Below are 72,089 nucleotides of genomic sequence, written 5' to 3'. Positions count from 1 at the left end.
TGTTGATAGCCTTGTTGAGGCATGTGATTATTGATAGCCTTGTTGTGGCATGTTTCTTGGAAGCCTTACTAGAATATTGCAATTGCAAGATTTGTTGTTTCACAAGGATATGACATTCTCCTCTTTGAAGAGCCCACCTTCACCCAATGTTTATGATTCCACTTGTGAATCATTGTGCAAACCTTGGTTGGGGTTGTGAATGTGTTGTAAAATTGTTGCATTCATGTTAGTTCTTGTCTAGCAATGTTGTTTGGATGTATCCCATTTGAGCCTTGTTTCTCCTAGCACGGGGGTGGCCTCCTTGAGGCCAGGTTGGGAGGTGAGCCTCCATGGTCCTACATTTTGTAGACTTTTTGCAGGTATTTGCTTAAAGTCTTGGACATTGAAAGTTGAGAAGTCTAAACTTTGCATAGAAGAAGGGAACACTATTGTATTTGTATTGCATTAGAAGACAACTCCATTTGTTATGAGAATGTATTTGGTTTGTAGGAAGGATGTTATTGATTTCATACATATGCCAATAGAGAGATTGTGCATCATCTTGTTTGTAAAAGTCCTTCCATTGTGTATCAAGATATGATGATTTCACCACCCTATTGCTTGCTTGATGCTTGTGTTGAATGCAAGTCTTGAGAAGAACATAAAGGAAAATTTCATGGCTTTGGATGTAGTCAACACTTGATTTTATTGTAATGAAGAAAAAAAAAATGTATCTTGATATGCATTGGAAGAATGAATAGGAGATTTTCATTTGGTTATTCTTATTCCCTCAAGACTCATAAGAATAATTTAGATGCATTTGAGTTCAACCATGAATCATATTGCGTGTAGTTTATGTTTCTCATTGATAACGAATTCATAGCCATGATGGAGACATCAACAAATAAAGTTGAGAATCTAAAGTTCTTAAAATTACATGCATAATACTGTATTGTGACTCACAGATAATTTTTGCAATATGAGTTGATTTTTTGTATCAACTATAGATTTTACTATATGGAATAAGCATTGAAATACATAATGTAATATTCAAATTATAACAATTCAGTTATAATAACTTAGAGGAAATTGTGAAGCAAGCAAGGCAGTAAACTCAACCTAGAAACAAAGTGCCTAGAAGTGAATATTTAGTTTCTGGAAAATATATGAGCAAAACAAAAAAAGGTCTCATACAACACAGTTCAATAAAATAATACACCCTGAATAAGATATTAATATCTTGGAAGACTCTAGGTTAGAACTAAATAATTTTTGCAACCACTTCCCATTATTAATATGTCAACTTCATATATGATGTTCTTAAATCATGAGAGGACCTTGTACAAACAAGTTAATAAATTAGTGTGTCATATAATAATAATAAAATTATTTTTTAAAAAAAAAACTTTCTTATCCTAAGAGGTCAGCTAAAATTGATTGGTCAAAAGCCCATAATAATGGGTTCCATATCTTGCAAGGGCAACGTCTATACAGCCACGAAAATGCACTTCCTTACGAAGGAGAGGACTTAGAATTTTTTTTGAAAAGTTAGAAAAAGCAATGTAAAAAAGTGCATTTTCGTGGCCATATAGCCACGGGCTCTTGCAAGGGCGTACTAGAGGCGACCTTACTGAACCAAGTGTTAGTTTCTCTTAAAAATACATATAAAACAAAAAATTAGGAAGGAGTGGAGGGTGACCCCTGTGGCTATACAGCCACGAAAATGCACTTCCTTCACATTGCTTTTTCTAACTTTTTAAAAAATTAACTAAGTCCTCTCCTTCGTATGGAAGTGCATTTTCGTGGCTGTATAGACGTTGCCGAGGGTGACCCCACCACTCCACCTTCCCACACTTCCTCTCCCCATTGGCGCCTAAAACCCTACCTGGCTGCATTAAATGGGAGCAATCTTGCCTAGGAAGGCCGCCCCAATTCATCACACCTCCCTGTCCTTGGTCAGGTGAAGCAAGGAGGGCTGGCGGCTAGGCCTACGGAAGGGGGTCGACCTAGGGTGAGGTGAATATTTTTTTGTTAGGAATTAAGTTTTTGTTAAAAAAATTTGATGCATAGTTATTAGGAAGAGGGCGATAGGAGAAAGTCAACTTAAGCCTTACCACAACTTAGGCTCACGTAACAAGACAATGATGGCAGGCCTCTTGCCTAGGCGCCATCAAACTTGAATTTAACTTGCAAGTTTCCTCCACCCAACCCAAAATAAAACTCGCCTAGGGAGAGGGTGTCAGAGATGGGAAAAAGGTGAACGTTAGATTGATGTGGTTTGGGGGTCAATGTAGTCCCATTCCTGTACTTAGGCGCCTATGGAGGGAGTTGGTGGAAAGTCCCATCGCTTTAGCAAGAGGAGGAAGGGGTCACGTGGCCCAAAACTTGTGGAAAATTCGCATGGGTTATGGGAGTATTTTAGGGAAATGTTGCAAACATGGTGTAGGTAATTTAGGATGGAATTAGAAATAAAGGGTGATTAGCAGATAGGATATGGAGTAGGGTTGATAGGGGAATTTAAATGCGGTGGGTGTTAGAACTCAATAAGCTTTATTGTGTTTAACAATAATAGATCACTTAATTTCATAGCTAGAAGGTTAGAGGGTGAGTAGACTTGGTTATCTTAATGTAGAACATTTAAGGAGAGATAAGTTTTCAAATATACATATAGGGTAAAATTTAATGGCCAAGTTAATAATTTTTTAAAAAAATAGAACTTGGGAATTATTTTGTAAGTTTTGTTTATTAAGGAAGTAACCGAATAAAAGGAAATTGCTTGTCATAAGAGACTCTGGATTATGAATTTGCATAGAAGGATATGACATAAGAATATTGAATATAATATTAAAATAGAATGATACAATGAAGATAATAAGAATAATAACATAACAATAACAATAATAATAAGATAATAATCGTGATTATGATAATACTAATAATAAATATTAAGCTAAGATGGGACATGCGAAAGAATGTTTAACATGTATATTAAACGATGAAATGTTAAGTTCATGTCAACAAATTTTCAGGGTTATCCGAGAGTAACATTTAATAAGAACTTGAGACATAAATATTTGTTTTGATAGAATGAAAGCTTTAGTCGGAGACATCAATTTGGTTGGGGATAATTATAATAATCTTAATATTTGTAGAAATAAAGTGATTAATTAATAAAACATCTTCTTGTTGCAACCCTAGAACCTTTACCACTACATTAACATAGATTTGAAATCCCACTTGCACATCAGAGTGTCTCAATTTAGGTGCAGAAGATTAAGGGCTTGTAACCATAACCTCTTAACGTAGTTTTCTTTCAGTAACTAGCAATCAGGTGACCGCGACATACCGAACCTCAAATCTAGATTCCAAATGGAACAATCTTCGTTCCATCAACTAACTTAACATCTCCAAGTTTGTATAGATTATGTAACTTATCTTTGGATATAGCTCTCGTTTTCTATATTTAAAAAAAATTTGTCAGTTGTGTTCAATTTTGCCTTGCTAAATTATGGGCATGACACAAAGATAATGGGCATGTTGAAGTTGATGAAATATCAACCCCACAGCTCCCAAGAATCACTTACATGCAAACACGTCGCAAAAAGAGAGAAGCAAAAGCTATGGAGGCTAGCTCAGATCCTTAAATGAAACATTCTTGATGAGCAAAAAGAGAGATTGTTATTATCAAAAGTGGATGAATAAATTACAAAGAGATCAATCCTTATAAAAAGAGATCAAAACCCTAATAAGTAAAACCTAGGTTGCATGATAATAATTAATAAAAGAATTAATTATTATATGCCCAAAGTTTAGCTTAAGTAAATTATAGATAATAAGTGACTTAATAATTGAATTAATATGATTTAAGAAAATAATTTATTACTCTAATACCCCCCCCCCCCCAAACAATAAACTTAAGGAGTAGCTAAAAACCTAGAGACTATTATTGAAAGTAAATGTGGGTCTCGACAAAAAGGCCTAATGAGGTACCCAAGCACAACAAAATCTTTGAAAAGATGAGAAATAGAGAAAACCACATCGGAAAAACCCTACTCTAAAAAGAAATGGAAAGAATGTTCCAAAAAAATAGGAACAAAAGGATGATCATGAAACACATCACTGAAGCATGAAGTTGCAAACATTATCAAACTGTTGATCTAAAGAACCTCCACTATATAGAACATGACTAGGTAGAGAAGACTAAGTTTGAAGAGTTGATCAATCAAAGATGGAAGGTATCTTCATGACCTCCAAAAATAGGAATGAAAGAATATCTATATGGTAAATGATCAATCTCATCAAAATTTATAGGTATCCAATCACTGCAATCGCTTAGTACACATGATCAAATATTAAGTACATAGCTCACTCCATCAAACTAAGAAAGTAATAGAACCAACATAACCCCCCTATAATGTTGAGAGGTAAGACATGAACACTAAAAGTGAATGCGATACCTCCTATAGAAAGAAGAACCAAGAACATCAAAAGTGCAAAAGAAGTACAAACACCTATAATGGCATGTGTCATCGACACATCATGAAGCTAGTGTCATGGAAGGAATAGTCACTTGACAAAGGAAGATGATAAATATGGCCAACGTGAAACCCCCCAAGGCACTTTATAATGTAGTGTGAGTACAACAAAACAAAAAGACGTGCAAGATCTTAAAATGTAATAGAGTGGCACTTTATCTAAGTGTGTTAGCAAAAATACTACAAACGGATGTCAACAAAGATCAAAAAGAGACATTAGGTTGATATAAGAGATAATACAACCCATGAAAATTATTTGAAGCAACAAAATCGATCTCTGAACCTAAAACAACCTAGATATCTACCAGAATACAAAAAAAAAAAAAATTAAATTAAATTAAATGGAATGTGCCTTAAGCATAATTTGGAAAATAGAATGTCTTAAGATATGTCTCCTAGAGTGCAAAATAGAACTACTGATTTTGACTTCATAAATCAACAACCAAACAACATCAAAAGTCCAAATAAACTGCATCATCACGACGAGCTTGGAACCAACTTTTTCATGATATCTCATTTGCAAAAAACGGAGTTTGAATGTGCAAGTTACGACCAAAAAGCCAAATGTGGGTCAAAAAAGCACTAGAAGGGCAAAAAAATACCGCCTTGGGATTCATGCCAAAATGCCTCAAAAAATATGCCTATTAGCACTAGAAATTACCTTGATAAGCGTGTTAGTTTTGTAACAAAATTATCTCGATTTGTGTCCAAAACTTTTGATTTGCATGCCAAAAATCTTGATTTGCACATCAATAAATCTATAATTGCGTGCCAACCAATCTCAAATTTTGTCCAAAAAAAACTCGATCTTCGTGCTGAAAAATCTTCCTTTTCATGCCAAAAAACTTTGATTTTTAAGAGAAAACTTAATTTTTGTGTTGAAAATCACAAAATCGCCTCGAGACATGTGCCCAATCTAAGAGCAATAAATTTTTTGCCTCAAATTTCAACTATCCAAATTGGACAAATTTTATATGAAAATAGTGGTTTTTGGGCGCTTTAAGCTCAACAGTAAGGTCCGTTTGGGCTCAAGTGCATCGAAAAATGGTGATCCCCCAAGATTCAATACAAAAAAAAACTGAAAAAAATGAAACCATCTAAAAGAAAAAATACATATCTAAAAGTCAAGCCAAACTTATTGAAAAGAAAAAATACATATCTAAAAGTCAAGCCAAACTTATCATAAAGAGAACAGAAGCATAAAGATCTAGAACTCTAATACCATATTAAAATTGATGAAAGAACAACCCCATAGCTCCCAAGAATCACTTGCATGCAAACACCTCTCACAAAAACATATAAGCAAAACCTATGAAGACTGGAACTCCTAAATTCATAGATGAAACATTCTTGATGAGCAAAGAGAGATTGTTATTATCAAAAGTGAATGAATAAATAACAAATTAATCAATCCTTTTAAAAGGAGATCAAAACCCTAACAGGTAAAACCTAGGTTGCATAATAATAATTAATTATTATGCGCTCAATATTGAGCTTAAGTAAACTAGAGATAATAAGTGACTTAATAATTAAATTAATATGATTTAATTAATAAGAAAATACTTTATTACTCTAATAGGGCATGTATGATTCAGTTACCAAATTGAAGTGAATTCATTACAATCGAATGCATCCAACATTAGAATGCATGTTACTTTCATTGTTCAATTACTTCTAGTCAATACTCTTCCTTTAATATTGATATTTTTTATAATATTGCAATGTAGGTTTCTTCAAGAATACTAGTAGTTGGAGCTATATGTCAGGGAGCACAGATATCTAAAGCACATGTATTAGTTGTTTATCTAGAATAGCTTGATAGCATTGATCATTTTGTACGTGATGACATTAATGTAATTGCATTGATGATATATAATGTATTTGTACATGACACTAATGGAATTGTATTGATGATATATGATGTATTTGTATAAGAGGAAATGGATAGCATAAGGAAATGAGATGGTTTGTACCTATTAGAGGCCAAATTTATACATACAAATAGACATGAGCTTTATCAATGCCTATTTAGAAGCTAACTTTTGTATGTAGATATATTAAACAATTCAATTATTATGACTAAAAGAAATTTTGAGATTTTTATTTTTTTGAAAAAGATCTACATGCTAACAAATTTTATGTATTTCTACAAATTTCATATGTAATGATAATTACAATTATGTACCTTCCACAGCTGATAAAGATTAGTTTGTTCTAGGTCCCTTGGGATTGTCCTAGGGCACATGAGGAATATCACCATAACATTGACATAATATAAACATCTAGATTATTCATTGTATGGCCATTATTTCTTCATTATTGTCTTCAAATTTTGAAACAAGTACATAATTTTTAATCAATTATACGATTGTTATTAAAACTAATTAAATCTGAAAATTGATGGTACGTGGTATCTTTATTGGTTATTCAAGGTTAATATCCAAGTTTTAAATTTACATTAATGTTAGGTTGATTATGTACGTCGCAATCTACTTAAGATTTCTGAGTTAACATCTAATGAGAAACCCCCACGTGGCTTTAAATGAGTAGATATTTCTCTGCACGTGAATTAGATGTATACTTGGATTGTTGCAACTAATTATATAAAAAGAGAAATACTAACATCTACCTAATCCACTCATAGAAGCATGTGCAGAACTAATAAAATGTTATTAACATCATTCATTATTACATTTTTATATTTATGAGAATTTTTTCTTAGTGGAGGTTAACGGTTAAGCTGACAGGTAGTTTGACCAAAATAGGAAGAAAAAAGAGCCCACCAAACGCATTGGGATGCAGATAATAAACAATGTGAAAGGAGGGATGATAGATAGATAGATAGATAAAAATTTAATGTCCACGAGGCCAAAAATAGCCTATGGGACAGCAAGACAACTCAAGCAAACTTAAGTAGCGTTGTTCGCCTCTTGTGTAGACTAATGATGAGCCCCCCCAATTGCTCAATGTACTCTTCATTGAACAGGTTATGCCAAGAACTGTCACATATAGTATCCGCAAACTTATCCCTGCTATCCTTGTAGGCCTCACATTCTAGAATAAAGTGATGTTCAGTTTCCACTTTCCTAGAATTGCAAAATCTGCAAATTCTCTCTTCCCAAGCCTCCTTTGGCCTCTTCCAACGCTCGGTCTCACAACGAAGTTGGTGAGAGTTGGTTCTTAGCTGAGCAATAAGAATTTTAGCTCTCCAAGAAATGTTGGCTCCTATGTACACTTTTTCGAGTTGATCACAAGTGGGGTTGAACTCATTTATATAATATAGTTTCTTCCTCCCAATCTCGCTTCCCCAATTTCTCTTGTAGAATTTCTCCATAACAAAGACCTTTATTTCGTTATTATTTGTGGGGCACATATTGAAATGAATATTCCATTTACTCATCCACTTGATGTTTTGTTGCATCCATGTCCTTTTTTGCTTACATAGTGTGTCCCTAAAGACAACTTCCGGCCATCTATCCTCTTCCATTTTTTCGATTCTTTTTAGATAGCTTAAAAGGCGAACCATAGCAAGTGCCTCGATAGGCGCAGCCCCCATTTCACTTAGCATGATGTCATATGGAACAGTGCTTTTAATTTTAAACTTGCTTGTAATCAAGCGCTTTTGGATTCCTTCGATTTGTTTCCATTGTGCTATAGTAGTGTTGCTGGCCCATAATTCACACCCATAAAGAACAACTGGCAGCACAAGAAGACCGAACAAGGTTTGAATAGTTTTCCAATCCCACAACTCCGCTTCACGGCACCTATTCTAAAGAGCGTAGAAAGCCTTCCATCCACCTAATGTCCTTTTATACCTGCAGCTAGACCAGCTTAGTTTTTTGTTGAAATCGATGCCAAGGTATTTATATTCCGCAACTTCTTTGAGAACACTTCCATTGTAATAAAATTCATGTTGATGCTGTTTTTTATTATTAGAGAAAATCATAACCTTGGTTTTGCTGATATTGACCTGCATCCCCACCATTCTACAAAAGTGCTCAAGAGAAGATAGATGGTCTTGCAAACCACAAGCAGATTTGGCAATTAAAATGAGGTCGTCCGCATATAGAAGTAGCTTTATAACAAATTCCCCTAGCTGAATGCCTTCACGCTCTTGCGTGTTTAACCACTCTTCCAGTTTGTCAATATATAAACCAAATAAAGTAGGGGATAAAGGGCAGCCCTGTTTGACCCCGATATCACTCCTAAAACATTCTGAAATGCCATCTGAAGTTCTGATTTTGACTTTCACCTCTTCGTACATCCTATGAGCAGCAGCTTTGAGATGCCTAGGAATCCCCAATTCTTCCATCCTCAACCAAAGCTTGTCTCTCGGAACGGTATCAAAAGCCTTTTTGAAGTCAACAAAGCAACGAAAAACCTCTTCCTTTTTCTCCCACTCTTTTTCAATAATGTGTCTCAGAGTGACACAGTGATCCACTGTCGAGTGCTTTGGCCTAAAACCAGCTTGCCCTTTAGCACGTTTATGACTTTCTTCTGCCCATTTGCTGATCCTAGTTTCTATCATACTGCCAAAAAGTTTAGCAAAGAGGGGATTGATCATTATAGTCCTGTAGTTGGAGGGATTGTTAACATCACCACTCTTAAAAAGTGGTATTGCAAGGTTGATTGTCCAATCTTTCGGAAACCCTTCCTGGCAGATTTTATTGAAGATTTCAGTGATGTGCGGTGCAAGAGTTTTCATACCCCACTTCAAATATTCAGCTTGAAGCGCAACAAGGTATTTTGCTTTGCCTCCACCCAACTTCTTAATCCCTGTCTCTATCTCTTGCACAGTAAAAATATTTGTGGTATCATTGACCAAAGGTGGTTGTCCCACTCCACCCTCTTGTTCATAAAGTTTCTTAGCATAATCAAACCATTGGGTGGCAGTAATATTATTTTCAGTTTGCTTCCTCCTTGGTTGGAGTTCTTTCCAAAAATGTTTGGGGTTATTTCTGCCCAAGAAAATTAGCTCCTCTCTCCTTGTGGACATAAAATCGATTTTTTTCTTCTTTAGGATCTGTTTGTAGCTCTTAATGTCAAGGTTAGTTTTATTTGACTCCCTTAGATTTCTCCTAGCCCTCTTGCATTCCTTATCAAACCATGCATTGGCTGGAAAACAATTAGTTTCAGATTTTCTATTTTTTGCTCTCTTGCATTTTGAAAGAGCCTTGTGAATCAAATTTGATAAATCATGACTATTAACACCATGCTTATACATAGGGTGTCCCATACAAAGTTCCTCAAGAGTAGCCCTGAAAGTGTTACTATTTTTTGAAATTAACAAAATTCTGCCTTGAGAAGGTGGGTGTTGAGGGCCTTGGATTTTTGCCCCAATCCGTCTATCCTTTGCCCAATACAAATTTACGTACAGTGGTCTATGATCTGATTTGAGATCCCAAATGTGCTCTCCAATTTCAACTTCTTCAATATTGTTATACAAATGCTGCGAACAAATTACATAATCTACCACACTTGCCCCGTTGTATGTGTTGCAAGTGAAATTGCCCGACTTAGCCCATCTAGCCAAACCATTACAGATTATTAGATCAAATGTGCACACAAAGTGATCAATTCTTCCCCAAAATGATTGCAGCCTTTAGCATCTTCGAATATTCTATCCCATGGATGATTTCTCTCTTCTGTGAGCCAAATAGGGTTATCATTTACTTCGGAGCTGAAAATACTGGCTTGCCAATTTGCTGTCCTAGAATTGAAATCTCCAACGAGAAGGACATCCCCACGTTGTGAAAAAACAGCAACATCTTTCTTTAACGTAGCATAAGGGTCATTGTGATCTAAACCACACTTTTTATAAATTTTAGATACTTGTAGAGCAAAGTAACAAGCTGCAATCCTGAGAAGAGTGTTATTTTCCACGATTTTGAGCCATATAAATTGTTTATTAGAATCAATCTTTTCCAGCTGAATGACACGACCTTCTTTTTCTTTTACTAGAACCATTATACCTCCATAACCTTTACCATTTCCCGCTGCCTCATTCCACATTGCCATCTTCCAGTAGCCTTCAAACAATGGGGTCTTACATCCCTCATGCTCATGTGTCTCTATGAGACAAATAATGTCTTTGCCTTCCGCAATAGGCCCTAACCCAGGCCCACGTCTCCATGGATAACCTCTGCAATTCCAACAAACTAAACTTAAGGACGCCTGGGTTAAGCTTGATTGCTATTTATTTTGATGCGAAAGACTCAAAGTTGAGTTATTATCGCTAGGTGTGATTATGGATCTTGTTGTATCGTTGCCTGTTAAGGTGTTTGTTGTTGCACCTTTTTTGCCTTCTTGCTGCCCTTCATTGTAGCGGTGGCCAAAATGAGCAATAACTGTTTTTCCCTTGAACATCCAAGCTCTTTTGCCTTCATTTCTAGCTGTTCTGATTGTTTCCATTTCCATCCTTCTTTCTACTTGCTGTCTCATAGTTAAATCCTCCTCTAAAACGAAGCGAGAACCCCACAAGAGCTGTTTTTTGTTAAGTAGATTTTGTTTGTCGCTAATGCTGAGCATGACTACCTTGATTGGCCTATTTCTCTCAGCATGTGGTTTGCCAACCCTCCAAGCTTGGCAGATTTGTCCTTGCCACAACAACACATATTGTAGGAAATCCCTCGTTAGGTCAAGGGTATGTTCGCCTTCCCCATAGTCTTTTATCCCCTTGATAATTATATTGGATGCCCTAAGCTGCCTTTCCTTGACCTCTTTGTCTTGCGTGTTCACACGAATCTTTGCCTCTTCTCTTGCCATATCAGGGTGTTTGCTGTTTTTGTCCCAAGTTTTGGTGACTTCTGTAAAACTCCTTCTCTTCTCTTCACCATCTGCCTTTCCTAGCAAACTAGTGTGAAGAATCGTTTTCTCCTTATTATGAGATGACTCGGTATTTGTTGTGACCTTGTTTGTTTCCAATGTCACATTCAGGTTTTTCCATTCATCCTTCATATTCTGCCATTCAAGCTTCCCGGCTAAAAGTGTTTCTTGTAGCGTTGAGATTTGAGCTTTTAAAGTGTTGTTATCATCTGCAAGAGTTTTATTTGCTGCAATTAGCACCTGTATATTGCGGTAACTTTCTTGCTCCTTAGCCTCTAGGAGCTCCAACCTCCTCTTGGCCCTCAAAAGTTCTTGCACATAGAGATCTGGGCACCAAGCGAGAGGTGTGGAGGTAGGGTTGTAACTGACAGACTCACCGAAGTTATTGCTACCATACAGATGACTGTCACCACTTAAGTGTGGAGGAGAGCACATTTTGACTTGTTTATGCAATCTCTGCCCGTGTTTCTGCTTTTCATGTGACCATTTCATACGAGCAAGTCTACGTTTTAAAATGCCCTTGAACTGTTTAACATTGACCCAGATATATTTTCCTGTCTTGCCAAGTGATGCCATTTTGACTTGCCCTAAATGGTTAGTTTCAAAGTGTACCATAATTTCTTGACCGTTTTTTACCAATGAGATGGTTTGTTTTTCCATGGTTTGCATATCCACCGTTTGTTTTCTCATTTGTGTATCCTCAATTTGTTTTTCCATTGATCAAAAGAAAGAAGGGCGAAACAAAAGCTAACAAGAGCAAATATATAAAACAAAACCGGAAAGTGCACCTTGAAACCCCTGGCTTAAGGCTTGCCACTATCTTGCTGTGGGCTGGGCCCCAGTCTTCGTTTTACCCTTGGAAACGAGCCTACCTAGGATCTGAACCCTGTCTGGTATTGTGTCTGCTGCCCTAGTCCCATTGTTTCTTACAGAAGCATCCACGTTGTTTCTTGTTATTTCCTTTTAACCTTTTCTCGTTCAACCTCGAAGCTCCAGTTGTAGCAGTTGGTATATTCTATTCATAATCAGGATATGTGGTGAACAGCATGGGATTTATGTAAGGCCTGCGAAAAACAAGCTCGTTGGCTTCGTGGACATGCTCTGCCTCCTCCTGGTCTAAGTGTCCACTCGCCTCAGGGCTTTTCAGTCACAACCAAACAATAAGAGCTCCAAATGCATTCGATGGGAATGGTGACTACAATCTATGTCAGAATTTTGCTTATAACACAAGCTGCAAATGCATTTAATGGGAATGGTGGATACAATTTGCATTGGATTTTTTATGAGGATTGTAAATGTATTTAATGAGAATGGTGGTTATAATTTGTGGTGCAGATCTGGTTAAAATTTATGTTTTAGTTATGGAAGATTGTGATCTCTATTCAATTGATCATTACATTTTCATCTTGGCGTGTGCTTTATTAGCATTTAAGCTGAGTGTCTAAAATCTTTGTTGAATATGCTGTTCATTTTCATCATCTTTCAGTGCATTTCATCTTAGGAGATGTTCTCACCTTCTGTAATGGATACCCTAGAAATAGCTCTGATACCACTATAATGGACACCCAGGAATGCCCAAAAGCTGAACCAAGGCTGAAATTATATTAACGCTGCTACAATCAATTACAAAGAGATGTATTCCAAAGGCCAAACCTTAAGGGAATGACGTCTAGAATGTTACAACAGAGAATGAACATCCTCTATTGCCAAAAGAAGGGAGTATGATTCACACATCCAAGCTCTTATCAAATGCAAGTCATAATCATCCAATGATCAGCAATGAGACTTTCAGCTCTATTTATCCTTTTCTTCATCCTTCTGGAAGGAACTAAAACATTAATTAATTGCAAGAGCTAGAAGCTTCCTCCTTCCAATAATTAATGTGTACCTTAGAAATTCATCCCTGGCAATAATTAACTAAATCACGAAAGGCTTCCGTCCTTCCAATAATTAATACATACCCTAGAAGCTATTAATACAAAGTCACCTTTTAATTTTTAATTGAATGACTTTAATTTTTCTTATCCTCCACTTAGACTTTGGAGAACGTGAAGGCTAAAACATGGGAACATTACACCTTCTATGTTGCTTTAAATTGTCCTTATTGAATGGACTATTCAACCTTAACAGTCAGATGGCTTCTGCTTCGGATATGTAATTATCCATTGTATGTCAGCCACATTTTAAAATAGATATGTAATACTTTATCTATATAGTTCTAATTGTTTTCTTCATACAGAATTATATAATTTATATAGAAAATAAAGTGGAATGAAGGTGCACACAAAGTTACAGCTTGATTTGTGTAAGAACATTCCAAGGATTGGCAGTTGAAGCCTGTTGTGACCATCAATCACCATCGCCCTAGCCGAGGGCCCGCTTTCTGTTTTTAAAAACTTTTTTCAGCTTTTGCGAAGCGCAAGACTAAAGGAGACAAGGATTTAATCCCATTTAGGAAATATGCCAGCTGTTCCTAAAAATGTGGAGCGTAGTTTTGAGGAACTAAGGGAATGGTGAAATCCTCAACTCCTTGAAAACTGCGATGTCAATAGATTGTGGAGCGCAGTTTTGAGGAACTAAGGGAATGGTGAAATCCTCAACTCCTTGAAAACTGCGATGTCAACAGATTATGGAGTGCAGTTATGAGGAAATGAAGGAAAATAGAATCCTTCACTCCAAAGAAATCCCCCTTTCCATAAAAACAATATGTTCCTCTCTATCTACTCGCACACTATGGTATTGTCTGATTTCATATGGGATGGGTGTCAATCTTCTTCAAATCGAAGTCCATTTTCCTGTTATCACTGCTAGTTTCAAAAGAAATTGGATTATTGCATGAAGGCGTGGAAGCCGCAAAGTTTGAAGGCATGGAAGCCATAGATGAAGATTTGACGTGGCAATTCTAAAGAAAAGTGGTCTTCAATATTCATCCACATAGCATGGGTAATATATCTTATCAGGATTGATAGAGAGAAAGTTTGAAGGAGTCACGAAATATTTTGAAAAAAGAAAAATACGCTAGTTCAGAAAAAGCCGGCTCCCTAAAATTTCGGAGCGCAATTTTCAAGAAATGAAGGAAGGTTTTGATGGAGGATTTTATCCTTCATTCCTTAAAAAGCCCGCTCCCTAAAATTCCGGAGCGCAATTTTCAAGAAATGAAGGAAGGTTTTGATGAAAGATTTTATGCTTCATTCCTTAAAAAGCCTGATCCCTAAAATTCCGAAGCGCAGTTTTCAGGAAATGGAGGAATGTTTTGATGAAGGATTTTATCCTTCATTCCTTGAAAATCCTGCTTTCATAAAACAACAAGCGCAAGTCAGTATGAGTGAAGGAAATATTATGCAAAGGAAAAATCCTCAATTCTGAAAAAGCTCGCTCTTGTAAATTGGTTAAAAAATCGTGAAAAGCGAAAAAATTGAAATTTTTGCAAAAAAATTCAAAATTTAGAAGAAGAAAGTGAAATTCCTTGAGAAGTGAAAACTTGGATTCAGAGAAGAAAAGCGAAAAAAAGATTTTCCTTCAAAAAGTTTTTTTTGGATTTGCATTAAAAAATTAAATATTGGTAAAATTAATATTTAATTTGATTTTTTTTGAATAGTAATCAAAAAAAAAATTTGGAACAAGTTGCAAATCAATTTGATTTTTTTTTTTTCATTTAAATATAGAAATTAATTAAATATTGATTTTTTAATTGATATTTAATTAATAAAACTAAAAAAAAAATCAAAATGGAAATACTTAGCTTCATCATGAAGTTAAGATCATTAAAGATAGCAACTTTTTGAATCAAGCAGCAAAAAGGCGACAAGTGGCACAAAAAATGGAAACCTTAATGGTTAAGTAAACCAGCTGCCTAATTTTAGTCTGCAGCTTTAAAGGCATCTTTTTTGAAGGATGATTTCTATAAGAAACCCTCTCATTCATTCAAGTTCACACAAAAATTTGAAGAGAAAATCAAGAATATGAGTAAGATTTGAGTTCAAGGAAGCAAATTTTTTGAGAAATTTTCTAAAATTGTTGAGAATTTTTTTGGGAATTCACGACAGAAGATTTTGAATCCTATCAGAAAGGAATTTCCGTTGCAGTGAGTTGTGAAATTTCATATTTCTTGCGGAAGTGTTAAAAAGTAAATCTTGAAAGGAGTATGGAAATTTTGGCGAAAATCCAAAATCTTTGTCTTATGGACAACTCATAGCTGTTGTCTTTAATGCTTTCCTTGCATAGTCTTATGTATGTACGTTTTCTATTTTGCAGGAAAGAAAAATGGCAGAGCCTAGGGGAACTAGAGAAACGTGAGGACAATTGATAAAGAATGAAAGGAGAGGATTCTATCCTAAACCCAAAATTGTGTCAAAGTGGACAAAAATTGGAGATACAAGTCTTGGCGGCCTTGATTTGAAAGATTTTAACCGGAGAATGCTCGGATATAACGACTATCGCCCAACACACCTGGCTACAAAAATTGTGAGAAGTGGAATTTTTGTTGCAGATGGTTTCCCTCCTTTTCAACATCCAGAGTTAATCGTGGAATGTACCAAGCATTACAATCCTAGAGACAGAACCATCCGGGATTCTGAACGAAATATTCTGGTAGATTTTTCTCCGACATCCATTTCTGAAGCATTTGGAATTCCTTCAAATCCAAGGATGGTCACAAAAACACAAGAGCAAGCACTGAGAATCTATACATCTAGAATCAATTTTTGTAAAGAAATAATCAACAAAAGATGGTTGAAAAAGAATAGATTGCATCATTCCAAGATTCCTAAAGAAATAGTATGGCTTGACTTGCAGAGGGAATACAGTGATATGGTCATGATGTTGAGTCGCATATTTGGCATGCCTTATTCTTATAGGTTTGAATCTTGGATGTGGTATTTTGTTGAGCAGGTAATGGAGGAAGGTGACATAATAGATTGGGCTGGGCTCATAAGTGATAACCTAAATGAGCAGTTGATGAGTCTAGAGCATACAAGGAGATTTTACATGAGCTCCTATGTCATCTACATGCTAGCACGGAGGACAAATTATGATGGACTATGATGCAAAGGACCAATTAGAAGCGAAAGCCAACACCTCAAAGTCCATGAATTTTACTCGCAATTGCATTTGTATTCAAAGGATGATTACATGAGGGTTAATGATATATTTGCCATGCGCATAGTAAGAACATTACAAAAGAGGCCACATATAAGAATGTCAATGGGTGCAATGAAGTTGGTTGAAGAATATGGTGCCTGGTCCATTCAGTTTCCTACCTTTTCATACATCCGAGTTCAAGGATTTTCCACGGAGCCATACAAACTCCCCAGGTATCCAACGGATAAGATGGTCTTGTTAGAGCTTACTCAACAACTTACTGCCTATGACAAGATTCAGAAAGGGAAGAAGAAGTTGGGATTGCAGTTTCCAATTTCCATAGGAGAAGGGAAAACTGAGGTATGCCCATGTCTAGAAGCCGCAGAGAAATCATCAGATGAGCTCCACTTCTTCTGCCTTCCGCTTTATCCAAAGAGGAATGATTTTGATCCTTACAACAAGATTTCATCAGCAAGAGGGTCAAAGTACCAACACAAGGTTCACCTTGAAGACTTTAGGGCAAATACAACAGACGAGAATGAGATTAGAAAAAGGTTGCATTCAAAACTACCATTGAACATTATTAGAACATGCAACATATTCAAGGTTCCTGATCAAATGGAGGAAGACCCAAATATGATGTGAAAAGGATTCAATCCAGAAATGATAGCTCAACCATTTGATTGGAAGAAGAAAAAAATTACAGATCTCAAAGCTCTTTCAAAACCAGTCTTAGATTTTACAAAGTGGTGGATCGAGCGTAAGCTTGAAAAATTAGTTGCACCAGCTAATGGATTCACATATAGGTTGCTTGGCCACAAACCACTCAGGGATGAAAGATCAAGACAAATATCTGAAGGGACTGTTGAAGAAAGGGGAACTCCATCCGAAGATGTAGGAACCAAGAAAGGGAAGGAGGTACCTCGAGAAAAGCATCCTAAGATTGAGGAAGTCATCTAGGAACCTCAAAATAAGAAGCAGAAACATGGAGATGCTCTCTCTTCTCCAAGTTGAACTCCAAGTATCCAAGAGATAGAAACTTTTGAAAGGCAGGATGTAGGGACAAGTATAAGGAGATTTGAGCAAGAAGAGAATTTGGATAGGCCAATTCATGATAGGTTGAGTATAAATACTTATGAAAAATTCATGCAAGAAAGAGGGAGAGATCAATATATTGCTACAGAAGAAAGTCTTGCTACAATCTTAGAGCGAGAAATGATTAATGATGGAGATGGTCCACTAGAGGAAGAAACTCCAAGGGTAGCAATACATCTTCCAAGTGTGGAAGTTATAGTTCTTGAGGTTACAATGGATAGTCCAGGAGGTGAAGAGGAGATTGACATTCGAGCGGTCCAAAGGAAAGAACAATTGGTAATTCCGAGGGACCAAAGTATACCCATTCTGGAATGGTTGAGGCAACGAATTCAATTGCGTCAACAAAAGGAGGTTGATCCAGCAGTTGAATTACAGGAAATTTTGGACTGATCAAACCGATCAGAAGAACAAGGGAAAGCAAAAAGATATACTAAATTCATCAGAGGAGAATCAGGATCCAGAATCTTGCAGATTGTGACTCCCACAGTTGACAAAGGAAAAAATCAGATTGCTCTAGATGAATATCATGTTACAGAAGTAAATCTTGGTCGGGCCTCCCGAGAACAAATATTGGAAGAATTTGATGACTCCACACAGGCTTTGAAGGATAGGCTGAAGAAAGTAGAAGAAGGGTATGAAAAGCATAAAAGAGAAATTCGGGCCTTATGTCAGTACATCAATAACTTGCCTCATCCAGTAAGAGAGGAAGGTCCATCATTTGTCCCTCCAACAGGTGTTTCCAGTGAAGTGGTAGGTGATATTGACAGAATCAAGTGGATTGCTCAGGGTGCAAAGATTTGGATTGAAGGAATTCAGGAGGTAGCCTTCAAACATGCAGAAGAATTAGTGCAAGTGCACAATAGGGCATTGGCTGCAATCTCTAGGATCCAGTGCATGGAGGAATCATGGGTGGATGAGCATATTTACCAAGAAGAGGTGATTACCCACATTCAGAGTCTGATGGATACCCCAAAGCAAGAATTGATTGATGGTCGAGTTATCAACGAGGGGGATGTCTATGATTTCATTCGATGGTACAGTGCAGTGATCATGGCTAAGGAAATGTTTGAGAGCTTTACCAGGGAATCCAGTCGATGGAAAAAGATTGTTGATAACATCAAGCAATGAATATCAAATGCAGTTGCATCCTTGTTATCACAAAGATTGGGGGAAGAGGAAATGACAAATGATAATCTGAAAGTCAAGTTAGAGGAATTCTTTCAGCTAAACGTATATGGAAGAGATGATTTTGAGAACTTCTCCATTTTCTCAAATACAATGCACACTACTAAGGACTTACTACCAGATTGGGATGAAAGCTTGGGAAAAGCAGAAAGAGCAATTGCAGTTCTAGAATTCAAGCAAGAATTTGCACCAAGCATCAGTACAGAGGAGTTGGAAACAGTGTTAGATTGATTTCGATCTTTTAGGCAAAGAAATCAAGGATAGATGTATTAAATGCAGCGTGGGTGTGCATAGGGATCATTTATTACACCCCACTCCTCCTTAAATTAGCATGCATAGTGGGCATTTATTACCCACTACAGTAGTGGATTCCTTATGACATTAATGTAGATTCCTTTCCATTGCCCTAACCCTAATTAGGGCTGATGTGGCATGATCTCGGCCATCGATTATTGTGATCATCCGGGCCACCCATTGTAATCGAGGACCTATATAAAGGCCTCATTTCTCATTTGTAAGGGGAGATATTTATGAGATTGTTGCTATGAGTTATTGAGATAATAAAGTTTTTATTGGAGTTTGGTGAATACTTGACGTATCTTAGTTCTTGCTTGTTCTCCTAAATTTCTTCAAGTAGATTAAGTTTAGCATAGTCAATATGTGGTGATTACAATGGAGAATATTATGGTGTATTGATGATTTCCTTTGGTTCATACTTTTGATGTTTTAGTGATTCTAATTCGTTGTGTAAAGTTAGTCTGAACCCCTTTCATGTGTATGCTCAACTTCTATCATTTGTATATATTGTTCTTATGATGGTGTATGCGGTGATATGAAAATCTTTGGCATAACCCTTGAAGATTGCACTGGTTCATGCTTAGTTGTAGTATAACTTGGCGAAGCAGAATTCAGTAAATTGAGGAATTTGTCCACTAGAATACTATTTGTTGTTATCACTACCCTTAGGATTAGAATAGAATTCCTGAACCACATCCTATTTAATTTCTGCATATTCTGTGAAAAATCCAAAAAAAGCGCTTCATTGCAAAACCTTAAGATAGCTCCCACACCCAGTATGGCTTGAAATGAAGATGAATAAACACGTAAGGCCCTCTTGTGATCATCAGCAAATCACATCAACCACCGATCTTATCCACAGTCAAGACCTGGCGTTAAAGGAACCTTGAAGTCATTGTATGATCTTCTAGCAATCTTAGCATACATAAGACTTTATTCAAGAGAGGATAAGATATTTCGGTATTTTGTTCTACTGTTTGGTGAGTCATAAAACACACATCAACAGAAACTGGCGCTAGAAGGAGGGCCTAACTAAAAGATTTCATAGCAGTTTCACATACTGGAGAACATTAATTCATCCTCGCCTGAGGTACATTGAAGATCCTTGAGATTCACCCCGGGATCGCACGAATTACAAGAGTTGAGTTTTGATCCAAAGCCTAGGCGAGGAAATAAAGAAGTATCTATGAGCCAAAATTCACCAAGTGTATCTGATCTCGCAAGGATATTCCAAACTCCACCACCTCAACATCAAGCACAAGGATCAATCCAAGGAGGAGTTCCACCAGGAGCTACACAAATTCAACAGTTATTTGTGCAAATACCTATACAAGTTGTTTCACCTGCAACTGTCCAACAACAAGTTCCAGCAATGGCCTAGCAATGGCGTCCGCAGAATGCATCACCCCTTGCAACGTTTACCGCATACAATAATATGCCAAAGAATCCTGAACACTTCTTTTCTAAATTCTTTGTGAATGATGTGAATCGCACTACTGATGAACACATTAAAATTTTTGAGGATGTCCTCCAGAATAGAAACGTACAAGATGAGGATGTTCCATGTAGACTATTCCCTTATTCATTGGGTGAGGAAGCATTTTACTGGTATATCAACCTACCTTCAAATTCAATACAGACTTGGCAACAATTGAAGGATGCATTCCTCGGGAAGTTCAGATTGCCTATCACCCCTGCAAAATTGTATAGGCAGTTTATCGAGATAAGGAGACAAGAACGTGAATCAATTGGTGCTTTCAATAATCGATTTCAAAGGGCTTATTCAAGATTGTGTGATCCATATCGCATAGGAGATGATGCAGCACGACCTATCTACTATGCAGCCCTAGACTGTTTCATGTCCATGTTTGTTCAAAAAACTCATCCAACTCCTACAAGTTTGACCCAAGCATATGCTGAGGCGAAGAAAGTTTACAATCACCGGCAACTACGAATGGAGCACCCAGCTATTTTGGAAATGCAAATACTTTGAATTATGCTCCAACTATCAATCAAGTTCCTGCCCCTCCAAACCAATTGGTGTTGCATCTTGGAGCACCTATGTCACAGGCAATGCCCACACAGCTAATTTATCTCCAGAACATGACAAATTCTACAAGGACCCAAGAGGAAAAGGATGAGATGAGAGATTTGATTGAACAAGTGAAAAAGTTGTCCACTGAGGTCACTTGCCTTTGAAATCAAAATAATCAGTTGCAAAATGCACAAACGAATTATCAGTCATATCAAGGTAGCAACTGAGGTTATCAAGGGAATTCCCCTCCACATCACGATGGTAATCAAGGACACAATCAAGGATTCAATGAAGGTAATCAAGGATATCGTAATAATAACCAAGGTCATCAAAGAAGATCATGGAACACTAATCCAAATAATGGAGGCGTACTGTCACCATTGGATAATCCTCCATCTAAGAATCGCCCAACTGATAAAGTTTTCTTAGCAGAAGCTGCACTATCTGGATGGTGTAGATTACATGAGACTAGTCAACATTATGAATTACACTGTCACGAATTTCAAAGAGCAGCAGATATTCTCAAGGGAGAAGTGAGGAACACTACCACATCTGAGAATCCTCCTCCTATGAGATATGAGATGGTACCCTCACCAAGATATGACCAAGCATTGGTTTTTGAGGATTTTATGTTTCCTCCTCCTGATTGTCAAGATTACATGCCAATACAAGCTAATCAGAAATTCCCACCAGCTTCAGCAAATGCTCCTATAAAGATGCCACGTTATCAAGTCCCACCAAAAAATCAACCTCCACCAGTATCCCCAAATGAATCATTGCATAAGGATGGATTTTTATTTCCTCCTCTATATAATCGTGTCTTGGTGGAAGGAACAAGTGAAGTGCAAGCCTTTCAACAAACATTGGGTAATACGCCAATAAAGACGTATCAAAGGAATTATAGGAACCATGAGCCATTAACATCATCAGTTCCTCCAAATAACTTTTCAACTCCCCCGCATCCAAATGCGAACAATAATCCTGAGCCTCTCAGAGACTCCCCTGAATATCCACAACTCATAAGCTCTCAAGAAGATAGAGGCCAATCTCCCATGAAAAATTCTTCACAAATTGATAAAGGAAAGAATAATCTTCAATCCTCTGCTCGACAAGGAGAACAAAGGCAATGTGAAAATCTAGGACAAAAACAGAAAGAAAGTCCTTCTAGAGAGGAATTGAAGAGGTTGAGTTCTTATGTATTAGAGGAATTCAAGAAAATTAAAGTGAGTCTTCCACTATATGAATTGATGAAAATTTCAAAAATTAGAGATAAATTATTGGAAAGCTTTAATTACACCCCCACAAAGATTGTTTCTCAAAATGTATCACATCCTCCAAGAGGGGTATCCGATGTCCAACAATACAATTTTGTGCAAAACACCAATGTTGCAGATGATGTATCACCATATGCATCCAAGCTTGCTCAAAATCCTTCAAGTTTCATTGGAATGGTGCAAAACTCTCAGGATGATCAGAAGGTTACATCAAATGGACAAGTATCTTCAAAAGATCCATCACTGGAAATGATCAAAGATAATTCTCCCATAGTGGAAAGTTCCATGACAACTCAAAATGGGAGAAATTATATACATAACAATGAGACATTTGATTCAAAAGGGCAGAAGCCAATGGTTTTTTATCAAGGGAAGGAGGAACCTGCACCATTCCTAGTATCTGTTAGAATTTTTGGGAAAATGTTACATAATTGTTTAATTGACTCTGGTGCATCAAGTAATGTAATGCCTTTGGACATATGTAGGAAGTTGGGATTGATTCCACTTCAGACTGACAAGAAGGTTACACAATTGGATAAAACTAAAGTCCCAGTCGTGGGAGAGTTGAATAATATTCACATGCAATTAACCTCTGATCCACGTGTTCAAAGTTGTATTGACATATCTATTGTGGATATTCTTGAAGGGTATGGCATGCTTCTTAGTAGAGATTGGGCAAGGAAATTGAATGGTTATATTGCAACAGACTTTTCACACATGTGGCTCCCATGGAAGGGAATTCCCAATCAGATAAGGATAGAGAGCACTCCAAGGCTCCAGTTGTTGATCACTAAGTATGGTGAACATAATGAAATCTTGTTTATGGAAACCACTTTGGGATCATATATTCCCAAAATTGGAGAAGTTTTAATGTTGCAAGGTTACAATCAAGGGGGATGTCCTTATGTGACTCCAACTTTCACTAAGGTACCAGTTATGGATGATTCAGAACCATCACTGAATGAAGGAATGTTTGAGAATTTTAGGAATTTTGTCCTAAAAAGCATTAAGCAGGAAGTTGAACTAGGAAAAGATGCATCCATTCAAAATCTGTTGTTACCCAACTGGTGTAGAATACATGATGCTTTTCATTCTGAGATATCATGCACCATGTGCATAGAAGCAATTGCACAAGTTTCCAAAATGGTTCCACAAGCATGGATAGCAAAAAATGTGGTCAAAATGAACTCATCCTGTATGAAAATTTTAGACCCACAGCAAGAAAGAATTCGAGAAGGTGAAATAGGACAAGAAGAACATCAAAAAGAATCCAAGGATTCAAAGATAAAATCACCCATGGAATATGAAAATGATCAAGTATGGACTCTATCCTTTAATGGATCCAAATCAAAGAAAGGTAGTGGAGCTGGTGTTGAACTCATTAGCCCAACTGGAGAAACATATTTGGCAGCACATAGGTTGCAATTCCCTTGTACTAATAATGTGGTTGAGTATGAATCATTGGTCATTGGATTGCTCCTCGCTATCCAAAAGGGTGCCAAAATCCTACATGTACGTGGAGATTCAAACATAGTCATTGGGCAGATATGGAAGAAATATACATGCCATTATAAAAGATTGGGTCGTTATCGCAATAGAGTTTGGGACCTAATTGAAAGCTTTGATGCTTTCAATATTAAAAGGATAAGTCGAATAAGCAATCCAGTAGCAAACTCTTTGGCTCAATCTGCAAGTTCATTAGAACCATTAGCCATGGATTGTGTGAAGAAATTTACAGTCGACTTGACTTTAGTACCATCAGTTCGTGACAACATCACAAATTTTCAAGTGTTTGAAGATGACAAGCATATTCTTGATTTTTTGACAAGCTCGAGGGTATTTGAAGCACAAGTCATAGATGAAGGAGAACAACAACAAGCTCAATTTGAAATCAATGAGATTATGAATTTAAGGACAAATACCATTCCAAAAGGAATGATTGAACTAGAGAGAATTTTTTATGCAGACAGACTAAGTTCCCTCAAGTACCAAAGTACTGAAGGAGGCGAATGTGAAAAGGTGAACTTGGGAACGAGAGAAAATGTCAAGAATGTATTTATTGGGAAAGTTTGTACCGCTACGGAAAAGGAGGAAATATTGAAGCTTATGAAGGAATTCCCTGACGTAATTGCTTGGGGATATGAAGACATATGATACGTCTCTCATTACACATACTATTCCATTAAAGCCAAACAGTAAACCATTTAGACAAAGGCAGAGACCAATAAATTCATTGTTAGAACCACTAATACATCAAGAAGTGAAGAAGTTATTGTCAGCAAGGATTATATTCCCAGTTCGACACTCAACGTGGGTCACCAACCTGGTACCTGTTAGAAAGAAGAATGGAGAGATAAGGTTGTACGTGGATTTTAGAAATCTCAACAGAGCTTCAGAGAAGGATAATTATCCAGTGCCGTCATTAGATGAAGTGATACAAGTTGTTAACGGTTCTCAAATGATGTCATTTTTAGATGGTTATTTTAGGATATAACCAAGTGATGGTAGAAGAAGAAGATAGACTAAAGACGGCATTCACAACTAAGTGGGGTACATTTTCTTATAGAAGAATGCCTTTCGGTTTGATCAATGCAGGAGCCACTTTTCAAAGGGCCATGGATTATGCTTTCAGAGACTTGGTAAAGAAGTGCATCATCATTTACATGGATGATCTCACAGTATTCTCTCGACGCAGGGAAGATCACATCAGTGATTTGAGGAGAATCTTCCAAAGATCTAGAAGATATGGGATTTCCTTGAATCCAAAGAAATGCATGTTTGTTGTCACTAAAGGGAAATTGTTAGGACATGTAATATCAGAACGAGGAATCTCAATTGATCCTGAGCGCATTGAGGCAATATCAAAGATAGGATTGCCAGCTAGTCAGAAAGAATTAAAGTCATTCTTTGGGAAAATTAACTTTGTAAGGAAGTTCATAACTGGATTCGCAGAGATAGTAAGGCCATTAAATGACATGCTAAAGAAAGGAGCAAGGATAGATTGGACACCTACAACAAAAAAGGCATTCGAAGAAATCAAGCAAGCAATTGTGGATGCTCCTGTTTTGTTAAGTCCTGACTACACCAAGCCTTTTTATATATATTCTTTTGCCTCAGAACACACTTGCGCAACTATCCTCACCCAGAAGGCAGATGATCAGGATGAACATCCTATTGCATTCATGAGTTCACCCATGAAAGATGCAGAATTGAGATATCTGAATGTTGAAAAACAAGCTTATGCTTTGGTGAAAGCAATAAAGAAATTCCGACACTAAATCCTAAGAAGTAAGGTTTATGCAATAGTTCCTGATGCAGCAGTAAAGACTTTGCTAATGCAGAATGAATTGGGAGAAAGAAGAGGAAAGTGGATAGCAATTATTCAAGAATATGACATGGAGATACAACCAATGAAGTTGGTACGAGGACAAGCTCTAGCCCAAACCCAGTCTACAACTGGTCCCGGGTTAGTACAACAAGTATATGCGTTAGAAGAAGTATCCCCAGATGAATGGTATGATGACATTGTTCATTATTTGCTAAACCATAAGTCTCCATCACACTTGAATTCTGTTCAAAGCGTTCATTGAGAATGAAGAGTCAAAATTTTATGCTTCAAGGATCTGTGCTATATAGAAAGAATCATGATGGGTTTATTTGAGATGTGTTGGAAAGGAAGAGGCTGGACACATCATTGAGCATTTTCATAGTAAATATGGAACCAGTCATGGAAGTGGTTTGGCTATGGCTCATCAAATATCAAGAGCAGGGTATTATTGGCCAACCTTGTTTAAAGACACTTATGAACACGTGAAGACTTGTCACACATGTCAAATAGCTGCGACACATGAAAGAAATCCTGCTATGCCATTACAACCTGTTATCGAAGTAAAACCGTTCGCAAAATGAGGGTTAGATTTCATCGGTCCCATCAATCCACCATCATCAGGACACCACCAGTATATCCTGACTGCTACAGACTATTGCACCAGATGGACCGAGGCTCAATCGCTAAAAAATTGTACAACAAAGGTTGTTATCAAATTTCTTGAAGAAAATATCATTACCAAGTTTGGATGCCCCCATGCATTTCTATGTGATAATGGGCCAGCATTTAGATCGTTGAAGTTCTCAAACTGGGCATTTGACTATGGGATCACACTAAACTTTTCATCAAACCACTATCCGCAAGGGAATGGATTGGCAGAATCAACAAACAAAAATCTATTGAGCGCAATGAAGAAGTTATTAGACAATAACCCTAGAGATTGCCATACATAGCTGAGATTCACACTTTGAGCAAATAGGATCAGAATAAAGAGTTCTTTAGGGACATCTCCATATCATTTGATCTATGAACAAGATCCAGTTTTTCCTATCCAATTGAGGATTCGAACGCTACGATTCATGCAAGATTTTATGGAAGGAGAAGATAGAGTGCAGACACGTTTGACCCAATTATTGCACTTGGAAGAGAAGAGGGACGAAGCATTGGAAAAGTTTGCTAAACATCAAGGAGTTGTTAAGAGATGGTTTGACAAAATGGCAAAGGTTAAAGAATTTCGAATTTCAGATCTAGTACTTCGTTGGGATAAGGCACATGAAAAGAAAGGTGGACATGACAAGTTTGATAATCTATGGAAAGGTCCTTATCAGATTTCTGAAATTTTGGGAGATAATGCATTCAAGCTGAAGACTCTAATAGGAAAGGAAGTCCAATTGCCTATCAATGGCCAATTCCTCAAGCATTATTTCTGCCCTTAGGTTTTCTTTGTGAAGCCTAACTTGTACATAGTTAGTTTAGGTTTTCCTTTGTGGTGTGTTTTTGTTTTTGTTTTTTCTTTTTCTTTTTTTAGTTAGGTGGGGGTTTTGGTTTGTCTCCCCTCTCCTGGTTAGGAGTTTTGGCTTTTCGTAGTTTAGGTTTCTTTCCCTTGTTTGTTTTGTTTTCTTTTTCCCTAGGTTGTCTTCCTTGGGTGGTTCGGTTTTCTCTCTTCTTTTGGTTTGGCTTTGGCTTTGGCTTTTGCTAGGTGGCTCATAGCTGTGAGAATCTCCCTTTTTCAAGTGGAGTGGTGTCATGATTTGGTTACTTCGTCTGAAGATGTCGTTGAGTTTTGTTTATTTCATTTCTTGAATAATTGTTATGAAGAGCATTAAAATCTCAACTATCCTTCATATATTTTCAGTAGGCTAGAAAACATACTTGACTCGGAAGGTTAATCATACATTGTGTCTTGACGCATGAACTCTGAGGTTGCCACATATTTCACACTCTTAACTATTGCTCTAAGTCCATTTATGTGTCTTTGGAAAGGTCATGACTTGTGAAAATTTTAAATCTTGCTTTAGCGCCACTATAACTCCTAAACCCATGGTAAGCTTCATTGCTTACAAGCCAAGAGAAAAGAAAGAAATGAAATACAAATTCAAAAGGAACAAAAAAAGAAAAAGAGAAAAATGATGAAATAATGAGATTGGCTTTGGGGGTACGCGGAAATCTCCATAGGTGTTCTAAAGAATAATTCACCAGAAGTGGAGCAATCTCCGTTGGTTTTACAGCGACAACTCCGTCGGGGCTATGGACGCCTGACTGGCAGCGGGGCAATGTCCACGATGTTTTTGAAGTCAAGAGTAATCAATAACTTGTCATGATTAATCCTAAGATTTCTGAGTGGTCTCGTTGAGATGGAATTAATATAAATTGCACACACTCAGGTTGTCGCAGAGTAAATGTGTTTTTGATCCAATATATGATTATTCTCCCCTTTTGAGCTTGTTTTCTCTCATATTGATGACGTAAGATCGAGAAACCAAAGATTTTGAGTTCGGATTAAGTCTTATCCTTGAAATGTTTGTAACATTTCACTCGTGGAGTCGTCAGATGTTGTGACCGCCAATCACCATCGCCCCAGCCAGGGGCCCCCTTTTTATTTTTAAAAAAAAATTCCAGCTTTTGCGGAGCGCAAGATTGAAGGAGACAAGGATTTAATCCCATTTAGGAAATATGCCAGCTGTTCCTGAAAATGTTGAGCACAGTTTTGAGGAATTAAGGGAATGGTGAAATCCTCAACTCCTTGAAAACTGTGATGTCAACAGATTGTGGAGCACAGTTTTGAGGAACTAAGGGAATGGTGAAATCCTCAACTCCTTGAAAACTGCGATGTCAACAGATTATGGAGCGCAATTATGAGGAAATGAAGGAAAATAGAATCCTTCACTCCAAAGAAATCCCGCTTTCCATAAAAACAACATGTCCCTCTCTATCTACTCGCACACTATGGTATTGTCTAATTTCATATGGGATGGGTGTCAATCTTCTTCAACTCGAAGTCCATTTTCCTGTTCTCACTGCTAGTTTCAAAAGAAATTGGATTATTGCATGAAGGCGTGGAAGCCGCAAAGTCTGAAGGCATGGAAGCCATAGATGAAGATTTGACGTGGCAATTCTAAAGAAAAGTGGTCTTCAATATTCATCCACATAGCATGGGTAATATATCTTATCGGGATTGATAGAGACAAAGTCTGAAGGAGTCACGAAATATTTTGAAAAGAGAAAAATACGCCAGTTCAGAAAAAGTCGGCTCCCTAAAATTTCAGAGACTCCATTTTCAAGAAATGAAGGAAGGTTTTGATGGAGGATTTTATCCTTCATTCCCTAAAAAACTCGCTCCCTAAAATTTCGGAGCGCAATTTTCAAGAAATGAAGCAAGGTTTTGATGAAGGATTTTATCCTTCATTCCTTAAAAAGCCTGCTCCCTAAAATTTCGAAGCGCAGTTTTCAAGAAATGGAGGAATGTTTTGATGAAGGATTTTATCCTTCATTCCTTGAAAATCCCGCTTTCATAAAACAAGCGCAAGTCAGTAGGAGTGAAGGAAATATTATGCAAAGGAAAAATCCTCAATTCTGAAAAAGCCTGCTCTTGTAAATTGGTTAAAAAATCGTGAAAAGCAGGAAAATTGAAAATTTTGCAAAAAAATCCAAAATTTAGAAGAAGAAAGTGAAATTCCTTGAGAAGTGAAAAATTGGATTCAGAGAAGAAAAGCGAAAAAAAGATTTTCCTTCAAAAAGTTTTTTTTGGATTTGCATTAAAATATTAAATATTGGTAAAACTAATATTTAATTTGATTTTTTTTGAACAATAATCCAAAAAAAAAAAGGGAAAAAGTTGCAAATGAATTTGATTTTTTTTTTTCATTTAAATATAGAAATTAATTAAATATTGATTTTTTTAATTGATATTTAATTAATAAAACTAAAAAAAAAAATCAAAATGGAAATACTTAGCTTCATCATGAAGTTAACAGCATTAAAGATAGCAACTTTTGAAACAAGTAGCAAAAAGGCGACAAGTGGCACAAAAAATGGAAACCTTAATGGTTAAGTAAAGTAGCTGCCTAATTTTAGTCTACAGCTTTAAAGGCATCTTTTTTGAAGGATGATTTCTATAAGAAACCCTCTTATTCATTCAGGTTCACACAGAAATTTGAAGAGCAAATCGAGAATAGGAGTAAGATTTGAGGAGTTCAAGGAAGTAAATTTTTTGAGAAATTTTCTAAAATTGTTGAGCAATTTTCTGGGAATTCACGACAGAAGATTTTGAATCCTATCAAAAAGGAATTTCCGTTGCAGTGAGTTGTGAAATTTCATGTCTCGCGGAAGTGTTAAAAAGTGAATCTTGAAAGGAGTATGGAAATTTTGGCTAAAATCGAAAATCTTTGTCTTATGGACAAGTCGTATCTGTTGTTTTTAATGCTTTCCTTGCATAGTCTTATGTATGCACGTTTTCTATTTTGCAGGAAAGGAAAATGGCAGAGCCTAGGGGAACAGGAGAAACGCGAGGACAATTGATAAAGAATGAAAGGAGAGGATTCTATCCTGAATCCAAAATCGTGTCAAAGTGGACAGAAATTGGAGATACAAGTCTTGGCGGCCTTGATTTGAAAGATTTTAACCGGAGAATGCTCGGATATAACGACTATCGCCCAACACACCTGGCTACAAAAATTGTGAAAAGTGAAATTTTTGCTACAGCTAGTTTCCATCCTTTTCAGCATCTAGAGTTAATCGTGGAATGTACCAAGCATTACAGTCTTAGAGACAGCAACATCCTGGATTCTGAACGAAATATTCTGGCAAATTTTTCTCCGACATCCATTTTTGAAGCATTTGGAATTCCTTCAAATCCAAGGATGGTCACAAAAACACAAGAGCAAGCACTGAGAATCTATACATCTGGAATCAATTTTTGTGAAGAAATAATCAACAAAAGATGGTTGAAAAAGAATAGACTGCATCATTCCAAGATTCCTAGAGAAATAGTATGGCTCGACTTGCAGAGGGAATATAGTGATATGGTCATGATGTTGAGTCACATATTTGGCATGCCTTATTCTTATAGGTTTGAATCTTGGATGTGGTATTTTGTTGAGCAAGTAATGGAGAAAGGTGACAGAATAGATTGGGTTGGGCTCATAAGTGATAACCTAAATGAGCAGTTGATGAATCTAGAGCATACAAGGAGATTTTACATGAGCTCCTATGTCATCTACATGCTAGCACGGAGGACAAATTATGATGGACTACGATGCAAAGGACCAATTGGAAGCGAAAGCCAACACCTCAAAGTCCATGAATGTTACCCGCAGTTGCATTTGTATTCAAAGGATGATTACATGAGGGTTAATGATATATTTGCCATGCGCATAGTAAGAACATTACAAAAGAGGCCACATATAAGAATGTCAATGGGTGCAATGAAGTTGGTTGAAGAATATGGTGCCTGGTCCATTCAGTTTCCTACCTTTTCATACATCTGAGTTCAAAGATTATCCACGGAGCCATACAAACTCCCTAGGTATCCAATGGATAAGATGGTCTTGTTAGAGCTTACTCGACAACTTACTACCTATGACAAGATTCAGAAAGGGAAGAAGAAGTTGGGATTGCAGTTTCCAATTTCCATAGGAGAAGGGAAAACTGAGGTATGCCCATGTCTAGAAGCCGCAGAGAAATCATCAAATTTGCTCCACTTCTTTCGCCTTCCGCTTTATCCAAAGAGGAATGATTTTGATCCTTACAACAAGATTTCATCAGCAAGAGGATCAAAGTACCAACACAAGGTTCACCTTGAAGACTTTTGGGCAAATGCAGCAGATGAGAATGAGATTAGAAAAAGGTTGCATTCAAGACTACCATTGAACATTATTAGAACATGCAACATATTCAAGGTTCCTGATCAAATGGAGGAAGACCCAAATATGATGCGAAAAGGATTCAATCCAAAAATGACAGCTCAACCATTTGATTGGAAGAAGAAAGAAATTACAGATCTCGAAGCTCTTTCAAAATTAGTCTTAGATTTTACAAAGTGGTGGATCGAGCATAAGCTTGAAAAATTAGTTGCACCAGCTAATGGATTCACATATAGGTTGTTTGGCCACAAACCACTCAGGGATGAAAAATCAAGACAAATATCTGAAGGGACTGTTGAAGAAAGGGGAACTCCATTCGAAGATGTAAGAACCAAGAAAGGGAAGGAGGTACCTCGAGAAAAGCATCCTAGGATTGAGGAAGTCATCCAGGAACCTCAAAATAAGAAGCAGAAACATGGAGATGCTCCCTCTTCTCCAAGCCGAACTCCAAGTGTCCAAGAGATAGAAACTTTTGAAAGGCAGGATGTAAGGATAAAGTATAAGGAGATTTGAGCAAGAAGATAATTTGGATAGGCCAATTCATGATAGGTTGAGTATAAATGCTTATGAAAAATCCATGCAAGAAAGAGGGAGAGATCAAGATATTGCTATAGAAGAAAGTCTTGCTACAATCTTAGAGCGAGAAATGATTAATGATGGAGATGGTCCACTAGAGGAAGAAACTCCAGGGGTAGCAATACATCTTCCAACTGCCGAAGCTGTAGTTCCTGAGGTTACAATGGATAGTCCAGGAGGTGAAGAGGAGATTGACATTCGAGCGGTCCAAAGGAAAGAACAATTGGTAATTCCGAGGTACCAAAGTATACCTATTTCGGAATGGTTGAGGCAACGAGTTCAATTGCGTCAACAAAAGGAGGTTGATCCAGCAACTGAATTACAGGAAATTTTGGACTGATCAAACCGATCAGAAGAACAAGGGAAAGCAAAAAGATATACTAAATTCATCAGAAGAGAATCAGGATCCAAAATCGTGCAAATTGCGACTCCCACAGTTGACAAAGGAAAAAATCAGATTGCTCCAGATGAATATCATGTTACAGAAGTAAATCTTGGTCGGGCCTCCCGAGAGCAAATATTGGAAGAATTTGAAGACTCCGCACAGGCTTTGAAGGATAGGCTGAAGAAAGTAGAAGAAGGGTATGAAAAGCATAAAAGAGAAATTTGGGCCTTATGTCAGTACATCAATAACTTGCCTCATCCAGTAAGAGAGGAAGGTCCATCATATGTCCCTCCAATAGGTGTTTCCAGTGAAGTGGTAGGTGATATTGACAGAATCAAGCGGACTGCTGAGGGTGCAAAGATTTGGATCGAAGGAATTCAGGAGGTAGCCTTCAAACATGCAGAAGAATTAGTGCAAGTGCACAATAGGGCATTGGCTGCAATCTCTAAGATCCAGTGCATGGAGGAATCATGGGTGGATGAGCATATTTACCAAGAAGAGGTGATTACCGACATTCAGAGTTTGATGGATACCCCAAAGCAAGAATTGATTGATGGTCGAGTTATCAGCGAGGGGGATGTCTATGATTTTATTCGATGGTACAGTGCAGTGATCATGGCTAAAGAAATGTTTGAGAGCTTTACCAGGGAATCCAGTTGATTGAAAAAGATTGTTGATAACATCAAGCAATGAATATCAAATGCAGTTGCATCCTTGTTATCACAAAGATTGGGGGAAGAGGAAATGACAACTGATAATCTGAAAGTCAAGTTAGAGGAATTCTTTCAGCTAAACGTATATGGAAGAGATGATTTTGAGAACTTCTCCATTTTCTCAAATACAATGCACACTACTAAGGACTTACTACCAGATTGGGATGAAAGCTTGGGAAAAGCAGAAAGAGCAATTGCAGTTCTAGAATTCAAGCAAGAATCTGCACCAAGCATCATTACATAGGAGTTGGAAACAATGTTAGATCGATTTCGATCTTTCATGCGAAGAAATCAAGGATAGATGCATTAAATGCAAAGTGGGTGTGCGTAGGGATCATTTATTACACCCCACTCCTTAAATTAGCATGCATAGTAGGCATTTATTACCCACTACAGTAGTGGATTCCTTATGGCATTAATGTAGATTCCTTTCCATTGCCCTAACCCTAATTAGGGCTAATGTGGCATGATCTCGACCATCGGTTATTGTGATCATCCAGGCCACCCATTGTAATCGAGGACCTATATAAAAGCCTTATTTCTCATTTGTAAGGGGAAATTTTTATGAGATTGTTGCTATGAGTTATTGAGATAATAAAGTTTTCATTGGAGTTTGGTGAATACTTGACGTATCTTAGTTCTTGCTTGTTCTCCTAAATTTCTTCAAGTAGATTAAGTTTAGCATAGTCAATATGTGGTGATTACAATGGAGAATATGATGGTGTATTGATGAATTCCTTTGGTTCATACTTTTGACGTTTTAGTGATTCTAATTCGTTGTGTAAAGTTAGTCTGAACACCTTTCATGCGTATGCTCAACTTCTATCATTTGTATACATTGTTCTTTATGATGGTGTATGCGGTGATATGAAAATCTTTGGCATAACGCTTGAAGATTGCACTGGTTCATGCTTAGTTGTAGTATAACTTGACGAAGCTGAATTTAGTAAATTGAGGAATTTGTCCACTAGAATACTATTTGTTGTTATCACTACCCTTAGGATTAGAATGGAATTCCTGAACCCCATCCTATTTAATTTCTGCATATTCTGTGAAAAATCCAAAAAAAAAGCGCTTCATTGCAAAACCTTAAGATAGCTCCCACACCCAGTATGGTTTGAAATGAATATGAATAAACACGTAAGGCCCCCTTGTGATCATCAGCAAATCACATCAACCATCGATCTTATCCACATTCAAGACCTGGCATTAAAGGAACCTTGAAGTCATTGTATGATCTTCTAGCAATCTTAGCATACATAAGACTTTATTCAAGAGAGGATAAGATATTTCGGTATTTTGTTCTACTGTTTGGTGAGTCATAAAACACACATCAACAAAGCCCATTTGAATGTAAGCATTCGATTGGGTACTAAATAATGTGTGTTCATGCTGCTTAATATAGTTTGGGTTTTTATTTGTTAGAGATAATTTCAAACTGGTGATAATTTTGCTACCAAGATCGGATGATGAGATAGAGTGTTTTGATCTGGGTATGCCTAACATCATTTAAGGACTGTGCAGATTCAGAATATACACAGTATTCTGTGTCGATTAGATCTATAATGTTATAATCATTTTTCTACCAAATGATCTTGGAAACGCTGTCTTGTCAGCCTTGCCATTCAATCCATCATGAGTTCTTAACACCCACTTGCTAAGAAACTAAAATTATCTCCAGTCAAACTCTCCTCCTGTTTTGTGTAATAAAACTTGACAGTAATGTGTTCAAAGAGATTCTTCGATCATTGGATGTCACATAGAGAGGTTAACTTGTCTTTTACTTGGTCAAAATATGTTATTCAGTAAAAGAGGAGACCCGTATTTTCACATTTCAATTATATTGATTTTTGGCCTTTGATGTTTTAACTATGGTCAGAAATACAAGTGGCCATTGTTTGGCTGGCTGTAACATGCACAGTTTATAGGACACCCATGGCAGCCCAACTCATGAGAAATTTAGGATTACAAATGTTGAATGATGTTTCCCTATTTTTTGAATAAGCCTAAGTTTAATTGTGAAAGTTTGGTGGATACAAAAAGTGTTGATCACATAAATGAATGAGATAGCTTATCATAGAATATGATTATTCCAATGTACAAAAGATAGGTTCTCGTTGAATATGGTCATAAAGTCTGATGATATTATGGAGTCATCTTACATTCTAATTATTTCATGTATATTCACAATTTAATATTTTCTAAATATTTTTAACTTCAAAGGTATGACAACCCTTAAAATACTTTCTTCAAAATTTAGAATACCCATTGTCCAAAATATGAACACTATTCATATCAAATTAAATCTATATTTCAGCCAATTGATAGGGTTCAAAGAGGACACAAGCATATATCACTATATTTGTATATCCTTTTGATTAAAGTTTGTCTTGTTGACGTTGTTTGTGTAGCATTCATGATCTGTGTATGTACTTCAAAGAAAGAGTATTGATAGGTTGGCATGTTTTACTTTGTATTCAAAAAAATAATGTCAATGCTACTTAAGATGAAAGCAACTAAATGAGAACCAATTACGCCCCTTACCAATGTCACACCAAAAAATTGATGAGAAAACATTGAAAGAACTGTTATATAGAGATTCCCAACATCTTAATGACTGCAACTGTGCATTTCAAACCATTTCATTGTCTAAAGATAATGATCCAGTCAATGCAATGCAATTTCTCACTTATATAAAGAAATGATTATATACAATGGATAACGAAGCACAAAACCCCAACTGGTAGTATGAAGGGGATGGACTCATTCAACATATCAAGGATATGTAAGGACCAAAAAATGGGACTCGGATGTCACTCACTTGGTTGAGTGTAGCTGCTGTAACATTTCGCAAGGCATTTAATGAATTGAGGTTCAACCTAAAACGTTTCAACTATACAAACATCAATATGCCTATTTCTCTATTTCAGTACTACAACCAATTGATATGCTGGTCAAGTCGCCAATATCTATCATTCCTTTTTACATACGTTACAGCAATTTATACATCTAGTACAATGATGTTTAATGGAATAAAATTTACAACAGGAGAAACTTGGAATACTAAGGCAAAGTCGTCTGAATGTTGGTCTCCAACAAGTAAACCTTTTCCAATTTGAAAATTTCCATATATTCCACCACGTACAAGAACAGCAGCAACTGCATTCTGAATCAGTTGAGTGCTCTTTAAACCATCGATCCCATGATGATATTGACTGGCCTTTATGAACACTGTTCAATAACATATACAACACCGTTCAAAGCTAATTTAAATAAAATTGTCATCACTCTCACATAAACATGTCCTTGAAAAAAATCTTCTGAACACACGGAGCAGAGAGTCCATATACATGAATAATATTCATTCGGTCTTCAAATATTTAATCAACTTCAAGGACAAATTGTTGGTGCAAATAAAAGAAAACTTACTGTCCCAGACAAGTTCTTGATCTATGTAGGCTTTCATATCATGTAGAGCACTGAACTGATTTTAATTGGATAGAGTTTACAAGAATACTATTGTACAGAAAGGTCCAGTGTGCAGTATTTACAAGAGTACTATGGGATGATATTAAAGAAAAATAAGCTCTTGCTCCATATCCGTCCAAAATGCAGAGAATCATTTGATTTCAGAACTTTGTGAAAGAGCAGTTGTTGAAAGGGGTGGCAACTCATGGGTAAGGATAAAAGCCTTCAACAATCTGTTTAAACTTAAAATGATTACTTCATCTATCTTAAAATGACATGAAACCCATTCATAAATGATTACTTACATGAGAGAGGATTATATTTAATAATTTATAAGCCAAATATTTAGAAGATGTATGGTGCTTCCAACTCACCTCCCTCTTATTTTATTTCCATCTACCACTTGAATAACTCTACTAGCCCACTTGCATATGGATCTGCCAGTTATAACTATGGATAAGGACACTACCTATATAATTAACTCCAGGGAAAGCTACTACAACTGATGCTGGTATCATTTCTTCCTTGAGTACACTATCCCAATTTAGAATGATGTGATAAATCCTATCTTGTAGCTACCAAGACAAGCTAGTAGAAAATGGAATCTAGCAGAGTATTGAGAACATGCAGAACACAAACAATGAAGATGAAGACCCTCATTGGATTAAAAAAGTTGAATCAGTTTGAATGCATACATGAAATCTCCTACAGAAAGATGTTTCATTGATAAAGGATTCTAATATCACAGTTTAGAAACTTGGCAAGTCGCTTGAAAGCAACTGAGTCAAATATGTCAAGCTACTAACCAGCACTCACTAATTATTATTGTATCTTTGCTGAATACTCTCCAAAACTGTCTGGCTAGCATAACAGATTTTTTATCAATTATTTTTTCAATTTCCTTTTTCTTCCTTTTTCCATTATTGGAATTTGAATGAGTTTTCAACAACCATTTCTCCATGTATGAAAGCAATCCATTTCTGAGCTTTTAACATGCTATTGTGCCCATTATTTATGTTTTTAGAACCACTGTTACTTTTCTTTAAATGCTGACTACTAGGTAGAGGCAAAAGCTTGGCCTGCCAACTTCTGCCGAGACCAGTGTTCTGACCTATCCCTCATTTGGAAATCCAAGCTCCAAATATCGACTATTTGCATCAAAGGCTGGGAAAGAAAAAAATCGGGAACACAACAAATACAGAGCATAGAACTCAATCATAAACATCGGAGGAAACAAAGCTGCCGGGTGCTTCTCCTTCCTAGAGCACAAACTATGGAAGGTAATGAAGTGGGAGATATCAATATCGAAGCCACAAGGGTCCATCTTGGATCCATAAGAAATCATATGAAAAGGAAAAGGACTACTGGCTGTCGAGTTTTAGCCCAGAAATAAATGATAGATGGTGTTAAAAGGAAAACAGGACAGATACAACATACACAGGAAGTTACCCTGGGAAAACCCTCCTACTTGGAGGGAAAAAATCAGGCAAACAAAAAAAATATCACTTTATGTAATGATCCCATCTTTTGGCCTTCACGTTCTCCAAAGTCTAAGTGGAGGATAAGAAGAAATTAAATTAATTTCTTATAAAGTCATTCAATTAAAAATTAAAGGTGACTTTGTATTTAATTAATTTAGTTATTTACAAGGAGTAGCTTCTAGGGTATGTATTAATTATTGGAAGGACGGAAGCCTCTCGTGATTTAATTAATGATTGCCAGGGAGGAATTTCTAGAGAACGCATTAATTATTGGAAGGAGGAAGCTTCTAGCTCTTGCAATTAATTAATGTTTTAGTTCCTTCCAGAAGGATGAAGAAAAGGATAAATAGGGCTGAAAGTCTCATTGCTGAGCATCGGATGATTATAACTTGCATTTGATAAGAGCTTGAATGTGTGAATCACACTCTTTTTTGGCAATAGGGGACGTTCATTCTCTGTTGTAACATTCTAGACGTCATTCCCTTAGGGTTTGGCCTTTGGAATACATCTCTTTTTACTTGATTCCAGCATTTTTAGAATTAATATAATTTCAGTAGTTGGTTCAGCTTTTGGGCATTCCTGGGTGTCCATTACAGTGGTATCAGAGCTTCCTTACAAAGTGTTTCACGAAGTTATAACCAGTAGGTGTCCATTACACTTTATTGATAATGAAATGTTCAAGTGTACAATACTTTTCACTTGATACAATATATATAAAGATGGAGACTCTTCATTACCCAACAGAAGGTCTCTTCAATTTCCAAATATACAACTCTCCGTATTTCAATATGCATGCCTCTTTGCATGATGCAAGACACATTACTTTATAAAATTATTACAAACGTCATTTCCAGCTGAAGATGACCATAACAGTCGTGGTTGTATTTCTTAAGACAGAGATAAAGATCTCTATTTCCAAGCAGTTGGGAACACAACAAATACAGAGCATAGAACTCAATCATAAAAGTTGCAGGAAGCAAAGCTGCTGGTTGCCTCTCCTTTCTGGGGGAACAAACTATGGATGGTAATGAAGCAGATGTCAATATCAAAGCCATAAGTGTCCATCTTGGATCCATAAGAAATCATATGAAAAGGAAAAGGACTGCTGGCAACTATGAAAATGAGAAATATAGATATCATTGATTCATTGTTGATTTGCTGAGATTTTTAAATGACTGGACCAAGAAGAGTGGGTTGTAGTAGAAGAATAGGAACAGTACCACATGCTGTTGATGGCCATATCTAAAGATGTGGTCACCAATGGCAATAGCAGGCAGTTAAGGGCGGTCAAACAAGTAGTTGATAAGTGGGCTTTCCTGTCATTGATTCAAGCTGTTTCATGCTTCATATAAGCTGCAGCTAATAACATCCATTACTGCCAGGAGCAAAATCATGATCTGTAGGGAAAAGCCTACAGGTCATTTTTAGAAAATCATGATCAGTTATCCAATTAAAACAACTCTCATCAACCTTATTAGATTTGAAACATGTAATCAATAAGTGCAACCACCATAGCAAGATCACCATACACAAAAACACCAGATTTGTTAACTAGGGAAACCCTTGATCAGAGGGAAAACCCTAGTGGGGATGGTACCCACAAAATGATGTACTAATATATAAGTTCCTTGTAAGAGGATGGGCCCTGTTAGGAGTCAATGAAATACATTCAGTACATATCAGTCCCTATTAGAAGACTTTGAATCCCTGTGAGGAGATTCCAACACTGTTAGGAGCTGTGGAAGAAAGGACCCACTGTCCAAACAGCTTCAGGGGCAAAACCACCGAACTCGCTGTCCAACTGGCTGAGTACTATCCTTCGCAGAATAATACCAATAAACAACTATCCACTGCAATCTTTTTGCTGAATACAATCACTCTGTCAACTCGTCTCACTAGATCTTACATCCAAATTTTGCTCACTTGCATTACATACACTTTGCCCACAATCACAATCGCAATTGCTTGCTACAATTACACTTAACCACAAGGAAAACAACTATCCTTTAGACCAAGTCCTCAAACTAATTGTTGAGTCGGCTTTGAGGCTTTCTCAATTAACAATTACGATAGGACCACATTAAGATAATACAATACATGTTACATTACATCTTTTCATATTTAGATAACACTATCAGCTCGCAATCTTCACAATCCTTCATGCGTGCAACCTCGGACTTAGAGCGATCAACAACGCCATCTTCGTCATGTCTTCTACCTCTGTCTAACTACGCTTAACCAAATTCTATCTTTGTTAGAAGATATAATCCAATTACCAAAAACCGCTTCTCAAGAACTCTGCTAGTTCACTCTGTCTTCAATAAATCTCGAATGACTGTCAATTGTCTTCATATTTCTTCATGCGCTCTTAGCCACATCATCATGACACTTTGTAGAACATGTCCTCAACTACGCTTTTCCCCATCTTCAATCCTCAATCCTCATAATCTCAATCTTTGTCTGTTGCTTTGTCGGTCTTTACAAAATCATTAGTATGTTGACATCAATGACAAACACAGTCATGAATGCAACACACAATTACGCTAACAATCTCCCAAATGCTCCAGTAATGCTAGGATACTCCCCCATAGGAATATCATCAGCATTCATGCTAACAGCTTTTTCTTTCTTGTTCTAAGCTTAAAATTGAGCGAAGAAGAGGAAACGCATACATTTAATATCAGAGCTAAGGTTTGAGAAATTCATGGAAAACTAGGGAAATGACATGGCAAATGACGCGGGAGGTGATTACTCAGAGCTACTAAAGAGTTTTTAGATTGTAATGCTACTATGGTTATGATAACTCTATGCTAGAAAGTCAAGTAGCAGGGTCAGGTGCGTGATACCAAGTGATATGGTTTCTCTTACTAAATACTCATTTACATTAAAGAAGCTTGTATTTAGAGGCTTAAAATATTCCAAATAGACTTTATCTTTCAAGTTCCACATTTCTTGTTTCTAATGCCTACAATTTTCCTAGTTCATTTCTATTCATCCTTTGGATAATTACACAAACTGGATTGCATTTGAATTTTACTGATTTTATAATTATAACTCGGGATAAGATGCTAACTAGAATAGATGTCCAAAGGAGAGGATTTGTTAAAGTAATATAAAAGTGCATAGAGATACAAAAGAACTCCAAGAAGAGAAAGAGAACTGCATCTGCTCAATTGGATATCACTTCTGAATTACAAGCTCATGAGACTTGGGTTTCAAATGTTGCCCTTCTTTTATTCAAAACCATGTTCACACCAAGGCTTTAGGAAAGAAGCAGGATGTGAGCAAGATGGTTCTGATGACATGGGAATCACACAAAAGTTATTAGACAATCACCTCTTTCAAGGAATTATAAGATACCAATGGAATCGCCTCTTCTAATGAAGATTAGATCTATTTTGTAAGCCTTACCAAAAGTCTCATATCCATGCAGGAACCAAGCACATACTCACATAAATTCAAAAGTTGATATTTCAACTGAAACTTATGCTGATGATATCAACAACATTAAGTCACTCTCTACTTAGTATAAGTAAGTTTTTGACAGCTTGTATGGGGACGTGATGAGGACAAACATCGTATTTGAAAAGTTTACTGTAGTTCACAAGCAGGTAGACCAATACAAAACAAAAGAAAAAGATAGTTGTATAAGTAGCTAGATATAAAGTAGATTGCTGGAACATCTGTATGGGATGGATATGAAAGTTGAAAAATAGATGCAGCTGTAACAGGTAGACAGCAATGAAATAGAAAAATTAAGTATTTAACTGAACAGCTATAGAGTGTAGACAATGAAATAAACATAGTTCAACTACAAATACTAAATGGCACAACACTAATACAGGCCTTCTTCAGTGCAGATTTCATATTTGATAACATTCATTTGCTTTAGAAAATTTACAATCATCTTTTTACTTAAAAAAAATTTAGGTCAAAATTTGTAGTCAATCTTTAAAAGAAAGATTATGAGTTCTCATTTAACAGTTATGCAGCTATGCTGCAATTTCAACACTCTTGATTCAGGGCATCAGCCTCAACCTCCAACTCTAATACACTTGTAGGCAACAGTATATTTAAAACCCAAACCTTTTCCTGTCCGCATTCTTGATTCAAATTCTGATGTCAAATTTCCAAAGTTGATTTCTATCTAAAGGTGTTCTGTTGCATTGTATATGCTGTTGATTAATTACTTTCAATTTCATCCAATAAAATTCCTCTTGTCAAAGGGATCCTCATGAACTAAGGTCCTTCCTATTCCTGACTTCATTCTTGTAAAAACAAAAGCTTCTTAGCATGTCCCTTTTTCTTATTATCATGCATCTTCTGATTTTTATTTGCTTGATGATCCAACAAGCTCTTCAAGAGCTGTTCACATCTTAGCACAATTGTTTAACCCGAAACTACACAACAAATGGCTACAAAAGGCTGCATTTTAGTTCCAACTCATGCAGGAGATGACAAGAATGTTCCAATTATTAATCAGAACCCCACAAATACATCGAACATCTTAATTATTATTTTTCCTAGCCACTTGGCTTCATCTGCACAACCAAGATTGAGGACTCCACTTACTAGATTCAAGGAGATGGATGATTGTCCTTCATTTCAATCTCTACAAGGTCCTTATGATCCTAACTAAGGGGCACCAAACTCTCCTCAATCGTTGGTAAAAATGTTTTGGAGACTGCAGTTCCTCAACAACAAATTCCAATTGTACATAGGACTTTTCATCCAAAAGTGGAGATATCTATTTGACAAGTCATAATACCACATTGAGCTTGCTCCTATCACTCCATAGACAATCTGAACTTCTTTCTTGGGTCAAAATCTATGTCACAGGGTTCGGACCGTGCCAGCAGGTCCGGGTTCATGTTCATGGCGGGTATGGATTCACCTGGGGTTTGCGGCAGGTCCCCACAAGGTTCGCCCCACAGACTGTGGATTTTCCTGGGTCTACATTATTGTGGACCCAAGCGAACCCACAGTCCATGGCACGGACCAGCCATGGACCTAAGCAAACCTATCGCGAAACCATAGGGACCTGTGGCCACAACATGCAAACAGTGGAAAAAAGATCATATACTATGTTTTTTAAGTATTTTTTTCTTTTTAACCCTAAAAGGAGCCTATTAAAATACATCTCACTCATTTTGTTTCTCATTTGCTCTCTCATTTAGCTATCTCATTTTGGTGTGCCCATTTTGCAAGTTTGAAGAGAAGGTTGTAGAGATTGAATTTGGATGGACAAATCCTTCCAAGAGTCAATGTTGAGTGTTCTAGGTATGAATTTGATCCTTTCTTTTGCTTCTTTGATTGCTTGTTTTATGTTTTCAATTGTTCTAAATTTTTTCAAGTTTTTGTATAAGTTTTGAAATATGTTCTTTTTTTTCATTTTGTTGTAGATTGCAACAATGAGTAGTCAAAGCACAATGGGTGTGGAGGGATCCCAAAAAAATTTAAATTGATCAAATTTCTCCTTTGTGGAAGTATACATCAAGAATTGAACAATGTCTTGGGGGGTTATATGGAAATGTAATTTTTGCAAAATCCAATATAGAAGCTCTTATTACCTAGTAAAACATCATTTTGTAGGCCCTCAAGGTAAAGGGATCAATACGTGTGAGGCCTTAGAGATAGAAAAGAAGGGGTTGTTAGCTTCTCAAATAGCAACCATGTTAAAGGAACAACAAGAAACTCATAGGTTAGTTTCAAGAGGGAAACAGATAAATCCAAAAACAAACCACCAACACCACTCTCTCAAATAACCACTAAGCATCACCCCTTCTTACCTATGTCTTCTATGGATGAAGATGTAAAAACACCCCAAAGCACCACCTACAAGAGAGGCCCATTAGGTACGACATTTCAAAATGAATTAAGAAAAAAATTCGATATTAAGGTTGGGCATTGCCTCTTTCTAAATGGTCCTTCATTCAATCTAGTTAGATCACCTTATTAGAGAGAGATGGTGCAAGCAATAAATCAAGCCACTGGTGTTTACCAAGGTCCTAGATATGAAAAGGTGAGAATCACCTTATTACATGGTGAGAAAGAGAAAATAGACAACCTCCTCAAACCAATAAGAGATTCTTAGATCTAAACCAGAGTGACTATTTTCTCTAATGTATGGAAAGATTGCAAAAACCGTCCAATAATAAATGTGATTGTTGTCTCCCCCAAGGGGACAATGTTTTTGAAAGTAATTGATTGTGAAGGGGAGGTAAAGGATTTTAAATTTAACTGTCCGAATTCTCATTGAAGTTAATAATGATGTCCAACTAGTAACGGACAATGCAAAAATTTGTAGGGTTGCAGGCACTTCAGTAGAAACGCGATATGATCATATTCTTTGGACATCATGCCCCATCCACTTCTTGAATTTGGTGATGACAGCAATTGGCACCCAAATTGAATAGGGAAAAAAGTATATGAGGGTGAGGCAATCCAAATGTTTTTGATAAACCAACATATGTCACAAGCAATTTTCAGAACTTCCTCCAATTTAGAATTATTAAAGGTAAATTTTAAACTTTATTTAGTTTCATTTTTCATTTTGTGTCATATTTTACATAATTGAGTAAATTGTTTTTTGTGTTGTTTACATATTTAAATGTGTTATTAACCTAGAATTAACATGTTATTAGGTGGATGAAAGTCATTTTTCTTCACACAAAATTGTCCTTAGATGAATGGTGAGAGTGAAAGATGCATTGTCCCAGATCGTTATTAGCAGCCAATGGGTGTTTGGAAGCAATTGAATACAACGAGAACCCTAAAGGTAAAGGCAATGATCTTGGATGATGATTGGTGGGCTCAGGTGGATTTTGTATTGGAATTCATCGAGCCCATCATGTCTATGCTTCGGTTTTTTGACACTATGACCCTTGGTTGGGGTACATCTATGATTCCATAGACTCCATGCTAGAGAGTGAAATCAGTAAGTTTAAATTTTAATACAATCCTCTATCCTTGTAATTTAATTTTTGAATTTTTAATTGAACATTATATCAAGATAACTTACATGAACATCATTTGACATCCTAGGTCATTCATCAGAGAGAGCATGATCCTAAGGACAACTTGTACAAAAAGGTGGAGTCAATTGTTCTTCATTGCTGGAACAAGATGACTACACCTTTACACCTCCTAGCATATACACTATCTTCAAATGCAAGGAGTTAGTCTATTATAATTTAAAATAGATGTCAATAGATAGGAGCAAGGTAGTCTATGAATACCAAAAATGTCGGAATCTAGTGGAGTCTAGCAATGCAAACCTCTCTAATTTATATAAAGAGCTAAGTACGGATAGCTCTCATGACCTGAAACAAAATATTCCATGCATAGAAAATAAGCTTGATGATGCTCTAAAGACATACACACTACATGACAAACATGGCTTGGATGATGCATTGAGGAACAATCCATCTGCAATGGATCATGCACTGCAACATGAGAGTTAGGACTCTTTCTCTATGAGCCCAACTAACGGACCCCAAACTAGGTCCCCAAATCTCCCATATAATATTATAGGTTAGATTGTATCAAAAAGACATGTCTTTGAAGAAATTTCTCAGAAGTGGACGTGGAAATACTGATGCTTAGGACAAAAAGAGAGGTATATACCTCGCAAAGGCACAATTGAAATGTGGGCTTAATACTTAAGGATGGACCAGAAAGTGGAACCCCAAAGAGGGGTTTATCAACAGAAATTAGAAAGCCAGTAACCATAAGGGAGATGGATACAATTTTTTGTATATTTCAAGAAGTAGAGCCCATGATTTTTCAGTCAAACAAGACTGTTTAGTAAGTACCTAAAAATATACTCTTAATCTTTGAAAGAACTCCACAGAAACAAAGAAATCTGAAAACCATATCCAATAAACTAGGAAAGTCCATTTTTAAAATAGTCAGAAACAATGAATGGAAACATTTACTCATATTCGTATCAAACTTGATCTAAATGAACCACTAACAAAGAATACCATTCTATTTTTTCAGAATATTAATCAGAATAGACCCTAGGCTATGGGACAAATCACTGGAGTGCCTATATTGCCATGAGCATGACAACTTCTAACATGCATACCTCAAAACCACAATATTGACCAAATAGATATTGTCAAGAGAACAGGATCCTGACATATGGCAGTTTAAGTACAATGCATGAAAATACTTGTAAAATAAGATAAATTAATAGAATCCACAAAGCATATATTGTAAAATGTGGAGCTACTCGGCATGTTAATCTTACAGATGTTGTATTACACATTATCGTACAATAAGAGTCAACCATGAATGAACATACAGAAATAATAAGGTTATTAAAATAACAAATTTAAAATGATAATTAGTAATCAGAAAAATTACAAATACATGTAATTTAATGAATCACTAAAGAAAAGTAAGTGACTATTAATTTCAGCAAAAGGCTTAAAGGGCCAGGCATAAAGTGAAAATGCCACCTTAAACATCACTGAGCTTCTTAGACCAATTCTTGGTGTGACATCCCCTAAATTCCATGCTGATCTGCACCTTGAAATATTGTTTGGGACTAATTGCCCATCCGAAGCAGTGGAGGAGTGCAGGGGGGGAGGAGGAAAAGGAGGGTGGTGCGGGTCAAATTTCCTATAAGGGTGGAGGAGTGATGAGTTAAGAGGGCAGTGAAAGGAGGTGAATTTTGTCTGTTTTTATTTTTGGCTTTCAAAAGCATGAAAATGCCAACAAGGAATCTGATTAAGGGAAAGCGATCAACAATATTTTCTGCAACTCAACTCTAGGATTGTCTCACTTTATGCAGTTTATGGGTGATGAAGTTCAGGAAGAAACAAGGTGATGTTTTCTGGCTGTTTTTATCCGAGGCAGAAAAAGCAAAGACTCAATAAAATGCAGAGAACCCTCATGTATGTGAAGGAGATGTGTGCGAGCTGCAGGTGGAAGAAATGGGGAAAGAATAGAAGGACAGATGGCAGAAAGTTTTTGTTTTGTTTTCCTTCTATGCAAAGCAAAGTCAAATTTGAAAAAGATGCATTTGAAGTTAGGATTTAGGGTTAAAGATGTAAAAGCTTTAGAAAGCTTAGATAGGAGATCTTTTGAAGGAATGTGTATATGTGAAGAAAAGGCTAATCTTTAAGAGCCTAGTTGTGATGATGTAAAAAATGTTATTTTAATAAAAATAAAAACTATTACCGACCAAAAAAAATATATTGTTTGGGAATTTGTTACATAAAGTTGCTCACTTTGGTGTCCTTCCATGAAACTCACAATTTTTATTTTAATTATTGTCAAGTTATAAATTCAGCAAGCATTTCTGGAAAAAGATATGCTGTCTTCAGGATTTTAGTGAAAGCAAAGCACTTATCTGCATCTGGGAAACAGAAATCCACTCTGATGATGAACTCTCAGCATAAATGATACATATATATAATATTCTGCTAATTAAGTGGATTAAATAGTCATTCTGCTACTTTTTCCTATGATGATCCTTTGGAGCATTAGTGTGGGTTTCCGACTAACTAAACAGAGAGTATAATCAAAGACAAAATAAGAAAATCATGACCTCTAAACAGTAAATATTAATATTATTTTCAGTATTAAAGATCTTACTATGGAAGGAATGGGTCCGAGTGTTTCCCAACAAATTCTACAACCCTGCCACATCCAAGAATTGAATCAAAATATTGTATTTATATTTTGTTTCTCTACAAACAAAAAATGAGTATTGATAATTGTGACCAGACATGTAAAAATCCAAAAGCTGTTTTGGATGCAAGATGAATTTACTAAAATAAGACAAAAGTATAAAGACAGTAAAGAACATACAAATTACTTACTCTTTACAACATTTGGAAGCAGGTGGAAGACCTTCAAGTGTTTTTAGCTCCTCCTAAATGACAAAAAACAGGGAAAAAATGTCTTGATAGAATACTTTAAAAACAACAAAAACTTACTTGATAGTTGATACTAAATCCATAAATGAGATAGACAGGCCTTCAATGTTTGCAACACTCAAAGATCAAATAGCATTGAAAAGTAAAACAGTTTCTCATGTTCCAACTACATAATCAAAATAATAATTGGCACATAATAAGAAATATACAGATCCCAAAAACAAGTAAATATAAATCTTTTCAAATGTATCTTAAAAAATGTATAACATATTTAACATTAGTTGTGTTTAGATATGGTATATATACTTTCTTGTACAGTAACAAAAATTTGGTAAATTTGATAATTACCAAGCCCAAATTTCTGGTGAACATATCTCTACATCATGCTGCCACCTGTATCAGCTTTTCTCTTCCCAACCCTACTACGCAACCTTATTTGCAGTTTCTCACATTAATCATTTTGTATCATGATCTGTGACATTTTTCCAGTACATGGAAATCAAATGTCTCTGACCAACATTGCCACTAAGGATCATCCTACTTTATTATTAAGCGTATGCAAGATATGTGCTATAAGCAAAAATACATTTCAGAACCACAAGTACATATGCCATGCCCCTACCATAACACCAAAACTCGCACCACCTCTAAGTGCATTAAACCTATACATAGAAGATTGTCTCATTATATATGACTTCACAAATTTTAGTAATCTAAATCAGACCCAGTCAAACAGAGCGAAACAATATACTGATACATAGACAGAGATCTCATTAGCAACCTCAGCATTGATAAAGGCAGCAAATCATAGTATGGATGAAGGCAACAATAAACAAATGATGATAATGATAATAAATATTGGTTCCTCGAGAATTGCCACACTGTGAATAGTATCTAACTTTTACTCCTAATGACAGCACTCCCTCAAAACAGCAATGCATGTAAAAAGTATTAAGAACAGTAGGATGTAATCAAGTAATGATAAGAGGTGGTTCTATGAGTTGAATCTGCAATTCATAAGACAATGTTTAGTTATGGAAGGGAATGGGCACACAAGGAAGATTGGCTCCTCTTCCAAGAATTTTTAACCACATGAGGAGACATGATTGCTCACAATCGGAGTGAGGTACGAGTATCCAATGCAAGCTTCAAAGGGAGCATGGAGATAAGAAACGCTAAGACAGATCAGTATGCATCAGGAGACTCCAGTAAGTAAATTAGTACAGTAGTTTGTAAAGTAATAAAGGAATTGGGTATGCCGCATACTATCAAATCAAGAATGTGCTGAACTAATAATTTATCTGTCCATTTATGAGTTAGACATTGACCATCAGGGATCATTATCAGGACTCAGAATCATTAAAGAATACAACTTAAAGAATCATCAAGGAAGAATCAGACACAACAATCAGCAACAAGAAGTAGACTCCGAAATCAGAAATATCTTACCAATTACAATTATCACATCAGAAGTGATTAGTGGAATTAAAAATAAGATAATATCCAGATCAGGCATAGGGAAAGAAACCAACCCCTGCGTATTTCATAATTGATATTACCAGCATCTATTAATCTAGCGATTGCTCTAGTGGTATTAATATCGCCTATGCATTATTTATTAATCAGCTATCTTTTACATATGCTTATGATTAGATATAAAATCCATATGTCAAAAGCCTGTTTGTAAACCCCAATCATGTATAGAAAGAAGGATGCGTAAGGAGAGGGAGAATCATGAGGATTGCCATCTAGGTAGGATACCCCGAGTGGAAGTCCATGTTGTTTTCAACAAAGGCCAAGAGTGCCAAAGCTCTGCTCTTGGGCTTAGATGGGACAATTATGGAACCTCAATTACTATCTCCTCTCCATACTCTATAATGATCACTATTAATCTAAGGAGATGAAGCATGGATAGGGAAAGAGGTTACAAACACCCCAATAGGTAAGATACCTCGGGTGGATGTCTATGTTTCCTGCCACTGGGGCCAAGAGAGCCAAAGTTCCGCTCTTGGGCTTAGTGTGGGATGGATTTGGGTGGACTTATCGTGCTTCTACTCCCATGCCCTAATGTATTTGAAATAGTGTTACACAAAGACGCATTTTCCCCCCCTAAAAAAATTTTTTAAAAAAAATTCCTAGCTGCCTGACCTCCCAAGGGATGACTAGAGGCCTACCTTCACTAAATTTTGGCATTTTGTACTTCTTTAAATTAGTATTTGGCATGTGCAATTTTGCTATTTTACTTCTTAATAATCTTTTACCAAGGTTGCATGAGAATGGGGGTACTCGGGTACTTACGGTACCAGTAACAGTACTGGTACGGCCATTTTTCAAAATAGGGGACAGGGGTACTTGGATATGTCAAACTTTTTTTTAAGTATAATTTAATATTTATAGAAAATTGGAAAATTTGAGTCATGACAATGTTTTTCAAAATAAGAATAGTGATAAAGTTTGCAGATATAATGTATTGTTTTCAGTTTGAGATTTGTAATAATATATGACAAATGTTTAGATACATAACAGAGAAGGCAGAGTTTAAACATGAACAAGATCATAAATTATATAACAATGACATGTTGCAAATGATAAACTTCTGACTTAAACAGTGATAAAGTTTTCTATTAATTAATATTGTATCAAAGTTTCAAACTGATCACGTATTTAATTGAGCTTGATAAACAACAAGGTGATACACAAACAAAAAAACCGAAACAAAAATCAGAAATCTTAATCAAGGTCCTTAGCTAAGATGTTCTCCACCGAGTACCTAGTACTTGGGGTACATGTAATTGGTACTTGGGGTATGTGTACCCGGTACTTAGGTATGTGGGTACACATCCCAAGGGTGTGGGTACGTGTACCCATGCAACCTAGTCTTATACATCTTTTCATTACTAGCATTTTAAGTACCATTATGTATAATATATAGCATACATACATCACCCCCTGCCCCTTGCCCCTCGCCGTCATCCCCAAATTGAGGTTGTGTCCCAATATCCTATAAACCTGTCCTCAACAGTGGTGCAATAACTAGCATTTAAGTACCATATGTATAGAATATAGTATATATAGCACCCCATTGCCCACTATCATTGTCCCCTCGCCATCCCCCCATCATCGCCAAATTGAGGCCCTTTATCCCAACATCCCAAAAACCCATCTCCCCATCCCCAATGGTGGTGTAATTATGATTTGAAATGAAGTTATAGATACTATATGAATATCATGCCTAATAATGAATATATATATTTCTTACTTATGATTGCAAGATTCAAATCCAAGATCATACTATTTGAAGAGATGTTTAACTTGGTAAGGTGTAACCCTAACCCTAATTTGTTAAAATTGTGATTCTAGGGCAAATTAGGAAGGTGACATCACAACATAACAATTGATGGTTTCCATTAAAAGAATTCTATAGGGTACTAGAACAAGCTTATATACATAGGCAAGTTTATGAGAGAATAAAACTTCTATTAGGTCAAAACTTTGATACTTTCAGAGGATTGCAACAAGTCAAAGATATGGCTATCTAAAACAGTTAATAAAATTTAAGAAAACAAACAAATAAATGGTTCATATATTCTTACAAAAACCTTTAAAAGCATTTGAATATTAACACAAAACATCTACCTTAAAAGCATCAAACATTCTCAACAAGAGAAATAAAAATAATAATTCAAGATAAAGTTATGAAGTGGATGGAAATTAATCAGATAGTTTAGAATATGGTACATCATTTCTTTAAGATATGATTAGACCATAAATTTGGTATTATAGTTTGTCGTCTTTCTAGTGTTGCAAATAAGCTTGGGACTCAATTGGAAACTAATGTCCTACCTATATATATACTAAATATCTTCGTATCCATACACAACTTGTATTTTCTTCCCAACAATACTAAATTCTCAATACATAAACTAATATGAATTATCCTTCTCTAGTTATCATGATGCATTGAAAAAGCAACTGACATTGTTCCACTCCAATTTGTAGTCAGCCATTGTTCATAGGAGGCACTAATGCCTACAATTAACCTACTAATGGATAACGTGCCTTCCAGATAGTTATAGGTGGTTCTCAAATGACTGCAAGCATCTCCCAAAAATAGTATTATTTTTCAAATAAATTGCTTGAAAGTGCAGTTCTTCCCAATAAAGCATTGGTTTTTACCGGATTTTCCAGCAATTTCTTCTTTTCCTTCTTTGACATACTTTAATAGATCATGATAGTGAAAAAATTAGTGTTGCAGTGAGGCCTCTTCTCTGGAATGTTTTTGATTTCCTAGCTGCATTTTCTAACAGATTTACTCCATCTAAACCTATATGTACCAAAGAAATCATGTGGTTTATTTATAATACATTTTTGTATTAAATAAAATCCCAAAATTCTCTCTAATAAACAGTCACTACATACATGTGAAATGGAAGGAATTGTAGCACAACCTCATATACAGTTTCCAAATGTACCAGCCAAAAAGTCCACACATCCTTTGTAAGCAGGTTATATACCTTCTAGGGCATGAAGAGATTTTATTGATGGAAAGGAAGTGTTTTATTCCCAGTTGTAACTTAATTAAAATTTAAAACCAATGTTACTCTTGATATATTCCAGATTTTCTGCACTTTTTCAATGTTCCTAATACATTTTCAACTTCAAGGTGCATTTCTATGAAATCCCAAACACAAGTCATGTTTTTCCAAAAAAAAAATCACAAATATAATTGCAAGGAAACCAAGGCCTCCAATATATAACTTCAAGTAGAGACATAAATATTGTCAAATGTTTACCACATTCATAAGAATTGCAAACTTACCAGACTGGAACACATCTTCCACTACTATATCTACCCTTTGTCTCTAATCAATGTTTTGCAGATTGTATCAACCATGTATATTCAACTTTCCCAAGACGTGATGTAGTTCCTTCCTGAACTTTTTTTTAAGGACAAGTTGTGGGCAGTGGCTCAATCACAAATGTCCCATTAGTTTTGATTAGCCTTGCCATAGTTCAGATCAGATGTCCTGTCCCTTTCATATAGGTAGGTAGATCACCATCAACAGTCAGTCCATCAGAACAAAAAGTGGCTAGCCAATTGTTCAAAAAATGAGACCTTGATGGTTAGGAAAATGACCAGCTTGACCATTCAATGATCTCATCAACCTACTCAACAAATGGAGTCTGTCTGTCACTGCCCATGAATTCCATATCTTGAGAATACCTCACTATTATGATCTTTCTTGTGCCTTTCTCCTTATGCGACAAGGAATGCACCTTTTGGTAATTATCACAGCTATCAACCACCAAAAGATCTTATCGTACTACTGTTGTGTACTGGTTGAATGAATGGGAAAATTCATGAAGATACATTCGCACAAAACTCATGTTATTTGCAGAGCATAGTCAGTCATGTTGGCAAGTGCCTTTTTCTTTATTTATCAACACAAGCTTCATTTGATTCTCTCTAATGCTTTCTCAAGTTTTCCTGATTAAAATATCTATCTGCTAGGCCTGTGCTTTCCACATTCTATAAGAATGCTCGAGTTTCTAAAATCAACTATATATATTTCTAGAATAACGTTTCCGGTTGGACTCAACAATCCATCATAAGGAAGAGGAAAAGTGATCTATCTGTTGATTAATATGTTTGGTGAATACCAAAAAAGCTCGCAAAGAGAATGATCTTATAATTCGTCAAGATTTACATTTTACGCTTGAATTTCAAAAGATACATTTCTATCCTCACACCACAAAATGGAAACTTCCACTTTAAGTCCCACGACTAATCAACATCCCAGAAAAATTGGTATGAATTGTAATACTACTTACCATATTTGTATGCATTTTATATATCCTAACTCAACAAACCTTACACTTTTATATTCCTCCAATCCTTAGTTGCAGGATGAGCCTCCTCTGGGCTCGCATCGGTGCAAGATGTATTTGTGGATGTGAATTGAGTGGCACAAGATGCGAGCCACAGCCTATGGATGCACTTGTGCATCCAGGCACATCTAGTGCACACCCAACCCACATCCAAGCGCATCCAAGAGAATCAATGGGCGCGGTCACTTAAAGTGACCAAATAAACATGTTTAAAAGTATTTTTTACTAGAAACCCTAAATGGCCCTTTGTAAGGCTATTCAACCTAAAAACATATCATTTTGTTTATTCTTTTGCTTTCAACTCGGTTTGTCTCCATTTTCGCATTTCAAAGAGCTAGTGATTTTTTCTAAAAGAGATCTTCATGGAGCGCCAAATAGCGTCCACAAAGGAGATTTGAACATTTAAGGTAACCATTTAAAGCCTACTCTTTAGCCTTTTGATGTGTATTTCTAAGTCTATGATGAAAATTTTCAAGTTTGCTTCTTTATTTTGTGTGGAAGGAAACCAAAAATTCAAAATTGATAAAATGATCTCCTTTATGAAGACATATAATAAGTACTCACATGTTCCATGAGGTAGTGGATACATTTGGAAGTTTTGTTTTTGCAATGTACAATATGATAGCTCTCATTTTCGAGTGAAACATCATTTTATGGGCCCTAGTGGTAAAGGAATTAATATGTGCAAGGGCCCAAATAAGAAGGGGTTGTCTCCTATACAAATAGCAAGATTCATAAGAACAAGAAGATGTTGACAAACTAATTGCAAGAGGAAAACAAAGAGCTTATAATTTTGGAAAGAAAAAACAATAAAATTTTCAAAAAAACAACCATTCTTCATAGTTGGAACAAGGTGACCACAACATTGCAGCTCCTTGCATGTACCTTATCTTTAAGGTATTGTAGCAATGTTGTACTTTCTATCCCATGGAACCACCATATAGAGATTTTGAAATCACTAATGGGTACAAGCAAGTATTTGGTAAACTCTTCAAAGATCAAAAGTGGAGACAAATATTAGAAAAGAGTTTGGCTTGTTTTTCTTAGAGAGAAATCATACTCCTTGTGTTGCTAATGACCAATCTGAAATGGATGCTACCATAGTTGGCATAATTGCCGAAAAAATCGGCGAGTTTCTACTAATCGCTGAGTTTTTGGGACTTGTGAGTTTTTCCCAAATTTAATTGCGACTCAACTAGAGAAAAATTGTCGAGTTTTTGTGAAAAATCACCAATTAGTCGCCGAGTTTTTGTGAAAAAATCACTAATTAGTCGCCGAGTTTTTGCAAAAAATCAGCGAATTTTTCAAAAAAACTCTTTTTTTCAATTTTTTTTTTTAATTCTTTGTTTTTGTTTTTGTTCAAAACAAAAGGCAAAAAGCCTGTGTGTGTGTGTGTGTGTGTGTGTGTGTGTCTGTGTGTGTAATGTAAAATAGAGAATTACAGTATGCTAGTAGAGCTAGGAAGAAAAAGATGTGATTGTAATGATGTTTTTACTTCTAGTTTGACACAAACTATTTACCATTGTGCTTCCCGCCATTAGCATTCCGCATGAGAATGCAATTTTGTACCCACTATGCATTTATATATATCTAAACTCCTGCTTATTTCTTTTGTGTTCTCTTTAATTAACTCATTAGATGCATCTTTTCATTGAAATTTGCAAAAAAAGTATTTTGAATTAAATTTTAGCAGTTTTTTAGGTTACCCATTTTTTTTTTTAAATAGCCGAGTTTTTCCCGATTAAACTTTTGGGAGGCTTGGCGAGTTTTTGGCTTTGGTGAGTTTTCCAACTATGGATGCTACTAGATGATCAAGATTATATGTACCTCCCAACCTCTTGCAATTAAGATCCTCTCACAAATAAGTTTGTTTTTTGTTATTTTTGTGTCTTCTCTCCAACTTGCAAGTTCTCCTATCATTGAACGGAATTCGAGTACATATTCCTTTATCCATTCAATGAAGTGTAATTGGTTCACTACAAAAAGAGCTAAAGACTGTGTATAATAATTCCAATATGTGTATTTTATCCTGTAAGGATCCCCAAAACAAGGAGGGGGGCAATAAAGCTTGGGATGTAGCACCTCATTGTACAAACTTGAAAGCAACCATTAAGGATCTTACTAGAGCCACTATGGATGATGATGACGATGACATAACTAAACATGGTTTTTCATTCCAATTTGTTGAAGACTTGGGTGTATATTCATTCCAATTTGCATCTTTTATCATGCAAGGGTACACAAAACAAGGAGGGGGCCAACAAAGCTTTGGGATCTACCGCCTAAGTGTATAGACTTGAATGCAACCATTGAGGATCTTGCTAGAGCCACTATGGAGGATGATGATGATGATGATGATGATGATGAATCTTGAAACTGCAGCAGCTGAAAATCCATTAAATGATGATTTTTTTGATAATCCTTTTGATGATCAATGAATCATGAACTACATGTTGTAATTGTAATGAATCGTGAATTGTAATGACATAAATGACATTATTGATATAACTTATTTGAATATTTTTTAACTACCAATTGGTATTTAATATTTATCTTTGGCATTTTGACATTGATCAATTTTTTTTTTTGTATATAATAGACACACACATGTACCTAGACACATCCAAACCCAAAAAAAAATCTCCATGCACCAGATTCTCGTACCCACATCCAAACTGGTAACTAAGCTCCAATCTTTTGGATAGAGCATCTGCTAAAAATTTCTTCACCATCTTAATACATCCAACTTTTGCCAAAGTTCCTTGAGACAACCATATGCTACAGGTTCAATCAAGTTCTCCTTTCGGTGGAAAAAAGAAGTAACTATCTTAAATTTCTTAGGTTATGGTAATTTTGGCATATCTCTATATTGTGTGCTATGGATAAATTCCAGCAATCTACAATAACAAATGGAAAATGTTTATTCTAGCATGATTGTTATCTGCCTCACATAAGCTATTTGCCTTCTCAAGTCATTTCAGCTCAAGTCTCAACCCATTTGTATCATTTTTTGTCCTTGTATTTGACAAGGTCAATACAAAGATTTCTCTCCAAATAGTCAAAAGCTTCAAAACAAGTTATATGTTTGTCTGCCCATTCAAACCTTGTGTATTAGCAAACAGATAATATTCTAATTAAAATCTTTTGGAAAACACTTGATAAGACAAAGAAACTTAAATTTCATGATACTTATTAATGAATGTTCCTCTCTTCCATGAATAAAATTTCACAAAGAATTTATTAAAGTATTCTAAAAATGAAATGCATTCTCCTGATCACAAAAGTGAACAAGTCAAAGAGCACCAGCAATAACGACGTTGTTATTATTCACAATCATGAAATGCATGTGCTTAGATTCTAGTCACAGTGGCAAACAACCATTCTTCATTACTATAGGCACATGCTTAGATTCTATTTACTCCAGCCATGAAAATGATGCTAATTTACAGTTTGTACAAGACAAAAAAGAAAACATAACCAAAGATTTGGCTAACTTCTTCCAACCTTTATTCTGGATCATTCTCCTTAGAAAGGGATGAGGAAAAAGATGGGGACATGAGAAGTTGAAATGCACCCCCATGAAATATAGAAGGGATACTTATAATCCTTATATTTTTTTAATACAGTATTCCCAACTGAATCCAAACTACCTCATCCATGGCACACAACAGAATTGAATTCACAGATCTGGAAAATTTTAGATTCCAGCATGGCTACTCAAAAACTCATGATGTGATCTCTTTCTTGAAGCATATATTCAATCAGTCATTAATTTATAGAGCTCAATGGCTACTTGAGCATTTATCATTCCAAAATTTGAGGTTAACTTCTTCCTCTTGCTTATCATCATGATGTAGTCTCTCTCATAGGGTATTCATATATTCAATCAGTCATTAATTTACCAAGCCCAATGGCCACTAGAACATTTATTATTCCACCTTTTGAGCTTAATTTCTTCCTCTCACTTGAAAGGGGGACTTTCAAGCACAGAACTCCATCACATACCATGGTTTGAGAAAGGCATTTGCAAATCATAGGAACTGTCATTTTGAAGAATAACTCAGTAAATCTGAAGACATAAAGATAACTCAAAATACTGCAAATATAGAGTTGGTCGGTAGTTAATTGGAGATAAAAGCAGCCTGCATTTGATTTCAGAGTGTACACCATTATGTACATTTGGGGTAGTTACACAAGGGAAATGAGGCTTTGCTAAACTCAAACCTATTTTTCATAACTCACTACCATGTACGAAGTTTTTGATTAAAAAAACATTCTAAGGCAGAGTAAATGCCACTCTCAGAGAAAATCAACCACTTGGATGAAGAAAACAACCTCCATTTGAATTTAGAAAGTAAACTATTATCTACATATAGGGTAATAATAATCAATATAGGGTAATAATAATCAATATAGGTAACGAGGACATGAAAACTCAACGTTTTCTAATTTTAATCTCAAGGCTCGAAAACAGAGAAGATTATGGAGGATCAGTTAAAAAATTGCTCCACAAGAAAGACAATAAAAAGTTAAACAAAGGATTCCACCTGTTTAGTTTCCAGTTTAAAATTTGAAAAAGATGATAATGAGCCAAGTACAATGATTGGACATTCCAATGTGTTCTTAGATTGAAGATCAATTTTCTGGGCTTTTTGCATTATATTACTTATCCTATTCCCTTTTAAGAACTACAAAGCATATAGAACATCCACTTTTTTGAAACTAGTAGTGTTAAGATTGTCAGTTGAAATCAACCTTTATTCATGGATTTTGATGGGACTGATCTTTTAAGCTTTAACAGAAGCCTCAACAAGGTCATCTTTATCCTCTGTGGTCTTTCAAATCTCAAGTAGTAGAGATTTTGTCATCAATTCTCAGGTTAGCTCTGAAAATCTAGGGTGTTCTGGGATTAATCTCGACTGTAATAGATATTAGCTTGGATAATGTTTTCCACGATGTCAGTCAAAACAATAGCATTGGTTTTTGAAACATTAATTTCTAACCTTTTACCTTGAAAATAGCCTTCAAAATTTGGTTTGTGATTAGACACTATGTAGTATCTTATCACATTTTGAAAATTTGTACAACAATGAACAAAATAACTAGAAAAAAGTAGTTACACAGAAACAGAAATATCCATATTTAGTACTCTGATTCATTTGACTTGCATTTACATTTTTCTTGTGATTTATTACTAAGATACAGATAAAGGATTCTACAATCTTGACCAGCTCAAGTATAACCAAATTAGCACTCAAATATGAATAATGGAACAAGGAAGAAATTCTGTTCACCTAGTATTAATGATTATGCCACATAAAAATTGCCTCCAGTAATATCTGGTACCAAATTTTCACTTTAACAGAACATATTTTGAGCCCTTGAGCATGATTTAAAATGATCTGATCACTTATTCTAGCACTGATATGAACAACTGCCAATTTGAATTTAACTATAGAGGTGTTGTTTTTATTATCTTTGTTACTCTTTGGTTAACATCTTGATCTTATTATTCATTAAAAAGCATCAATGTTTGAGAATTTGCTTCTATTTCTCAAAACACCTATTATATTGAAAATATTCATATTGTGAAGGATTTGTGTTGCTTTACTCCACAAGCCTTATATTGAGATCTTCACATTGTTACACCATGCAAATGCTCTACCTTTGTCACAAAAAAATACTTCACTATGTTAGTTCTTAGGTGAATCATGTTGTTTGCGTAAAAGATCTCTTTGTTCTGATAGCAATGCTAAATCCCCAAGGACTTTGGCATGTAATATGAATGCAGATTGTCAATAGAAATTAATATTAGAATCACATGTGACACACACTGAAATTTACAGTACACCCAGAAGAGAGTAATATTATAAGCTAAACATTTGAAAAGATACAATTTTAAAAGAAATAACAGTGGATTTAAAAATTTCAGGAAAGACAAAGATCAAAGACTGTTTCCTATAGGAATCTTCAAAGAGCGTTCTTCCAGTTTCAGTACTATGGGACACAAAATATGATGTAAATGACTGCTTATATCATCACCTGCACAACAGTGGTTGAACAGATATTTGTTTTGTTAGTAGGATTTGATGTGGAAATCCTAAGGTTCTTCAAGTTTCAGTACTACAGGAGATAAAAGATAAAATGTATATGAGTGCTTATATCATCATCTGCACAACTGTGGTTGACAAATACTTGTTTCCTTAGTAGGATTTGATGTGGAAATCCTGAGGGGCCACGATAAATCATTTAGCATTAACTAATCCATGTCTATTAACAAAGCCTTGAGGTCTGGGCTTGTGAAACTTCTTCAAGCAATCTCAATAAATAACACCCAATATTACAGACTAATTATAGGTAGTTGGAATGGTAACCAAATAAAATTTTGAAACCAGATCCTATTTCTATAAATTAAAGATGAGACTCCTAGAAGAATACCAAATTCCAAGGCTTTGATTAAGTAAGTCCATCAATACTGAGAACTGTTACATTAATTACATTTTGCAGGTAGAAAAAAGCTCACAGGGACTGTGACCAACACTGAAGGACAAATTTAATTTTGTAAAAGGATCATGCAAAATATCAACCATTTGAACAGACCATGAAAACAAAAAGGAATTTATGATATATAAGAAATAGTTCGCAGAAAAAGCAAAGAATTTGAGAAATGGTGAAATGTGGCAACATAAAAACCAAGTTTCTTCTCTATATTGAGGTAAATCATTGCCTCACAACCAAGCATAGATGGGCAAAAACTGTCCTATATTATATCTTCTGTACCAGATACTGGAATTATAAATCCATCAGCCATTGAGAGAGTTTGTACGTTATTTAGGGAGACAGAGAATGTAAACATTGCCAGATTTTCAACACTACCCCTCATCTATGGGGGATATGCAATCACAATTTACTGTCAAACAAAAGCTGGTGAAGAAACAGAAGATTGGGGAGAGTATCTCCTTCTCTTTTGAATACTCTGCCATTTCAGTTTTCTTTATAGGTCAATGAAAAACAGAAAATGTGCTGAAACAACTAGAAATGGAAAAGGTGATCATCTAGGAGCCGAAACGGTATGTTATCAGTTCACTCAGCCTCCAATTTAATATCTGTCGATCTACTGATTTAATCTTGAGAAAATCAACAGGCTCCCTTATTTGTAAGACTATATACTCATATAGACACTATAAAATATTGTTTTTTCGAAACTTGGTGGAATTTAACAGAAGCTATATGGTTGGCAGAATGGTAGTGTACTGTATGGATGCAGGCAACAGATTTCAATCAAGTACTTATAAACTTCTAATGTTTACCAGGAAATGTGAGGTCATGAAACAATTTTTACCAAAAACAATCTTATAACTTTTGATATTAATATTTGATAAAACTTATAACCAATATCAACATGGTAAGAACAAAAATAAAATCAAAAGTCAAAACAGAATATCCAGTTCCAAATCAAAATCAGTGATCACCCTTCCTTTTCAGCCTTTTCCAAACAAAACACCACTATTAGTGAAAGTATTTAGGCAGTTCCAATCAACAACTAACAATCAGATCCTAATCAACAAAATGGCCATTTTAACATCAGTCACAAGCTAAACTCTGTACACAAAAGTAGCAAGGAGAAGTAGTTGACACAATCATCCCGTACCTACAGAAGAATACCTGCTGTATTCTGTTGGGTTGATAGTAGATCCTCAATTTAGTTTTTGTGTTTTCAAATCTCTAGGAGAGCACGCCGTTAGAAGGAAAACTTGCTGTGCTTAGTTGGGTGAATAGCGGGTGCTCATATTTTACTTTTTTATATTTCCTACTTTTCAGGGGAGCCAACTGTTTGTATTCTGTTGGATCGTCAGTGAGTACTCAAATAACTTTTCTTTTTCCTAAGCTTCTAGCAGAATAAAAATGGGAGGGAGTGGGTACCTAAATTTGTATTTTCATTCTTTTCAAGTTCTAAGGAACAAACCGTTTGTTTTTGTTCGGTTGACAGCAGTACTGAAATTGACTCTACTACAGATTCTCATGGTAAGAAACAGTTTGATAGAAAAACTGTGTGTTCAGTTGGGTACACGGTGTGTACTCAATTTTATTTTCCCTTTTCTCCTTTCGAAGTTTTAAGGGGGGAAAACTGTGACATAGAGAAAAAGTAAACCAAAACATCACTAGCCAACAAACCAAATACGCAACCCATTACGGTAAGCACAATCATCAGAATGCATAGGAAAACTCAGGAAAAACCAAAACGCCACAAACAATAAAAAAGGAAAAAAGAAAAAAAACCACTCCATAACGACCTCAGGAAGAAGAAAGAAACGATGAGGGGAGAAGAGGGTTGAAAAAGGCATACTTCTAGCAATGAAATCTCTTTCGTCAAGCGATTCAATTCAACCTGCTTCCTGTGTTTCCCACATATATCAAGATAGGTCATTGCCTTGGGTGACTTGGTGGAATCTGAAGATTCACTGGACTTTTTCATGGCTTTGGAAATGCGGAGAAAGGTAAGCCCCTATGGCCTAGAGTTTCAAATATTATATAATACATAGGAAAACTGTATGACATCCCATCACATATCACATGTACCAAGTTGCTGCACTGGTCTGGACTCTGACACTACTGCACTGCATGCTCATGGCTGCTGATAGACCCGCTGAAACACCATTGTTTGCAGGAATCTCAGAATATTAATTTAATAGTTATCCAATGCTGTCAGCATCTGCTCTGAATACAATACCAAAGAGCATCCTTCGAAGTCAAAAACGGTGAAGGACATATCCCATCTAATACGCCAAGAAATATACCAGGTGGAGAAAAATGTCTACCCATTGTAACTACCCAAGCATGACTATGACAAGATACTACCTAGAGCTCCTTAAAATTAGCAACCTGTTTGTATTGAGCAGTGGGTAGAAGGACACCTTAGGTCATTTCGCCATGCAATATCTACCTCAAGTGGTAAACTTTGCATGCAAATTTTCTTCCCTCGGGATTTGGTTAGGGCCCACGTGAGGCCTCAAGGACAAGCTAAAATCTAATGATTTGTTTCAACATAATTTCATGGGGAAGCTGGGCTCAAGAAATTCTGTCTTTTTTGTGCATTCACAAAAAATAATTTTAATTAAAATATCGGTAAATTCAATATTGAATTGAAGATTAAAATAAGAAATTAACGTTATTCATCTATTGATAAGTAGGAGATAATTTCCACAGCTAGTCAAATTGTGATATGAATATCAAGATTTAACTGTGTGATAATCATATATTCATATCAGTTAAATCCTGATATTCATATCACAAGTTATTCATCCATGTTCGAAAAGGACAGAGTGGGTGTATTTCAATTTTAAATTTTAAAAATTTTAAATAGTTTAGAATCAATTTAAGTATTATTGATGGAAGTTGATTGATAAAACTTCATGTGGAATTTTAATGGACAAAGGGCTTGTTACGGTAGGCATGACGTCATAAGGTCCAACTACAGTAAGGGCAATAATAATGTTTTTAAAATATTTTCATTAATTAATAACTAATCTATATTTTTTAGAAATTATAAATGAATAGAAGAATAAATACAAATAATGAAGTAATGTTATATGTTAATTTATCTTTGTCGTATATAAGACTAGACTCGTTTTTCTAATATGATGATGGGTCTATTGACTTCTTTAAAAAAAATTGAATAATACTAAGTTGTTGGGTCTTCTTCAACATATGAACAAAATCAAATCAAGTCAAGCTTTAGATTATGTCATTCTTCTTGAAAAAAGGGATGAACCAAAATAGAACAAATTAAATAATATTATTAACTAGTAATGGTACATTGAAGAAACTTTTCATAAATTAGGAATTGGACATACAAAGTATATTGTTTGAACTAAAGAACATAGATAATAAACTAAATAAAGTTAATTCAAGCTTTAGAATGTAAGTGATGATTCTTGAAAAGAGATAAACATAAACATGACTAGTTAAATTGTATTAATTAGCAAGCACGCTTTGGTGTGTTATGGGTACATTGACAAGCTTTTGATAATTCAAAATTACATGGACAAAGTATAGTATATAAAGTGAAGAATGGTAAAATGTGGCTTTGGGCTTGTTTGGGGTTGTTGAGAGAGCAAATTGAAAGAAGTATTAGTTTGATGTACTATAATAACATGGTATTATAGTTTTTTCAAAAATGATAAAATATAAGAATTGTGTTGTGTGTGTGTCCTCGCATTTATGATACTCAGAAATTGAATAGTTTAAGTAAATAATGAAGATATTGTAGAGCTATAAATCATCTCACTTGTAATTTTACACTAGTTTAGTGTTTGTTGCACGTGTAAGGTTAATCATGTGTATAATGTGATTATTTCATGATATGATTAAGAAATGGCATTAAATCCCTTGACAACAGGCATTTTGAGAGAAAAAATTGCCAAGATAATGAAGCGGCATGCTAGTGTTCTACATGCATTTTTTGAAAAGGTTTTAAATTTGAATGTCAACCTTTGGTGCCCTGAATATTATATTGTTAAAACCTAGCTCAAAAGGTTATTTGATGGGTGTTTAGAAGCATTTGTAAACAACCATCTTTCCTTGATTTTGGGAGATATAATCTACATATCAATAAACTCTCTTTATTTCTTTATAATCTTTTGTTAACCACTAGGGTTATCATTGCACCAAAAGATCAACATGTCAATGTCCAATACAACCACTAGACTTATACAAGACATAGGAGGCTATTAAACCATGTCCAAAATCTAGCAAGGGAAGTTGGCCCACTATTAACATCTTTAATCTTTGTACTTGTGAAATTATTATTGTTATACACTACACTCGCAAAAATTAAAGAAAAGAAATCCTTCCTCGTCAACTTCTTATGGTCAATTCATTTTCAACATAAATAAAGGTTTCACACTTATGACAACTTTATTTCATGGATTTTTTTTTTTTTTTGATAGGCAAAAAGGCCATAAGGCCCAAGATTGCGTTTAGATTTTAAAAACCATCTTAACTGGGCACCAAATATAATAGATGGATGGGTATCTTTTTGTGTAGCCCTTGTTACAAAGGCTAAGGATTGTCATTGCACCAAAAGATCGACCTGTCAATACCCGATACAACCAATATTCTTATAGAACTACAAGAAGTGGTTAAACCATGTCGTGAATCATGCGAGGGACACTGGCCCGCTGCCAACAATTCCTTTTCCAATGTCACTTGATGTGGCCTACGAGATTTGAACTTGTGACCAAGCTCTGATACCAAATGTTACAAAGGCTAGGGTTGTCATGTGTGATACTAGTTGTTATAAAGGCTAGGGTTGTTGTTGCACCAAAAGGTTGACCTGTCAATACCTGATACAACCAATAGTCTTATAGAACCACATGAGGTTGTTAAGCCATCTCACAAATCATTCAAGGGACATTGGCGCACTACCAACAACCCAACATAAATATCTTAGAGTAACTTATCCAATATTAGCACTTGTTTTTTATTTCCAAATTTATAATTTTTCTCTTGATACTTCCTTGTGAATATAACCTGAAAATTAAACTTGGCTATGATCAAGTTGTTAGAATGAAAAGAAGTATGCTTCATAATAAAAAAATGAAAGTTATCTCCTATTAACTTTAATTTAAAATCAAATGGTATACAAGGGAAAAATTTTGAATAACCAAAAATATGTTGCTTATTAAGATTAAAACTTCCATAATATCAGCTAAATTTAACATGTTTATTTTTGGCAGTAAATTTTCAAAACCAATTTCACTTCAAGAACAATTGTCTAACTTATACCTTTCATATTAGCTTGTCTTATTAGAATTTCTTCTCCATCTGCTCATTTGTTAGTGAGATTATTTCCTTCTCTATTACCTTCCCTATAAATATGTTTCATTATTGTTTTTTTGAATTGATCAATGATGGTTAGGGCATATTCAAGTTTAGATTTAAGGATCTAGTTATGGATTTTTCTTTTTCTTAATGCATTTGGAATAATTTGTGAGTCTCCTTCAATAACTAATTTTTTAATACTTATCTCTCTACTTAGAGTTATTAGATGTTACTTCTAAGGATTTGGTGATGCAAGAGCATCCAGAGGTATAAGGGCAATCTTGTGTCACCCAAAAAAATGTACTTAGACTTAGTTTCTGTTTCATGTCTTTACATTTTTGGATACCCATTTGGGTCAAATAAAGGTTCCAACTCTCACAGTTCCACTATCAGTGCGTTTGAAAATCCCAAAAAAATAGGAGCATGCAATTTGGCCATCATTTTGGTGACCTAGAAGGTGTGAATTGACCAGATGAATGTAATTGTGATTTAGAGCATTCTAGAAAAAGAATTAGGTCAAAAGGCCCCACGATTTGAAAGTTATTGCAGGTTTTCGGGTTTTGGAGACCCCCTAAGAATGCTTCGAAGTTAGGTTAGGGGCATTAAATGACCTCAAAAAGGGCCCAAAAAATGGGGGACAAGCAAATCTTGTCCATAGGGCTATAGAGCGCTTCGAGAGCTTTTCGAAAATGTAAACGGTTCGTCAATCGGAGCTACGGTTCAAAAGTTATGCCTCCCAAAAGTTCGGTTACCATTTCTGGATTCTTCTAGAATTGCATTGACTTCTAACGCAGCTTCCGGAACCTTCTATTTGGTCGGTGGATGCCTACTAGCACTTTCTAGAATGTACTCCTAGTCCTTAACCCTCTGGGGTCTATTTAAGGAGATTTCTGGCATTGTAAAAGGCAGTTCGGAGTGGAGTTTGAGAGGAGGTACCATAAGGAGAAATTATCTCCAGATTTATGCTATTGTAAGCCCTTAGGGCATGTTTTGAAGTTTATTTTCCTGTACTGGTTGTACTAGTTTATTTTCTCAGTTAATATAATTTCCCTTTTCTGTTGTTTCCATTTTGTTCTTGGGTTGTGTCCCCATCATTTGGTGTGTTTAGTTAGGCATGATCCATTATCTGAACAAATAATACATCCTAAGCCTGTTGGACCTAGATTACCTCTAGAGGCCCCATCAAAAAAATATTTTACCATCCTACAGGAGGAGGTTCCCATTTACATTTTTTCATAGAGATCTTGTTGGATTTTGTGTATATCATTAGTGGTTAGTAAGTTTTAAACCATTTTTTATGCATATCTGCATCCTAGTATAAAAAGGAACCTTCCTCCTTATATGAATTTCTAAGGTTATGCTTAGCTACCTTAATAAGATAAGCCTCTCATTTATTTAAAAAGGATGTTAGATTCATCCTTTCATTACAAAAAATTCGTGTACTCCTTTCTTTCCATAATTCCCATAGGCGTACAGAAGAGGATATTTTCCATAAATTACTATAAACCTTAGAACAACCATGTTTCAGCCAACCTTTTTTTTAAAAAATAGGTTATTAGAGAACACAGTTTATCAATTTAATTTTTTACATAACCAATACTAGCAATTCTTAGCAAAGGGATAGTTATAAAGCAAGTGTTCAAATGTTTCAGATTTTTTTTCAAAAAGTGGGCATCTAGATGGTCCTTCAAAACCCATTGATGAGAATTTATTATCTTTTCATACCCTAGTTTGACTTTGTAATTTTTGACTTTAGAAGCTCCCCAAAATAATTCATCTTTCCTATCTTAATGATTTTCCTTCTTACTTTTTAAAAATTGATTAAAAATATTTTTTTGTTGTGATGAAGGTGGAGTTTCATCTAGGGTTTTTGATTGTCATTCTCCATACTAATTATTGTTAATTTTAATTTTATAATCACTCACATTCTTACCCCATATAGTTGAAAGAGTGTTTTTTTATGTTTATAGGTAGATTTACACTATCTAGAGATGGGAGTTTGATGCAGGAGCATCTTGGGTTTTCCTTGTAATCCTGCACATTTTGTTCATTCTGTCAGTTGCTATCGAGTTCCAGTTTCTAGTTGCTACCAAGTTCCAGTTGCTATCGAGTTCCAGTTTCCAGTTGCTACTGAGCTCCAGTTGCTACCTAGTTTCCAATTACTACCGAGTTCCAGTTGATACCGAGTTCTAGTTGCTACCAAGCTTCAGTTGCTACCAAGTTCCAATTGCTACCGAGTCTCAATTGCTACCGAGTTCCAATTGCTACCGAGTTCCAGTTGCTGCCAAGTGTCAGTTGCTACCAAATTCCATTTGCTACCAAGTGCCAGTTGCTACCGAGTTCCAGTGGCTACCGAGTTTCCCTATGTTTGTCGAGTTGTCTGTGTCTGGTTCTAGCTTGGGCCAACTCTACTCACATTTAATTTTGGTATAGGTAGTTATGTTTGTTGAGAGCCAACTTGTGGCTTCTCTATGTTCTAGAATATTTTGTAAGCTGTTTTGGCAAGTATAAATAGGGTGTTTAGTCTTAGAGTTAAGGGATGGGAGAGAGAGTTTAGAAAGAATAGGATATGAGTCTGGAAATGTGAATTTGAAGCTGGATCGTGGATCTAGAAGTTGTATTTGTATTTGGTCGTAACCCAAAAGGCCTTCAGTTGGGCATGTATGAAGATATTTTGATGAATCAATAAAATTATTTCTCTCTTCTCCTCCTTTGGTTGATGTCCCTTGTCTTTGCTTTCGTTGTGTTAACTCTTACAGGGTGGTTTGGATAATTGGGTGAGCCCTTGGCCCTAGTTATTCAGTTGGTATCAGAGCTTGAGGTTCGTCCTTGTGGAGATTGGATCATGTAGAACCCTAATTTAGATTTGGTTGTAGGGTGGCAGATCTGTGGATTTGACCTATAACTTGCAGAGGGTTACGATCTTGTAAGAACCTGATTTGTAAAGATGGTTCGTGGTAGAAGAAATAATGTTGATAATGCTATATTGGATTAGTTGAGACAAATTGCAGCCAGATTAGATGTTGTGGAGATAGCCCAGAAGAGAGGAGCACATTTTGATGATGTAAGTGATGATGAAGCAGCAACATTGAACCCTAATCAAGAACCTAAAGAAGACCAAGATGAAGCAAGATTGTTGAGAGTATTGTCTAGAGTGAATTCAAACCCTGCTATAGAAGTAATACTATATTGGATTAGTTGAGACAAATTGTAGCCAGATTAGATGCTGTGGAGACAGCCCAGAGGAGAGGAGCACATCTTGATGATTTAAGTGATGATGAAGCAGCAACACCAAACCCTAATCAAGAACCTGAAGAAGACCAAGATGAAGCAAGATTGTTGAGAGTATTGTCTAGAGCAAATTCAAAGCATGCTGTAGAAGTTGTTCCTTATGATGGAAAATTGGACACCAATGTTGTGCTGGATTAGATCTCTAATATGGAGAAGTTCTTTGAGTATGAAAACACTCCTGATAATAGAAAGGTGAAGATTGCAGTCACTAGGTTGAAAGGTCATGCATCACTATGGTGGGAGCACTTGCAAATTGATAGACAAAGGAGAGGAAAGGAGAAGATCAGAACTTGGCCAAAGATGGTGAACAAGGTAAAGAACAAATTCCTTCCTGCTGATTACCAAGTTAGCTTGTTGAGAAAGATGCAAAATTTGAAGCAAAAAGACATGATTGTGAAAGAGTATACTGACGAATTCTATAGACTGGACATCAGATCTGGACATGTGGATGATGATGTTGAGAAAATTGCAAGGTACATTAATGGATTGAGATCTGGAATACAAGATGAGATAAGTTTTGTGAAGTTGGAAAGTGTGGAAGAAGCATACTAGTATGCCTTGAAGGCTTAGGAGATCTTGACAAAGAAGCATGAACAAAGACAAAGAGGTAGAGGTGGTAGATTCTAGAGAGGTAGAGGTAGAGCTTATGGTGAAGGTGGCCGATCTGAAAGTTCTATGCAAGATAAAGGCAAATCTGAATGGAAGAATGATGACAAAGGTAAGACCGAATGGAAAAGTGGTAATTCTTACCGAGGAGGCACTAGTTCTTATCAAGGAAGAGGTAATTCCTATTCTAGAGGTGGATTTCATGGTAATTGTTTTAGATGTGGTAAAGAGGGACATAGATCTTTTGAATGTAGATCCTTTGAAAGTAGGCAAGGTAACAAAAATGTTGTGATTTAAGAAGATGATGAGGGTTCACCAAGTGGACCTGAGGCTGGAGAAAATTTGATGGTGAGAAGAACCTTATGTAATAAGGGAGGTGATGAGGAACCTATTTTAAGGAGAAGTCTTTTCAAGACAAGATGTAAGATGGTTGGAAAATGATGTAAAGTGATCATTGACAGTGGAAGTTCTACAAATCTGGCATCAAAAGAGCTAGTTACAAAGTTGCAGTTGCAGAGGCTGAAACATCCCAAACCTTATCATGTTTCATGGATCAAAGATGAGCATAAGATATTGGTAAGTGAGCAATGCCTTGTGAAGTTCAAAATTGGACATTACTTTGATAAAGTTTTGTGTGATATTATGCCCATGGATTTTTGTCATATTTTGTTGGGTAGACCTTGGCAATATGATAGATATGTTGTACATGATGGAAGATTGAATCAATATACTCTTTGGGTAAATGGGAAGAAACAAACATTGTTGCCTTTGATCGAAAGTCAAGATGAGGTTAATTGTATTGCTGTACAAATTTGCATGGTTAATGGAAAACAATTTGAAAAGGAAATGCAAAAGAATCAAGTATGTTTTGCTATAATTCCAAGAAAATTGAGTTTTGTCAATGGAGACCGAGTGCAAGAAAATAGTGTTAACCGAGAGCTAGTCAGTGGTGACCGAATGACAGATGGTAGTTTGACCGAGTGCTAGAAGAAATTGTAGAGTTGTTGAATGAGTATAAAGAAATTATTGTTGATGATATTCCAGATGGTTTACTTACAATAAGAAGTATAAATCATTGTATGGATCTGATCCCTAGAGCTAGTTTTCCAAACAAAGCACCATATAGATTGACACCTGTAGAGAATGAAGAAATTAATAGACAAGTGCATGAGCTGTTGCAAAAAGGTTTAATCACAGAAAGGTTTGATCAGAGAAAGCTTGAATCCATGTGCCATCCCTGCTATATTAGCACCTAAAAGGAATGGAGAATGGAGAATGTGTACTGATTCCAGAGCCATCAACAAGATAACAGTGAAATATAGGTTTCCTATGCCAAGGATGGATGACATAATGGACTGTTTGAGTGGAGCAAAGTATTTTACCAAGATTGATTTGAAGAGTGGCTATCATCAAATCAGAATCAGAGAAGGTGATGAATGGAAGACTGCTTTCAAGATAAAAGATGGTTTGTATGAATGGTTGGTTATGCCTTTTGGTTTAACTAATGCACCTAGTACTTTCATGAGGTTGATGAATGAAGTTCTAAAAATATTCTTGGGTAAGTTTGTGATTGTTTATTTGGATGATATTCTAATATTTTAGCAAGACTAAGGAACATATGAAGTGGGTTGAGTACTTGCAAAGTTTTACATTCGTGATCAAACATAAGAGTGGAGTTACTAACAGAGTTGTTGATGCATTGAGTAGAAGACGTTCTTTGTTGACCGAAATGAAGGTTGAAGTTCTTGGTGTTGATGAAATGAAAGAATTGTATGATGCTGATCCTAATTTTTCTGAGGTGTGGAGAGAGTGCAGAGCACCAAATCTGACAGACCACATAAGTAAGTATGATGAATATTTCATTCAAGAAGGTATGTTGTTCAAAAGTATTTAGTTGTGTATCCCTAGAAGTCCTATGAGGTTGAATTTGATTAAGGAAAAGCATAGTGGTGGATTAGTTGGACATTTTGGAATTGATAATACATTGAGTTTGCTGAAAGAGAAGTATTATTGGCTACAAATGTATAAGGATGTTCAGAAATTTGTAAAGAGTTGTAGAGTTTGTCAAGTTGCAAAGGGAGCGAGTCAAAATACTAGTTTGTATAAACCTATTACTATTCCTGAGAAACCTTGGACTGACATTAGTATGGATTTTGTTCTTGGATTGCCTAAAATAGTGAAGGGGTATGATTCTATATTTGTTATAGTGGATAGATTTTCTAAGATGGCTCATTTCATACCATGTAAGAAGACATCAGATGCTGAGCATGTTGCTAAAATTTTCTTTAAAGAGATTGTGAGATTGCATGGATTACCAAGAAGTATTATTTCAAATAGAAATAGTAAGTTTGTTGGTTATTTTTGGAAGACTTTGTGGAAGAAGATGGGTACTGAGATGAAGTTCAGTTCTACATTCCATCCACAGACAGATGGATAGATAGAGGTTGTGAATAGAAGCTTGGAAAATTTGCTAA

The 72,089-nt window shown here is 35.8% G+C and overlaps 1 protein-coding gene across 1 annotated transcript; it reads right to left on the bottom strand.

Moving 5' to 3' along the window:
- Positions 1 to 35,838: 35,838 nt before the first annotated feature.
- LOC149572372 (guanine nucleotide-binding protein subunit gamma 2-like) lies at positions 35,839 to 62,762 on the bottom strand. The gene is made up of 4 exons (XM_089813543.1): positions 62,243 to 62,762; positions 47,950 to 48,002; positions 47,723 to 47,767; positions 35,839 to 36,398 (listed from the first exon to the last, which is right to left on the bottom strand). The coding sequence occupies exons 1-4, from the start codon at positions 62,369 to 62,371 to the stop codon at positions 36,140 to 36,142; spliced, it is 486 nt and encodes a 161-aa protein (XP_089669669.1). The 5' UTR covers positions 62,372 to 62,762; the 3' UTR covers positions 35,839 to 36,139.
- Positions 62,763 to 72,089: the final 9,327 nt, after the last annotated feature.

Source organism: Cupressus sempervirens, chromosome 2 (assembly GCF_028749045.1).
Source record: "Cupressus sempervirens isolate cs-2001-9-10 chromosome 2, ASM2874904v1, whole genome shotgun sequence".
NCBI lineage: Eukaryota > Viridiplantae > Streptophyta > Pinopsida > Cupressales > Cupressaceae > Cupressus > Cupressus sempervirens.
This window is presented reverse-complemented; position numbering and strand designations above follow the sequence as displayed.

Coding starts and splice junctions, on each gene's coding strand:
- LOC149572372 (XM_089813543.1), bottom strand. CDS start 62,371: ATGAAAAAGTCCAGTGAATCTTCAGATTCCACCAAGTCACCCAAGGCA. Junction 47,768..47,949: donor GCTTCCAAATGTTGTAAAGA/GTAAGTAATTTG, acceptor TGGATGTGGCAG/GGTTGTAGAATTTGTTGGGA. Junction 36,399..47,722: donor TCGGACCCATTCCTTCCATA/GTAAGATCTTTA, acceptor GTTATTGAACAG/TGTTCATAAAGGCCAGTCAA.